The 64,679-nt window shown below is 46.0% G+C and overlaps 1 long non-coding RNA gene across 2 annotated transcripts; it reads left to right on the forward strand.

Moving 5' to 3' along the window:
- Positions 1 to 31,959: 31,959 nt before the first annotated feature.
- Positions 31,960 to 40,746, forward strand: LOC146209425 (uncharacterized). Of its 2 annotated transcripts, none has more exons than XR_014706509.1 (5): positions 31,960 to 32,063; positions 33,969 to 34,105; positions 38,693 to 38,850; positions 39,764 to 39,904; positions 40,635 to 40,746. It is a non-coding gene; the product is annotated as an uncharacterized LOC146209425 (long non-coding RNA). The 2 variants fall into 2 exon arrangements; XR_014706510.1 differs by having other exon boundaries at positions 31,982 to 32,063; positions 33,972 to 34,105.
- Positions 40,747 to 64,679: the final 23,933 nt, after the last annotated feature.

Consider the following 64,679-nt stretch of genomic DNA (forward strand, 5'->3'; position numbering starts at 1 on the left):
GTGCCTCTGTATCAGTGATTTCGCAATAAACGAATATCATTCTCGACGTTCGCTTCAGAGGACAAGAGCCGGCTCCTCACTCTGAGCATAAAGCATGGAAATATCCGGCCTTAGCGCCTAGTTATCGCACTCAAGAAAACACGCAACCGTATCTATTGCTAGCATACATTTCGCAAGCAGAATGGAAATAACACACAATTCACAAGAATGGAAGACTTTCCAACTCATCTACTTTCGTACCTTCGTAGGAAATATATAAATACCCTGCCCTCTGTGCTCACAATGGAATAGCTGGCGCGACTGGCATGAAAGCCATTTTTTATTGCTGCTTCTTCTCACCTAATTTTACAACCTTTGACAGATCATGCGCATAAAGTAAATACGCACGCCTGATTTTCCGGGTCTTCAGGGCGCACTTAAAGAATTTCAGTCAGCATTAGCATATGTTTCCATTAAGCGGCAAAACCTTTAACCGAATTCGCATGTACTTAAACATGAGACTTGTTCTTAGCACCTGTACTGCCTGGTAAATTATTCAATACACATGAGCGCACATGTCAACGCGAAAGAGCCAACGCTCCAGTCGCCTCAAGAAAAAAAGTAGTAGACGATGTTGCATGTTTTATTTTTCCTTAAATATAATTTCTGCTGAACAGATTCAAATCAAAATTCCCAGTCGCTATTTTTATTCATATCTGTTTATTATTCGTATTCAATACTTCAGTCATTTACATCTTCTTACTGTGAAGACAATTTGTTAACGCGACATAGCATAATTCTTTCTTTTTGAAATTGTCCCAATAGGCTCTCGTTCGAATGTGTCACAGTAAGGGAAAGGGGTTAGCGTAAAAAAAGCATACTACAGGAACATCATTAACAAGTAAAGGTTCAATAAACAGGGTAGATATAACATGGAATAATAATTAAGCACCACAGCGCAATTAGAAAGGTAGACGGTAAAAACCATAGAAATTATAGGTTTATAGAAAACGTTCAGGTGTAATGAAAATGAAAAGCACTATATCGGACGTATCAAGCACGAGAAGCGCACAAGCAATCACAAAAGTACATCAAGTCTTAATGAATGGTTGTATTTGTGATAACATCCATCACTATACACTGATTACTGTATGTTGTTCTGATACCGTATCTACTGCCGCATCTCACTTCATTCTATAATTAGAAAGGAGATGCGCAATTTTCTCCGCACATGTAATTGAACCGATCGATTATGTATCTTTGGTGTCACATAACCATCATGCTAATTAGTTTCATTTTCCATCAGTAAAGCAAGCGTGAGGCTCCTCATGTGTTTGCTCATCGTCGCAGCCTTTCTTAGTTCATTTACTGATGGCAGCCTGGGGGAAAAAAATTGGAGAAGGGGACATTCAAACACAGCGTTTAAATGTTTTTTACGGTAGCATTATTGACCCCCGTGTCTGCCTCCTCTTCCTGATTATTGTCCCAATACGCGCACTTTCCTCCTCATCTACCCTTTCAAAACATGCATACAAATAGATACCAGACGGAGAAGCGAACACTGCACACGTACAGTCGTGGACAAAAGTGGTATACTCCACGCGAACCGCAACGATTGCATGTTTTCAGCATAGAAAAATGTGCCACACAAAACTGCTTGGACAAGATGGCAAGTATCAAGGAGGGTACGTTATGCCTATTTCAGAAATATTTGTTTCTCTATCAGAAAAATCTGGCGGGCAATTTTCTCGCAGCGCGTGGAGTATACCACTTTTGTCCGCGAGGGGACGTATGTGTCCCGTTTGTGTGCCCCGTGTACTTTTTCAAGTCGGCCATGTATTTTGGCACCTTTTTGCAAGAATGCAGTACCACGCGCCCACCAGTATGTGCTTGTACTGCTTACCTAATTACTAACGCCTACATGTGTGCCTTTTTTACCAAACACTATGTCGTGTAATACACCACAACATAACTACCCATAAGAGAACAATTTAGGAAACCTATGCCGACATATTTCCGTGAAAAAGGAGTAGCTTGTCTTATTCATCAACCCCTCTCACAATTTATATGTAACGCCAGAGTTCTCGGCTTCTAGCTGGTCATGTAATCTCATGCCGTAACTGAACCAGTTGGCCGACCAGTACCTGGTAATGACAACTGCCATCTAATACCTGCTATATTCGTGCCCATGGTTTTTCACTTTTAACGCTGACCAGGTGCACAACAGCGGATTTACTGCAGGGCGGTGCCTTTAATGCTATCGAGTTCAGATTTAGGAGTACGAAAATTCTACCTTGGTCAACCAGGGGAAAAAGCTGCCAAGAGTGCCTAGAATCAGGCACCTGCGTTCGGCCTCACACCGGAGCTCAGAGCTATTGGAGAAATATTGATCGCAAGCATCAAGTGCTAAATTTAGCCAGAAGTTCATGGTTGATAGTTCATGTCCTAGAACGCAACCATGTTTAGCCACCTGTAGAGGGCACTTTCCATGTGTATTAAACCAGTGCACGCTGACATAGAGGCTGGTTTATTAAGACGACCAAATAAGCATACAAGTCTACAAGAGAGATAAGTGGGCCCAGAAGAGCACTCATTCAAAAGGACACAGTACATTTACCCCACAAGGTTCTAAAATCGATGAAGCTTTATTACAAGCCTGTGCAATAGGTGTCTTTAAACTAAATCTGGTCTCTAAACTTGACTAGCGTGGAGAGTTTAAGCACATCGCCGGTTTGTAGTGCTGCTCAGCCGCGGGTTTCAGGGTTTCACTTGTGCTGCACACGCGAGAAAAGTTTTTCTTTAACCAAACAGGGGTCGAGCTTCACTTTAAGTTCGCACTCCAGAAGAGAAATAAAAGCATCGATGTCTTGGACACACCGCTGCTCCACAACGTCTCCAAGCCCGTTTGAATCACAGAGTCGGTTAGTTAACTTCTTGTTCCGAAGAGTAAGCCAACAGTTCCCGTCATAGCGGCTGGCAGCCAACACATCCCGGAAAACTATCCCCGGGTACGTAGCGAAGTACCAGGACTTGTCCACGAAGTCGGGCCACTCGTGAGAGTATGCGAACACCTGGTATAATGGAAACCAGCAGGAGTTCCCACCTCTTCGCTCTAATTGGCACCGTATGGATACCTCGATCGGCTTTGCCCAGTCTTCGTCGACGGTCCTTAAGCGGTATGGGTATGCATCACCATGCAGTGGCAGTGCGCGCCGAGGAGAAGGCCCTCCAAATCCAACATCGACCAAAAATCGTCCTTGGGGACCATCTTTGGCTTTTTCATCGATGCTAACGCAGAGAACCATGTGATCAACTGGTGTGATCGGTGCGTCCACCGGAACTGCCCAACGTATTCTTGCGCAGCGAACTTCGACCTGGTAGCCGAAGGACAGCAGCAAACGAGCAAAGAGGGAGTTCAGCTCGAAGCAGTTTCCTCCGTGGCCTTGCTCCACGACTTTAGAAAAGACGGATCCGGCCTCTAGCGATCCTTGACGACCCAAAAACGTGTCGATACCTTGAAAAGGAATGCGTTCTAGATGCGCCGAAATAAGAGCATTCAGGCTGTCTAAGTCGGCCGTAGCAGGAGTAGGCAGCTCTAGAATATGTAGGTACGATTCAATCTGCGACACAGAGAGGCCTGCGAGCGTGAAGTCCCCATAGTCAAGAGATTCCTTGGGAGTATTCTTACTCGCCTCCGCATCAGGTGACTGAATATGGTCCTGGTTGTCCACCGCTGAACCACCGCACGATACCGACGTTGCCATCGTTTAGGAAGAACGCGCTTTCTCTGCCTGACCGATCCTCTACTGCTCTAGGCAGTAATGCGGTTCAAAAATATAGGCTGCGCTGGAAAAAGCGACGTACCGCGAGAACGCAGTTGTAGCCTCGCGTGCAAGAACAGGATATGAAACGAATGACGTGCTCACAACATCTGCGGGACCGACGGATGCCAAAGCAGCACAGAACGAGGGGAGAGGCCAATAGACCGCCATGGAACAGAAAAATTGCACTAACAAAGCTTTATTTTTTTTTCTCTTTTTTGTGTTACCAAATTTTTAAATAGCGAATTAACGGTTGCGCTTCCTGATGAGGCGGGTCAAACACTAGTTGATTGTTTACTTTTTTGCGTTTTGTTCTTCAATATATTACATATAAGACATTTTTAAATTTCGCTTTTTCCATTTACGTGTGTCTTTACAGAAAAGACACCCACAGTCCTGGACCTCGAAATGTCTTTTTAATCAGCCCCTGAGACAATATTTTGTTTGGCATAAGATCATACTAGCGAGTGCAGCCACATTTTTATGAAGGCTCAAAGCAAAAGTTGAATTTGGTGTGCACGCACTAAATGGCTTTTGAGTTTGCGTTGACGCATTCCTCAGTTCGAGTTAAATCGACGGGAAGTCAAAATGAACCAAACGATGTTTAGTATATTCAGCTCTTGCTAACCCAAAATGTTGTTGCCCTTCCCTCAACATAGTTTATGATGGGGGATTTCAGTTGATTTTTAGTTGTGGTTTTACAAAACATAAAGACAGCAAATGTATGCTCATGTTCATTAGCTGTAATATGGATGATAAATCAACATTTATTCGGCTCGAATTGAATCGATGGTTCACGCAGGCATCATACAGGGTGGTTTCCTAGTTTCGGGACCCTTATGTTTTCAGCAGCTCCTTGCCCGTGACCGTCAGTGCGAGCTGCATCGATAGAGCGGGGCTGGATAACAAGGTCTCCGATCGCTCGAGGGGTTGTGAATTCGGGATATTGGCGGGAAGAAGAGGAGGGGTGGTTTTGAATTTTGTGCATTCTGCCAAAACGTGTGGCTGAGTGCATTTTTGTCTTTTGCAAAAAGGACAGACCATATCGTGTTGATAAGGCTACATGCAGTTCATCAGCACGGGATGCGCAAACGATCCCAGCTGCGCTCGACGCAGGATCATCTGTTGTTGCCTGGTGAGTTTACGGTTCGGTTCTGGCAGTCTGCACCTTTCCTCTCGGTACATCCAGGCAATGGCCCGAAAGCTGGTAACCGGCTGCAGTAGCTCTTCTGGCTCATGCTCGGCCTGGATTGACATTTATCGAGCATGGTAGTCGGCGATGCTGTTGCCTGCTACCTGCGAGAGAGCCAGGACCCACAAGAGCTTTATAGCTCCTTCCAGAGGCTTGCACTTTGATAGAAAGGCTCGGCCCGCGAAGGAGATTACCCCTCTGCGGAAGCTTCGTATGCTCTCTTTGGGTCGGTGACCACGGGGTCCACGCTGGGTTGTGTGACGTTAAGTGCCACGGCCGCTTTTTCGGCGACTGCGGGGTCTGTTGTCTTCATGAACGCGAAATATCCTACATCAAGTAGCAAGATATCAAAGGTTAAATGTAATATAAAGCATAAATTCCACGCAGACGCAATGAGCTGGGATAGCTGGGCACCGCTTTCCGAACACTAAACAGCTCTAACTAACCCCTTTCGGTAGTTTTATTTCGCCTCTTTCCATTGCGGCAGGAGGGTTCCCTCTTTCAGAAGGACTGCTCTGTAACGGCAAAAACAGTTGCGAAGGGAAGTCTTAGGGGTGTTTTAAAGCGAAAACTTTACCAACCACATTACGCGAAAATCCGATCGCCGACGTGTCGACTCGATGGCGCGTAACGTAATCGTCGCCAATTTTATGATGATGATGATGATGATGATGATGAACTCTTTATTTACTCCCAAAGAAGGGGAACCAGCCGAAAGACTGGTTGCCCTGCTTAGAGAAGGTCAGCAGGGATCCCTTGGGCCTCTGCGGCCTCCAATGCGCGCAAAATGAGCTGGCGCTGTTCGGCGAGCTCGATGGTACGCAGGAGGGACTCCCACACATCCACTGTAGCTGTATTGTCTGCGTTGTGTCGTATACATGCCCATACCATGTGAATGAATGTGGCCGGTTGTAAGCAGTATTTGCAGCTAGGTGCAATAAGATTTGGGAAAATGTTGCTATATAGCCTTGGGTGTTTGGAAAGGTTCCTGTTTGTATTTTGCGCCAATGGACGGCCTCGCGCCGGGAGAGTTCCCGGTGTGCAGGGGGGTATAGACACCGTTCGAACCGATAATGCTGGAGGATGTCCGTGTATGTAACAAGGCGTGAATGGGTGCCTTGGGGAGTGTCAGAGGAAGCGGCAAGCTGAGGAGGGTGCTCCGCCCGGTAGCTGAGTTCTCGGGCTAGAGCATGCGCCTGTGCGTTCCCGCTGAGCGTCTCATGAACTGGGGTCCATATGAGAAAACGAGGTGCAGACGGTACGGGGAGAGATCGGAGGATAGTGTGTGCCTGTCGGGATATACGACCTGCATCTAAGTTACGAATTGCCTGTTGGCAATCGCTAACGACTCCTTTGGTGAAGGGGTCGTTCAGAGCTAACGCGATGGCAACCTCTTCCGTGGTGGTAACAGTTGCGGCGTTGAGGACGCTGCAGGCGTTGTTCCAGTTTCGGTGCGCTGCCAATGCAACCGCAACCATAGCGGGGCGACGGGGGTGGTGGGAGGCATCTGTGTATGTAACGTCGGGGCGACCGGAAGCGGAGGTATACGAAGACTGAGTCTCTGCTCAGGCTTGAGGTCCATATCCGTAAAAGTCGCCCTCAGAGGAATGGTTCCTCCCTGGCTTAGTACTGCACGGCCCGCATGCGTCAGCGAGAAGTGCTCATATTGGGAAGTTATAGTCGCTTCAATCAGCTCGTCGACTGTGTTGGAGATCCCGAGGGTCATCCGTCTGGTGGTGGAAGGTGACATGGGTAGACCAAATGCTGTCTTGTATGCCTTGCGCAGTGATGCATCCAGTCGCTCCAGATCTGTTCGCGTGAGGCGAAGGTAAGGGGCAACGTAAGCAATGCGCGTACAAGCGAAGGCTTGTACGAGGCGCAAAAGGTTGGACTCGCGCATGCCCTTATGCTTGTTGGCGACTCTCTTGAGCAGGCGGCCGATCTGGATTATAGATTGATCTATTCACTGATGAGTAGTGGCGTTTCCTTCATTATATTGTAGATGAAGGCCCAGGACACGGATTCGGTCGGTACGGGGCATGGGAGTACCCTGTACTTGCAGATTGAAGGATGCCGGAGGCGATCTGGGGCGTCTTCCCTGGCTTGGGACAATGATGTATTCAAACTTGGTGGCCGAACAGGATAGGCCGACATATATTTGCTAAACTGCAGACCACACCACAGCTTGTACACACTGGGAATTCATTGTGGAGGGGAATATATAGATGGGCTTCAGAAATATCATGTGTGCGTCCTACTGCTACACGCTTTGTAACCTAGTGTTCGTGCGTTATTTTTGGAGTGAGCTAGTTTGTAGCGCTATCTTTTTTATGAACATCGGGTGGTTTGTTGTGTGCGCGCTCAGCATCGCTTGAGTGCGAAAACTTCATAGCGGTTTTGCAACTTCATAGCGGTTTTGCTCAGCTATTCCAGACGCACGTAACGGCAGATACGTTTTCCTGGCTGAGATAATATGGTCGTTTATATTTAGAATTCGCGCGCGCGCGCGCGCGCGCGCGCATATTAGGTATACACAGCTTTTATTCATTTTGCTTGAGACGAATACCTGATGATCTATGAAGTAGCATGCTGCACTCTTAATTTTTTCTATAAAGTATTTCGGTTTGGCAGAGTCTCCAAATGCAAAGCCAAAAACATTAGATTCCTTACAAGTGCCAGTCCATTTGGCGCCCCAGTCTCTCGCACACACTATACATGCCTTCAAACGGATTGTTCTCAAAATCGGCTTCAAATTTCCGGGCCGAAGGTGCGCTTTCGGGACTTCGAATGGAATGATCAGCCACACTACGTGCCTTCAGATCCTCTTCTGTTGGTTCCCAATGACAGATATCATCCATAGGCACCAGCTAGGCGGCTATGCTCCGCCTATTGCCTACTCCCCTGATGGGGCTGGGACAGGTAGGTCACCGCCGCTTGCGGCGGGAGCTAGTAATAATAATAATAGTAATTGGTTCACAGGAAGGGAGAGGCGCAGTATCTGTCACACTTGTGTCTGTGGACGCCTTAACAGCGCCGTAAGGGAAGGGAGAAAGGTGGGCTTTAAAGTGGAAAGGGAAAGAGAAGCCGTAGTGGAAGGCTACGGAGTAATTTCGACCACCTGGGGATTAACGTGCGCTGACATCGCACAGCACACGGACGCCTCTTCGTTTCGCCTCCATTTAAACGGAGCCGTCGAGGTCGGGTTCGAACCCGGGTATTCCGGACAGTAGTCGGGCGTCTTCCCACTGCTCCACCCCGGCAGGACAGGCGGGGGCTAGCCTACCACAGATTTTTATCTGTTGTAGGCCGTCATTGCACCCGCCAACGTTTCGGTGGTGGACGATAGCTGTTGTTGCGGCGGCGCGCGTCTTCCTCTCCCTCTTCCATTTCTTTCTTCTCTATTTTCTCTTCTGCCTACACAAGGCAGCGGAGGTGGCTGAGCTACAGAGCCAGTAGCAGGCCCGTGCATTTTCGTTTCCTTCTTCCTACTGCCACAACAACGCTCAGTAGTCTGGCATGACCGTTTCGGAAGCCGTTTCTCTCTTTGTTCGGGGGTCTCCGCTGCTCTCTTCGCCTTATGCTTATTCACACTTTCTGCTGATATGCACCGCTTTTTACGCTTTACTTGCGGCTGCGTTTCGATGGAGGCGAAATGCAGATACGTCATTGTGGTGTGCGATGTCTGTGTTTCTTTTCGTTTGTGGTGACTGTAGGAAGAAGGAACAGAAAAGGCACGGGCCTGCTATTGGCTCTAGCTACGCCTCTTCCGGTGCCTATTGCAGATGCTATTATTGTTGTGGCTGTAGGAAGAAGTAAAAGAAATTGCACGGGCCTGCTACTAGCTCTGTAGCTGAGCCACCTCCGCTGCCTCGTGCAGACGGAAGAGAAAATAGGGAAAAAGAAAAGGATCAAGAAGAGAAAGACGCGCGCCGCCGCTGTGCGATGTCAACGCACGTTAAAGATCCCCAGGTGGTCGAAATTACTCCGTAGCCCTCCACTACAGCTCCCCTATCTCTCTTTCCACTTTCAATCCCTCCTTCATCCCTTCCCTTACGATTGTGTTGAGGTGTCCACAAAGTAAGTGGGAGAACAGCGCGGAGACGAAGGACAAGGAAGACAACACCTGCAGTGCAGGTGTTGTCTTCTTCCTTGTCCTTCGTCTCCGCGCTGTTATTCCTTAAAAATATGCACCAACTAGCTAAACTTTCCGTGTTATTGAACTTTATTTCTTGTACGTTGAGCCCAGTTCCATGTGTTAATACCGCTCTATTTGACAACCAGTCTGCATTGGCTTCATTAATGGCTCTGTGTGCTCTCAAGGCAAGGCTAGCCTCTTGGCATGCCAGACGAGCGCTGTGCCCAGTTGAGGTTCGCATGTTGGGCGGCGGGCTGCTTCCATCAAAGGGCCACACCAGCAGGATGTGCCGGATAATGTCATCTGAGTGATGGCGACAACATCGCTTCTACAAGAACTGCCTCTGGGTAGCTTGCGGCCAGAATGAGCATCCCGTGCAACGTTTCCGTGAGTGGTGCGAAGTGGCGAACGGGCACACGGATTTCCTTTGGTACTCATCCCGACCTTGGCTGCCTACGAAGAAGCCTCCAAATCCACAAGGGAAGATATTGATGCTGGGTGAGCAGCGGGCGCCAGAGAAGTTCCAAAAGGTGCTGAAGCTCGGACCGAAGTTTTGTTTCCAGCCTACGCTCAACAAAGAGGAAAAACTGGCACTTGGAAGGTCCATCTCGCGTCATGCCCGGCAAGAGGAGCCTCCTAGGTGGTGGTGGTGGTAGAAAACATTTATATAGGACAAATACAGGAGGTTATGCGTGAGCTGACCCTGAAGGGGCCAACCCTCAGAAACACTAGGTGGAGGTCCCTAGTTCGGGACCCGAGTGGCGTCTGGCGCCGCTCGGGCACGCCCGACTAAGGCCCGTTGGATTTTCAGGTCGGAGCAGCCGAGCAGCGTCGCCTCCGAGTCCTCCCGGGTTGGGTTGGGGTGAGGGGGATAGCCGGATTTGAGGGGCAAGCCCACACCATGTGGTAGATGTCCGAAGACACCACCCCACAGTGCGGGCAGCTGCCAGAGAAAGCAGGGTCGAAGTATTTTAGAGCTACCGGGCACAGCAGTGTGTTGGTATAGAGGCGGAGTAAGAGCCGCTCATCCGCCTTTGAAAGGCCTTTACATGGGCGGGGGTAAAGGCTGTGGCTAGATTGGTAGTAATTTGCGACATCTTTGAATGTATAAGCCGGATTAGGATCAGCGTCCTGGTCGGAGGGGGAGGAGGAGGAGACTTCCCGGAGAGAGAGCGCGCGGGCGGCGGCGTCGGCAGCCTCGTTTCCAGCCAGCCCCTGATGAGCAGTTCAGTTCAGTTCAGGCGTTCAGTCGTGTCCGACTCTTCGTGACCCTATGGACCATGTCACGCCACGCTTTCCGGTACCGCACTATCTTCTTAACATCCCATAGCTTCATCTGCAATGCCTCGAGAATGCCATCTAACCATCGCGTTCGCTGCCTACCCCTTCTCCGGCGACCCTCAACCTTTCCCAACATCAAATCTTTCTCCTGTGACTCCTCTCTTCTCATCAGATGACCAAATTAGCTGAGCTTTGGTTAATTGGTTGGTTGGTTCACAGGAAAGGAAAGGCGCAGTATCTGTCACACTTGCTCTGTGGACACCTGAACCGCGCCGTAAGGGAAGGGAGGAAGGTGGGAGTGAAAGTGGAAAGAGAGAAAGGGGAGCCGTAGTGGAGGGCTACGGAGTAATTTCGACCACCTGGGGATCTTTAACGTGCGCTGACATCGCACAGCACACGGACGCCACTTCGTTTCGCCTCCATCGAAACGCAGCCGCCGAGGCCGGGATTCGATCCCGGGAACTCCGGCACAGTAGTCGGGCGTCTTACCACTGCACCACCCCGGCGGGGTTAGCTGAGCTTTAACTTTAGAATTTGACCCTCCAATGAGCAGTCAGGGTTTATGGTCGACAATATCGACTGATTTGATCTTCTGGCAGTCCAAGGAACTCTTAAGAGTCTTCGCCAGCACCACAATTCAAACGCGTCAATTCTTCGGCGGTCAGCCTTTTTCACAGTCCAACTCTTGCATCCATACATCACGACATTCCGACAGGCCCCTCGCGAGTCAGAAATTATATATTTCGAGTCAGAGTGGGAAGCAGCCAATGCTATGGCGACCTCCTCCGCATGAGTTATGTTGCGGGCCCTGAAGCTAAGACCGTTGACTGTTTTCGTCTCGTGGACGACTGCGGCCGTGTACCACCCCCCATGGTGCGGGCCAGAGGCGTCCACATAAAAAACGCCGGGTTTAGAACCATAATGGCGTGCCAGGGCTTCTGCCCGCGCCAGGCGTCTGCCATCATGGTCTTCGCGTGCCATTTTGGCGGGAAGAGGGCGTACGCGGAGGGCGCATCTCCACGGCGCTGGAATGCGTGCCCGTTCTTCCATAAGTGTCGTATGTCTGATGTGGAGCCGGGCAAGAAGGCGGCGGCCCGACTGCGTCTGCGACAAACGCGTATATTGATTTGTGAGGTGCGCTTCCCTCAATTCCCTGAAGGTGTTCACTATTCCCAGCGCCATGAGGCGCTGGTTTGAGGTATTCACCGGAATATCAAGTGCCCGCTTAATGATTTTGCGGAGAATGACCTCGAGGGCATCCTCATCTTGCTTCCGCAGGTGGAGATATGGAGTCGAATGAAGGATTCGACTGGTTACGAAGGCGTTTGCCAGCCGCAAGGCATCCTTGCTTCGTAACCCCCCGCGTTTATTGGAAACCCGGCGGACCATGCGGCCCACCTGGTCCCCCACCTTGCGGAGTTTAGCCAATGTGGTGTCTGGCTTGCGGTGTTTTTGAATGAAGAGTCCCAGTACTCGGACTTCTTGTGTCTCTAGAATTCGACCTGATTGAAGAGTAAGTTGAATTTTAGTAGTGCATTTTGGAGAGGGGTGGATGTGCACAAATTCTGATTTCTGTGGGGAGCATTGAAGGCCGCAGCGGCTAGCATAGCGGTCTACTATAGTCGCCGCCTGCTGCAGGCTGGCCTCAATGTCTCCAAGTGAGCCCTGTGTAGCCCACAGGGTGATGTCGTCGGCGTACAGAGCATGCTACACGCCCTCGACAGCACCCAGCTGGGCCGGCAGGCGCGTCATGGCCAAATTGAATAGCACGGGAGAAAGCACTGCGCCTTGCGGCGTTCCCCTGGTACCTAGGGGGAAGGGGCCGTGTTCGTTATCCTGAATGCGGATGTAAGATTGGCGGTCTGTGAGGAATTGGCGGATATATTGGAAGGCACGGTGGCCACAGTTGGTTTGACTTAAATGAGTAAGAATAATATCATGCGTTACATTGTCGAAAGCCTCCTTAAGATCCAGGGCGAGTACGACCCTGTCGTTATGAGGGCACTCGAGGGAGTCAAGGACTTCCCGATGTAGTTGAAGTAAGACATCCTGTGCGGATCTGTGTGGGCGAAATCCGTACATGGTGTCCGCGAAGACATGTGTCTCAAGGTACTCAGACAACCGGTCCCGCACCATCGTCTCCATAAGTTTGCCCACACAAGAGGTAAGAGAGATGGGGCGAAGGTTGTCCTTGTTTATTGCTTTGCCGGCCTTTGGTATGAATGTGACCACAGCGGTTTTCCAATCAATGGGGAGTGGCGTATCTCCTCGCCATATTGCATTGATGTAGTCCAATAAAGTGGTATAAGCTGAGTCGGGAAGGTTAGCTAGTAATTTAACAGTGATTTTGTTCCGGCCAGGTGCAGTACCATGTTTCATTTTGCCCAGGGCTGCCCGTAAGTCGTGGAGCTTAAACGGCTGATCAAGCTCAGCGTTCTCAGAGCCTGCATAAGAGCACGCCTGCCCACGGGTGTCCTGTATGTTGCACAAATATCGGTCCCTGAATTTGTGCGCGAGTTGTGTAGTATTACCAGAAAAGGTTTGGACTACACGCTGAAGATGTTTTTGTGTTTCTCTACGGGTCTGAGTTGGATCAATGAGGGCGCGAAAGAGGTGCCATGTGTTTCGGCTGGACATTTGACGCGCTGCCGTGTTGCACCTATCCACCCAGTTAGAGTCGGCGAGCTGGGCCGCATACTCAGCCGCTCGCTGGGTGAGCTCGGCAATTCGAGCTTTAAGGTTTCTGTTATGTTTCTGCCGGCGCCATCGGCGGACGAGGGAGTGCCGAGCTTCCCAGAGGTGGAGTAGGTGGTTGTCCACATCCGATACCACCTCTGAAAGCTGAATCTGAGTTTCGGTTGAACGAAGGTGTGAAACCAAATGCTGGGACCATGAGGTGTACCCTTGCTCTCTAATGGATGTTGTGTTGTCGAAATTTTGTCTGAATTTCGTCCAATCTGGGAGACGGGCTTGTGTTGTGGGTTTAGAGAGTGGACGAGTTCTGATTGTGGTATTGATAATGCAGTGGTCGCTGCCGAGGGTTTCCTCGGTGTTGACCCAGTCTGCATGTTGGATGTTATAAGTAAAGATGAGGTCCGGACAGGTGTCCCTTGTCACGGAGTTACCAAGTCGGGTTTGGTGGACGGGGTCAGTGTGAAGAGTGAGGCCCAGCGTGGACGCAAGCTCCGCCAACCTGCGCCCTTGCTTTTCTTCACGGTGGTAGCCCCAAAGCCGACTGGGGGCGTTAAAGTCGCCTACAATCAGGAGGGGGTCTCGACCCGCGACTCTCAGCGCTCGGCTGAAGACGTCTGCAAAAGAAATGTGTTGCGGTTTAGGAGGACAGTATACATTGAGAATATGAAGTGGTGGGTCCTGCTTGCGGAGAGGGAGGAGAGTCACCATCACGTAGGAATATACAATTTGGAGGTCGAGGTCGACAAGATTAGCTGTATAATTTTTGTGGACACAAAGACAAGTCGAGGGGTCTTGTTGGAATATCGTATAGCTTGTGAGTGCGGCGCCCATCCCTTGCTCTTGGAGGGCTACCACGGCTGGTAAGCATTCAAAAGTTGCGAGGTAAAGACGGAAGTTGGCCCGCTTACAGCGAGCACGGAAACCTCTGCAGTTCCACTGTGTTATTGTAAATGGGGAAGCCGAGTTTGAAGGTGGAAAGCGCCTACTTGTAGGGGGCCCCGCCATCATTAGGATTAAATATAAATTTGGAGGGAGCGACTACCTCAGAGCCAGCACCCAAAGGCTGGGCATGGAGCTCCGTCCCCGGGTGAGGGGCAGCTTCCTCGGAGTCCGAGTATATGACTCGACGGCTTGTTTTGGGAAGTCGAGAGGACACAACCCGAAGGGGTCCCGATCGTCGGAGAAGGCGGGCATTTTCACTGACATGTTTTGAAATCATAGCCGGAACAGTCTCCATGACCTTGGTCAGGACCTGCTCCATCGATGCACTGATCATTGAGGTCAGTTTTATAGTCAGGCGGGCCTCCATCTCAGCAAGGACCGCCGGGAAGGCTGGTGATGATGCCACCGGCTCGCTCTCCATGTTCTCTGGGCTAGGAGGGCAGGGAGGATTAGAAGCCAATCTGCTTTCTAAAGCTTGAATTTTGGTAAGCAGCATCTCATTTTGGGCCCGGATGGCTGCCATCTGTTTTTGGAGCTCAATATCAATGGGAGAATGGGAGGGAGGGGGAGGAGAGGAGGCAACCCCACCCATGCCACTCACCTTTTTGTCATTTTTCACGGCACGGGCCCAAGCGTCAGCTGTGCCATCCGTCTTGTTAGTATGAGCTTTGTGGCCTTTTCCCCCATTCGGTGGGGCGGAGGCGTCTGTCCCTTGGCGCCACCTCCGTCAGGGGACTCTTGCTGCTTTTTCGCTGTGATGTTGGTCTGACGTTTTGCGATGTCTTTGGTTGTGGCGCCGTAGTGTTTTGGCTTCCCGTCAGAATGCCGTGTTGCTGCAGGCCCCGAGCGCTTGGCCGTAGAGGGCGAGCGGAATTTCCTCGCGCACTCAGGAGAGTTTGTTGGGTGCCCGAACCCACATGTCGCGCATATCGGCTGACAGTCGTGAGGAGCCCGCACCCCCTCCACTGCCGGCACGTTTTGGCCACACAGGCCGCAGTTTTCACCATTCGGGTTGGGACATGTGTCCGCCCGGTGTCCAACTGTGCCGCACTTCACACATGCCGGAATTGTTCTTTTGTATGCCCGGACCAGGGCAATTTCTGAGTTGTAATGCACATACCGAGGCACAGTCTTCCCGGCGAAGGTAAGCTGGGCCGCGTTAGAGGTGCCGTATTTTCGGATGTGTACGATCTCTCCGGCTCGCCATTGAATTTTTTGTTGCAGGGACGCAGTGGTCTCGCAGCTCGCTACGGTGATGACACCTTTAGAAACATTGTCGGTTTGCTTAAGATGGCCCCGCATGGCAATGGAGCCTTTCGGAGAGGCAAGTTGAAATTCGCCAATGAGGCGATCTGCCACGTCGGCAACCGGGGTGCCTGTGACAACGAGATTTTGCTCCCATGAAGGAAGCAGAGTGAGAGTAGCTGCTGCCGACTCACCCAGTAGGGCCTTGAAAGCGTCTCCCAACTGACCGCATTGATACAATCCCGGAGGGCCACCGGTGTGCTAAGTTTGAGGACGACTTGATAGTCATCCGGATGGAATCTTGGAAGTGGTCTGGGTTTCCACTTCGGTGTCGGCTTATGAGCTGAACCGCCTTGGGACGCATCCTCGCGCTGGACGCCATTTTGTTGATTTGAGAGCGCTGACTTCGCTGACGCGGCGGAGGACGCTATCTTGGCTCGTCGCTGGGAGCGGCGTTCCACGAGCTTGAACAGATTTTCATGCCAGAGAGCTGATCCCGGCGGAAGCTCTTCGGTTGGGGCAGCCGGGACCGTGGACCAGGCCATAGTCTCGGGATCGTAGCCTCGCTGAGCTTGCAGAGCGGCCATATTCTCCGGAAGGGCTCCTCGGCTCGGAGACGGGAGGAGGCAGCCGCGGCAGCGCGGCCTGGGCCAGACGCTTTTCGGCGAATTTCAGCCCCGCTTGGGTCGGCGGGTCGCAGTTCGCGGCGAGAGGCACCGGAGCCGACGGAAAACACGTCAGCCCTTGGTGCGCGCTCGAGGTGAACTCCGCGGCCTAGGTGCGTGGTAGAATGTTTTTAAGCTCTTAAAAAGACTCGGGGCGTAACTATGAAAAATGGTAGCTTTGCACCATTGGTTAATTTTCTGCATTCCGAAAAGTTAAGGGTGACTGTTTCTGACAAAGAGGGGTATTTTGTTATTTGCCAGGAAATTTTGTTCAAGGAAAAAGCTTGTGAAGCTATTGCAAAGAACTTTAAACAATTGCCTGTCAATGTAAAGCAGAAAAAGCGTGAAGCGTTGCGGTTGCTGGGGTAAATGAATCTAGCTGCACTCCAGTCTTCAGTTAAGAATGCAAAAGAGGTCTGTTTGGATGTATTTTTTTCGGTGAAAACACACAAGCCTGATTTTCCTTTTCGCTGTATTGTTACTGAACGCGCTACTTGGCAGTACGAAGTTTCGAGTTTTTTACAGAAAAATCTTAGTTCTCTCACCATTGACGATCCGTTCCTAGTGTCTAATTCTCTGTGTGCTGTTGATTATTTGAAGTTTCATAATCCCGGTTTGTGTGGTGTGTTCAGTATAGATGTTCAGGACTTGTTTTACTCCCTCCCGCACAATAGCCTACTTCAGTTTGTTAGCAAATGTATACACGATGATAACGATGAAGAATTGATTTCAAAATGCGGAATTTCTGTGGGCGCTTTTTTGGAACTTTTGCCGTTTTATCTTGGGTCCACCTTTGTTGAATGGGAAGGAAGACTATACTCAGAAAAAGGGGGTATGCATTGGCTCAAAGATGGCTCCGGTACTAAGCAACTTCTTTCTTAGCTATGTAGATAAAGCCATTGTAAGTAACCTGTCGGTCAAAACAAAACGCATCTTCAGGTACGTCGATGATTACCTTGTTTTTGTGAATCCCGGTGACTTCAATAGGCAGCTCATTGACGTGTTAAAGGTTTTTGAGTACAGTGGACACGGCCTTACATTCACCTTTGAAAAGCCTAGTGGGAATGAGCTGCAATTTTTAGATATTAGACTGGAATTGAAGCCGGATCATGTGTGCTGGTCTTTTCTGCAGAGATCTGAAAAGCCTTAACTTAGTTATTATTCTGCGCATTCCAAGATTGTAAAATGTGGTATAGCTGTTTCTTGTTTAGGTGCCGCCATTTATAAGTCATGTGTACATGCTATCAGTTACAGTTTTAATCGACAGGTTCAAAGACTAAGAACAGCGGGGTTTCCGGATGATACCATAGTTCTTGCATGCAGCAAGATACTAAAAAGGATGAAATCGTGCGGTAGACAAGAATCACCTCAGGATTCCTAAAAACAGAAAAATAAAATTGCAGTCCTGCCGTATATTCACCAAATGTCTCACCGTTTGAAGCAAGTAGGTAGCAGTTATGGAGTAGATGTTCTTTTTTCTGCCCCCAAAAAGCTTGGAAAAATATGCGCCATGGTTGAAGCAAAATCTAGGGAAGATGAACAGAAACAAAGAAAAATTAAAAGAGGATGCCAGATAAAGCATGACTTGACGTTTGTCGGTTGCGCAGAAGGAGTTGTGTATGAAGTGCCTTTTACATGCGGGAGACCTACATAGGTCAAACGGGAAGGTGCTTAAATACCCGCTTACGTGACCGTAACACTTCATTGAAGGGCGCCCCATCCTCAAATCTTGCTCTGCATTACAGGAACTGTCAGCTTAACAACCAACTGAATTGTTCTAAAAATTCATGTGTTCCCCTTTTTAATGAAACAAAAATTCTGTACAAACACAAAGATAAACTAACAAGGGAAATCAGTGAAGCCTTTCATATTCATAAAAATCATGACTCCTGTGTAAGCACCCCTTCTGTATCTGTTCATGACTGTGAACTAATCTATCTTGATTCAAAAGACTGAGGTATCTGTTTGGCGATTGGTGTCGCACATGCGTTATTGGTTGCGAAAAGAGTATATTTTGCGCGCTTCTTTCTAATAAACTGCAGTTGATAGTCAGCGCAGGTGTTGTCTTCTTCCTTGTCCTTCGTCTCCGCGCTGTTAATCCTTAAAAATATGTACCAACTAGCTCAACTTTCCGTGTTATTCAAAGTAAGTGGGAAAGATACAGCGCCTTACACTTCCTGTGAGCCAATTATTATTATTAATATATTATTATTATGTTGTTATTATTATTATTATTATTATTATTATTATTTTTATTATTATTATTATTATTATTATTATTATTATTATTATTATTATTATTATTATTATTATTATTATTATTATTATTATTATTATTATTATTATTATTATTATTATTATTATTATTATTCCGCTTCTAGTTACTACTGCTCTCTCTGCCTCACCTTCTACTAATTCAGATCGGGTGTTGAATTCGCCCCTTTCGCGTATGCACGTGGTGATTATGTCGGTCTTTTCAATTTCTTCTCTTCCGTCGACTGGTCCCTTTTAAATGACATTAATGATTCAGATGGACAAGTCAGTCGCTTTACAGAAATAGTTCTTGATGGTATGCGTCGGTACATCCCTTTGCATACTCCTACGCGTAGGAAGTTCCCTTCCTGGTTTTCAAGGGAACTAATAATGGCGTTAAAGCTCAAGGAACGGGCCCATCGTAAGGCGAAACGCCCTGGGTTTCACAATTGGGCAGATGAGTTTCGCCGTGTGCGTTCTCTTTGCAAACGCTTATACAAGCGGGACTACGACTCCTATCTTGAGTCTTTAGAGAGGAATGCCTCAAATCGTCCTAGTCAGTTCTGGCGTTACGTTCGCAAGCGTTCCATTAAATCAGATTTAAGTATCAGCTTAGTTGACTCTCAGGGTTCGGAAATTCGGGATGTTGCCGACAGTTTTGCACAACATTTTTCCTCCGTTTACAAACATCCACATTGTGATTCCGTTTGCCTCCCATCTGGTGCACTATTTAATTCCATTCTCTTTGACGAGGAGTTGATAAGTGAGAGTCTTAAGCGTCTGAGACCTTCTTTGTCTCCTGGACCTGATGGCATTCCAGCTGCCATAATAAAAGCCTTCAGTTATATCTTCGTACCAGTACTGACTGCCATATTTAATAACTGTTTAAAAAATGCTGCCTTTCCTCGCGTGTGGAAAATGGCACGCGTGTTTCCTGTCTTCAAGTCTGGAAACAAATCTGATGTTTCCAATTATCGTCCGATTTCTCTTCTATGTGCAACCTCTAAGCTTTTCGAATTAGCTTTGCACAGCGTACTTTCCTTCCATCTCAAACATATCATAGTACCGAATCAACATGGCTTCATGTCGGGTCGCTCTACTTCTACCAACCTAGTCACGTTTATGACGTATGCCTCTGCAGCAGTCCTTCAGAGGGGTCAGGTTGACACTGTGTACTGTGATATGAGCAAAGCTTTCGACGTTGTTACTCACTCACTACTTCTTGAAAAACTTCTACTCTCTGGCGTCGAAGTCTCACTCGTAGCCCTCCTAAGCAACTATCTCCTTGATCGCTTCTGCTTTGTCAGTGTCAATGGACAGACCTCTTTCGTTTACCCTGCAACCAGCGGAGTTCCTCAAGGTTTTGTACTAGGCCCGCTTCTCTCCTCCGTTTTTATTATTGATGTTTCCTCAGCGGTCAAGAACTCCTCGTTTCTTCTTTATGCTGATGATATAAAAATATTCAAGGTAATACATTATTTTCAAGATTGCTTGTTCTTGCAATCGGACATATCTGCTTTTTTCTGATTGGTGTGAGAAAAATCGACTTACCCTAAATTCTTCCAAAACTAGGGTTGTCTCATTTACTCGTAAAACGCATAGCTTTCTCTACCATTATTCTGTGAATTCTGTGGTGTTGGACAGGGTTAATGAAATTAACGACCTTGGTCTACTTTTTGACCGCACCCTTAGCTTCTCCTCTCATACTAAACGCATTGTTCAGCGGGCTATGCGCACACTCAGATTCGATTGCAGACTTTCGAGAGAGTTCGGTACTCCACTTCAGTTCTTAAAACTATACCTGTCCATATGCTTGCCGCTTTTGGAGTACGCATCAGTTGTTTGGATAGGCACTCGCAAATCGAACTTGGACAAGGTTGACAGAGTACAAAAAGAGTTTTTACGGATATTTCATTATCGCTTTCCTTGCGCAACTTCCTCCTCTCGCTCCACCAGGAGCGCCCAACTGAATCTTCTTCCTCTTCACTGTCGTCGTATCAGAGTTGACATCATTTTTCTGTACAAACTCCTTCATGGCCACATTATGCCCTCAGCTCTTAGAGTACATCCTACTGCGCGTTCCGCGAAAGAGCATGAGGGAATTCAGACCATTTCAGGTTTCTCCTCTTCATTCCCACTCCCCTCTGGACAGGATGCAGTGGTTATTTAACTCTTTTTGTCCTCACCTTGACATCTTCCAAAACTCGCTCTGTTCATTTACATTGGATGTTCGTAGCGTTGTATTCTAAATAGTACGTTATCACTTAAAACTCCCACTTTCTAGCCTTAAATTGTATTTACTTCACTTTTTGCTTTTTCTCCTGTTCAATGCTGTCTGTATCGTGAACTACTTTTTATCCGTTTCTTACTTATATTTCAACTTTAAACTTTATATTCGAATCTTACTGCCCCTTGTTCAATTTTACTTCTTTATTGTATTATTCTGTATTTCTAGCCTGTGTTTTAAGTACCATGCACTTGTTGCGCCTGGAAGGGTTGTTTATTTTATGTATATTTCTATATTACTATAATCAATGTCAGTTATTTTTTTTTTCTTCTATCTACCGTTCTTTTTTTTTTTTCTTTATTTCCTGGTGTGCTAAAAAATTCTCTCACTGTGTATATAAGTGATGCTACTCATTGATTGCTTTCTTTCCGTGATACTTTTCGTCTCAGTTTCATTTCATGTGTTATTTATTTCTTCTTTTGTGTTCTCTCTCTGTGTGTAAACATGTTTGTGCATTTTGATTTTTGTTTCTTTTTTTATTTGTGCTGCAGCACAAAGACCACATGGTTGTTTCTGCACACATTAAAGATTTTTTGATTATTATTATTATTATTATTATTATTATTATTATTATTATTATTATTATTATTATTATTATTATTATTATTATTATTATTATTATTATTATTATTATGTCGGTCTTTTCAATTTCTTCTCTTCCGTCGACTGGTCCCTTTTAAATGACATTAATGATTCAGATGGACAAGTCAGTCGCTTTACAGAAATAGTTCTTGATGGTATGCGTCGGTACATACCTTTGCATACTCCTACGCGTAGGAAGTTCCCTTCCTGGTTTTCAAGGGAACTAATAACGGCGTTAAAGCTCAAGGAACGGGCCCATCGTAAAGCGAAACGCCCTGGGTTTCACAATTGGGCAGATGAGTTTCGCCGTGTGCGTTCTCTTTGCAAACGCTTATACAAGCGGGACTACGACTCCTATCTTGAGTCTTTAGAGAGGTATGCCTCAAATCGTCCTAGTCAGTTCTGGCGTTACGTTCGCAAGCGTTCCATTAAATCAGATTTAAGTATCAGCTTAGTTGACTCTCAGGGTTCGGAAATTCGGGATGTTGCCGACAGTTTTGCACAACATTTTTCCTCCGTTTACAAACATCCACATTGTGATTCCGTTTGCCTCCCATCTGGTGCACTATCTAATTCCATTCTCTTTGACGAGGAGTTGGTAACTGAGAGTCTTAAGCGTCTGAGACCATCTTTGTCTCCTGGACCTGATGGCATTCCAGCTGCCATAATAAAAGCCTTCAGTTATATCTTCGTACCAGTACTGACTGCCATATTTAATAACTGTTTAAAAAATGCTGCCTTTCCTCGCGTGTGGAAAATGGCACGCGTGTTTCCTGTCTTCAAGTCTGGAAACAAAACTGATGTTTCCAATTATCGTCCGATTTCTCTTCTATGTGCAACCTCTAAGCTTTTCGAATTAGCTTTGCACAGCGTACTTTCCTTCCATCTCAAACATATCATAGTACCGAATCAACATGGCTTCATGTCGGGTCGCTCTACTTCCACCAACCTAGTCACGTTTATGACGTATGCCTCTGCAGCAGTCCTTCAGAGGGGTCAGGTTGACACTGTGTACTGTGATATGAGCAAAGCTTTCGACGTTGTTACTCACTCACTACTTCTTGAAAAACTTCTACTCTCTGGCGTTGAAGTCTCTCTCGTAGCCCTCCTACGCAACTATCTCCTTGATCGCTTCTGCTTTGTCAGTGTCAATGGACAGACTTCTTTCGTTTACCCTGCAACGAGTGGAGTTCCTCAAGGTTCAGTACTAGGCCCGCTTCTCTTCTCCGTTTTTATTAATGATGTTTCCTCGGCGATAAAGAACTCCTCGTTTCTTCTTTATGCTGATGATATAAAAATATTCAAGGTAATACATTCTTTTCAAGATTGCGTGTTGTTGCAATCGGACATATCTGCTTTTTCTGATTGGTGTGCGATGAATCGACTTACCCTCAATTCTTCCAAAACTAGGGTTGTGTCCTTTACTCGTAAAACACATAGCTTTCTCTACCATTATTCTGTCAATTCTGTGCTGTTGGATAGGGTTGATGAAATTAATGACCTTGGTGTACTTTTTGACCGCACCCTCAGCTTCTCCTCTCACACTAAACGCATTGCTCAGCGGGCTATGCGCACACTCGGATTCGTTTGCAGACTTTCGAGAGAGTTCCATACTCCACTTCCGTTCCTAAAACTGTACCTGTCCATATGCCTGCCGGTCTTGGAGTATGCGTCGGTTGTTTGGAATGGCACTTGCAAATCGAACTTGGACATAGTTGACAGAGTACAAAAAAAATTTTTACGGATATTTCATTATCGCTTTCCTTTCGCAACTTCCCCCTCTCGCTCCACCAGGAGCGCCCAACTGAATCTTCCTTCCCTTCACTGCCGTCGTATCAGACTTGATATCATATTTCTGTACAAACTCCTTCATGGCCACATTATGTGCCCTCAGCTCTTAGAGTACATCCTACTGCGCGTTCCGCGAAAGAGCATGAGGGAATTCAGACCATTTCAGGTTTCTCCTCTTCATTCCCACTCCCCTCTGGACAGGATGCAGTGGTTATTTAACTCTTTTTGTCCTCACCTTGACATCTTCCAAAACTCGTTCTGTTCATTTACATTGGATGTTCGTAGCGTTGTATTCTAAATAGTACTTTATCACATATAACTCCCACTTTCTAGCCTTAAATTGTATTTACTTCACTTTTTGCTTTTTCTCCTGTTCAATGCTGTCTGTATCTTGAACTACTTTTTATCCGTTTCTTGCTTATATTTCAACTTTAAACTCTATATTCGAATCTTACTGTCCCTTGTTCAATTTTACTTCTTTATTGTATTATTCTGTATTTCTAGCCTGTGTTTTAAGTACCATGCACTTGTTGCGCCTGGAATGGTTGTTTATTTTATGTATATTTCTATATTACTATAATCAATGTCAGTTATCTGTTTTTTTTTTCTCTTCTACCTACCGTTCTTTTTTTTTTTCTTTATTTCCTGGTGTGCTAAAAAATTCTCTCACTGTGTATATAAGTGATGATACTCGTTGTTTGCTTAATTTCCGTGATACTTTTCGTCTCAGTTTCATTTCATGTATTATTTATTTCTTTTTTTTGTGTTCTCTCTGTGTGTGTAAACATGTTTGTGCTTTTTCATTTTTTTTTTGTGCTGCAGCACAAAGACCACATGGTTGTTCCTGCGCACATTAAATAAAGATTGATTGATTGATTGATTAAAGATTGATTGATTATTATTATTATTATTATTATTATTATTATTATTATTATTATTATTATTATTATTATGATTATTATTATTATTATTATTATTATTATTATTATTATCTGCACGTTAACGGTAAAGGTCCTCAGGTTGTCGAAATTACTCCGTAGTCCTCCACCAGGCTCATATTTAGTCCTATTCACTTTTTCTCCCCCCTTCCTTCCTTCCTTCCTTCCTCCCTTCCATTACCGCGCGGTTAAGGGGTCCACAGAGAAAGTGTGACTGATACTGCGCCTGTCTTTTCCTGTGAACAAATTTAATATTATTATTATTATTATTATTATTGTTGTTATTGTGTTTGTTATATTATGTACGTGTAACGCGCTACTTGAATTTATAGCCTTTAACTCTTTGCAGCAACATAATTTCATTGAAAGCTGCTGTAGTAATATTCTTGGCATCTGCTCATCGAATTTTGAAAGTGTTCGAGTCTCAAGTTCAGACATACCGCTGACTCGCGGTGACAAATTTCTTCCTCCACTTCTAGTTACTACTGTTGTTGTTGTTGTGGCTGTAGGAAGAAGGAAAAGAAAATGCACGGGCCTGCTACTGGCTCTGTAGCTGAGCCACCTCCGCTGCCTCGTGCAGATAGAAGAGAATACAGAGAAGAAAGAAAAGCAAGAGGGAAAGAAAGACGCGCGCCGCAACAACAGCCGTCGTCCACCACCAGCGGTGGCGTGTGCAATGACAGCCTACAACAGATAAAAATTCGGTGCCAGGCCAGCCCCCGCCGCAAGCAGCGGTGACCCACCTGCACCAGCCCCATCAGGGCAGAGCTAGTTACTACTGCTGTCTCTGCCTCGCCTTCTACTAGAGTCAATCCATTGCGCCACTGAAGCAACGAAGAGGCGTCCGTGTGCTGTGCGATGTCAGCGCACGTTAAAGATCCCCAGGTGGTCGAAATTACTCCGTAGCTCTCCACTACGGCTCCTCTTTCTCTCTTTCCACTTTCACTCCCATCTTCCTCCCTTCCCTTACGGCGGGTTTCGGTGTCCACAGAAAACATGTGAGACAGTTACCGAGCCTTTTCCTTCCTATAAATAAATAAATCGCCTTCTACTAGTTTAAATCGGGCGAGGAATTCGCCCCGTTTCGCTGATGCATGTGATAATTTTGTCGGTCTTTTCAATTTCTTCTCTTCCGACAACTGATCCCTTTTATATGACATAGTAATTCTGACGGACCAAGTCAGTCGCTTCACTGAAATAGTTCTTGATGGTAATCGTCGGTACAAACCTCTGTACACTCCTACGAGTAGGGAGTTTCCTTCATGGTTTTCAAGCTAACTGATAACGGCGTTAAAACGCAAGGAACGGGCCCATCGTACAGCGAAACGCCCTGGGTATGACAATTGGGCAGATGAGTTTCGGCACTTGCGTTCTATTTGCAAACGCTTACAAAAGCGGAACCATGATTCTTACCTTCAAACTTTAGAGAAGAGTGCCTCAGATCGTCCTTGTAAATTCTGGCGATATGTTCGCAAGCGTTCCATTAAATCATATTCGAGTATCAGCTTAGTTGGCTCTCAGGAGTCGGAAATTCGGTATGTTGCCGACAGTTTATCCCTACATTTTTCCTCCGTATACAAACCTCCACATTGCGATTCCTTATGCTTCCCATCTGGTGTACCTTCTAATTCCATTCTCTTTGAAAAGGAGTTGATAACTGTGTGTCTTAAGCGTCTGAGAACGTCTTTGTCTTCTCGACCCTATGGCATTCCAGCCGCCATACTAAAAGGCTTATGTTGTATTTTTGTACCAGTATTGACTGCCATATTGAATAATCTTTTTAAAAAATGCTGCCTTTCCTCGGGTGTGGAAAATGGAACGTGTGTTTCTTGTCTTCAAATCAGAAAACAAATCTGATGTTTCCAATTATCGTCCGATTTCTCTTCTATCTGCAACCTCTAAGCTTTTCGAATTAGCTTTGAGCAGCGTACTTTCCTTCCTTCTGAAACATATCATAGCACCGAATCAACATGGCTTCCTATCAGGTCGCTCTACTTTTACCAATTTAGTCACGTTTATGACGTATGCCTCTGCAGCAGTCCTTCAGAGAGGTCGGGTTGAAACTGTGTACTGTGATATGAGCAAAACTTTCGACGTTGTTACTCACACTACTTCTTGAAAAGCTTCTACTCTCTGGCGTCGAAGTCTCACTTGTAGCCCTCCTACGTAACTATCTCCTTCATGCACCTGCTTTGTCTATGTCAATGAACAGGCCTCCTTCGCTTACCCTGTAACCAGTGCAGTTCCTCAAGGTTCTGTATTAGACACACAGACCCACTGCAGACACTTACAGACACACTGCCACCGGTCATCTTGATAGACAATGCTTCTATAATAACTCGTGTCAAGCTATCCTTGTTCTTTTTCAAAACGTGCACATTGGGATGTTTGGCTGGGAATTTCTTTTTTTTTCTTTTCTTTTCATATCACACAGTATTTGCACTGCACCCATCTGCAAGTTTGGTGCCAGACGTCTTCGATATTGCAGCGGCGTGCTTTGGAATGCTATTATTGACACATCTCCCTGTTGGACTAAAGTATTGCTTCGTAAAGAACAAGCCAAACTGGCACAATCAGTTAAATACATTCAGAGTAGCTCATTTGCTGGGCAACTTGGCATCATACATTGTTCTCTGGCCGATTCACCTGCGCACATCTACTCTATTTCTTTGGAGACGCAGGAATGATACGAATGTCGCGTCTGTTCCCGATATTCACCAGACTGTGTATGAAAGCACCACTGACTTCCTCCTTTGCGTCGTGTCTTCGTTTTGTTTATCCTGTTTGTTTTGCAAACATACAGGCTTTCTGCTAAGCTGCGCAGCAAACACTAAGAGCATCCTACTTCCTGAACCCTGCTAATCTGTCAGAAAAGCTTAAAGCTTTGCCTCATACGATAATAGCAAGGTTTGGCAAAAACTGACTGTGAAGCGGCCTTGTAAATGCCTCTTTTAATGTCTTTCTTGGAATAGTTATATGTAGACGGAACGCATTGAGTGCAAGCTCGAGGCTGGTAAGCCTAACATAAGAAGCCTGAAATGAATTCGAGGTACATATATAGGAGGTGCAAGATGCCATCCTCCAGAATCTCTCAGGTGAACCTAACTTCAGGGCAGTTTTCTTTTATATTGGTCAGCGAAATGTCTCTGACTTGTTCCGTCTCATTTTCCTCTTCTATATCTCAAAACACCGAAATATTGTCGGCGTAACAAACGGTCATTCCAAACCATTTGTTCCTCATATCTTCTATAATCCTCCTGTCACTGTTCCTTACGTAACATCACTCAGGGCAGGAGCAACCCTCCAACATACAGAAACTCCTATCCTTTGAACGCACATTATGCCGTCTTAGGAAGTGATTGTTGACTTTAGGTAGTCTCCTAACAATTCCAGCAAGGTGCCCACAGACACACCGACTGCATATACCGGAAAGTGATTTCGTCCTGCTTCTCGATCGTGTCCCGTAGTATTTTCAACACGCGATCTTATGGATCGAACAATATACATATCTTCAGTATCATGTGAAAACTAGCATATTATTTTCATGTAGTAGGCCACGATCTCAGACATTAACTCTTCTAAATTCCTTATTCTAAACCGATCATACGTTTGTACTTAGCTGAGATCCTTGACAAGTACTAATAGTAATTGGTTTTCAAGAAACGAAACGCGCAGTATAAATCACACTTGTTCAGCGGACACCTAAACCACCCGTTAGGGAAGAAAGGAAATTGGGAGTGAAAGTGTAAAGAGAGAAATAGAAGTCGTGGGTGGAGGACTGCGTAGTAATTTGGACCAACGGGGGATCTTTAACGTGCGCTTACATCGCACAGCATAAACGTAGGCCGTTGGGATCGAACTCGAAAATTCTGGCAAAGTAGTCGGGAGTCTCATCCCTATACTACGGCGGCGGGGCGAAGTATCCTGAGATTACCGTCATCCACGTATGTGCTTCCCACAGAACTGGCCTGAAAGGTACATTAGCGTTGAGTGCGTTTTAGCAATAAAGAGCACCGATAACGGGTTATGTATGACGCTATGAAGTTATTGCGATATATATGGAAATATGAAGGAATGTCCCGCCAACAGCGCCGCATTATTGATTAGTCTCCATACGCATTTCGCGTCAAATTTTTTCCGTTTTGGTGCTGTACATATTGTTACACATTTTGCCGTAAATTATGACCAATAATAATTTCGCTGCTCTTTTCCACAGTCTGTGCCTCCTATCAAGCCGCTGAACTATACAGTTAAGGTCTCATCCTATATTCGTGATTTTTAAACCCAAGATAGTAGAGTTGAGCAAAAAATGTTCTCTTTAGACGATTATTTATAAATATTTCTTATGCTTCATCAGAATATTTGTTATTGAGCAGCCCCCTCAAGCCAGAAGACACAACTTAATTCAGGGACTGTCCTAAATTTTCTTTTCAGACACGCCAGTATAAAATTGATTGCCTCGTTTTCTGCCCTTTGACGCTGTCTGTTTGTATCGCGATAAATATAGGGAGATGTATCTCTAGTATCTGACGACATAACTTCTATTGTATTATTTGTATTAGAGAAGACCCATATAGAAATTCTACCTAAACAGGAAAAGTAGAAAGGTAGGCTTGAAAATCAATATGCAGAAGACTAAGGTAATGTTCAACAGCCTCGGGAAGGCTGTCACCCTCATCCCTCAACCCTCATCAGGAGTAGCATGCTAGGCTTACTACCAGGCAGATCTCCTGTTGCCATTAAAATATATATATATATATATATATATATATATATATATATATATATATATATATATCTCGGGAACGAACAGCAGTTTACATTAGGTAGCCAAATACTGGAAGTAGTAGGCGAATATGTCTACTTAGGACAGGTAGTAACCGCAGATCCGGACCATGAAAAAGAAATAACAAGAAGAATACGATTGGGATGGAGCACATTTGGAAAGCACTCGCAGATTATGACTAGCAGCTTACCGGTATCGCTCAAGAGGAAAGTATACTACAGTTGCATCTTGCCTGTACTCACCTATGGGGCTGAATTGTGGAGGCTAACCAAGAGAGTTCTACTTAAGTTGAGGACAACCCAGAGGGCTATGGAACGAAGAATGGTAGTGGTAACATTAAGAGATAGAAAGCGTGCAGAGTGGGTCAGAGAAATAACTCAAGTTACCGACATTCTAGTAGAAATTAAGAAGAAGAAATTGACATGGGCAGGACATGTAGTGCGAAGAGAGGATAACCGATGGTCGCTGAGGGTAACAAACTGCCCTTACAAAAATGGTCGTGAACAGTCTTTAGAATGTGTATTAACACCTTATTGACTCTATCAATATTGTACGTACTTTTAATCTGTATGAACATGTGTAAATACGAAGTTCATACACTGTTACTTTTGTGTATTTAAATCAGTTCATATAAAGTTTGTACATAGCAAGTTGTTAGGTGAATATACTTCTCTGTATATACTCCTATCAATATACAGCAGGGGCGTAGCCAGGGCTCTGTTTCGATGTCAGAAACCCTTCCGAAAGTTTTTGAACTCCTTCTTTCGGCCTTTTTTGCAATTTTTTTTATCGATGCCGTATAACGCCCTCGAAAATTATTTCTGGTTATACCACTCATACACAGCTATTAAAATATATTGAAGCAATTTAGCATGTCAGAAAAAATGTTCAGATCGAAAGTATATAGTATTAACTGACCGAGTGAATGCTATTCATTGCAACTCATATTTGAATTACATTCTTATTATGAATAGCATCTGTTAAAAAAGAAATGGAAATGGAAAATTGATACGATCAATTTGCATGAATTATAGATAAAACTTATAAGGTTATAATTTGAAAATTTAACTGGTTACAATTTCGCTCTTTCTTCATCGCGCATTTCTTAGTCAAGCGTCTGCTCTTGTTGAGGACGCACTGAGTCCTTTTATCAAGCTCGCTCGCACAATTAAATACAAAAACATCACAAATGGAAGGTAAACGCACCGCGTCGCCGACTTTACAGTGGAGAATGCGCGCTGTGGGTGTTGTCGGGTTACATCACGCGATGCTGAGACGCACGCCATGGACTCGGATCCACGTAGCTCATCCCTCAGAAGCTATATGGGCGAAACTTTAGAATTATATATTGGCATACACACAATGATTGGGTATATGCACATGTACAGTAAGCTACCGAACGAGCCCCCCCCCCCCCCTCTTCTCCGCTTTCCTTCTCACGCGCCGAAATTACTGGAAAATGGAGGGTGCATTTCCCTGGCAAGGACCAAATTTTCATCCGAAAAAAAAAAGAATTTGTATTTTTTTTTCTTTATCGACCCGATCGTGTTTAGAAGTGTGCTCCCAGACGCATCTGAGCCACACCGCTGTGCATAGCATACGCTCCTGTCCACCACTTATGAAAACAAATCGGCGCCCGCCGCCGACATTTTCTCTCGCCGCGCTCAGTATGTTAGCGATTGTCTTATTCTCTTATTCACTTCTGCGCCGCCGCTCCCGTCAAGGCAGCGGCCATATCTTAGCCCATCTGTTCCTGACCGCGCGCATTGTATGTTTCGCTCGCGGAGGTTATCCGACACCACCCAGCAGCCTTTGGACATGTGCGTCAACCGAGCGAGCGCTCTACAGGTTCTGCTTTTGTTTATGTTTTTGCTGGAGGTGGTGTCTGGGTGAGGTGCGAGCTTAGGGCAAGGGTAGGGTATGGAAGCGCGCTAATGGTAAGGGAAGAGGGGGGGGGGGAGAGAAGGCGCGGCGGCTGGGGAGGGGGGGGGCGGCGAACTAACACACATAACGGCACAGAATGCGCCAGCAGAAACACGCATATTCGCTCGCAGCCTACGCATAGCGTTCATGCAGCCTCGTGAACTATATCAGCGCGCAACCTGCGGTCCGCGGCACCGACCTCTGTAAATCAATTAAGCGCCCTTACGGCACAATTAACACGCACTTGACCCGAACCACGGAATATCGACCAGCTGTAGCTGAACATATTCATCCTTCCGCTGTGATCCATTGGGAACGTTATGCTAGTCCTAGTCGCAACCACCCTCGAGCTGGAGGAGGGGGGGGGGGGGGGCCTTCGAGCAAAGCACACAGCAGTGCGCACGCACGCACGCATTCTTTTTTTTTTCCCTAGAAGTGCGGGAGGTATGAAAGGAGAAGCGGGCAGGCTAGCCAACGGTAGACAGCGCGCGGTATCAAACCTGTGACGGTTTCATTTACGCGCCCTTCAATCAATCAATCAATCAATCAATCAATCAATTTTTTGTTTTCAAATCCAGAGGACGGGGGGGGGGGGGGGGGGGGGCACCTCAGCGAGAAAGCAGTTGCACACTGCTTAAGAGTGCCGAGGACCCTCGCAAACATCAGCAGGTGACAGCTCAGCAGGAAGCTAGTTTACATGGAACACATTACAGGCATAAACACAGGCATAAACATTGCAGACATTACAGAGATGAACAGCAGCAAAAGCAAAAAAAGGAAAGAAAAGGAAAACAGATATGTGTTCACCGAATAACAGCGCAATTTCACGGTATTACCGCAGTGATGTCATCAATACAGAAAAAAGGATGGGTTTAAAGTTTCACAAAATATTCACAAAGTTGTCTCCGAGTAACAGTAACGAAATCAGCAATCAGTTTTTCGTGTTTATTTAGCACAAATGTATGATGCTCTCAGTCTTGAGAGCTATTTCTTTTTCGCCTCTGCAAAGCTGCATGTGTGTGAGCGCGCGTGCGTGCAAATAACTCATGCGCAGGCACTCAATATGTGCGGCTCCGCATACGGTAAGAATTCGTTTTCATTACAATGAAGGAAGCAAACACATGATCGCTGAAGTGGGCTCGCCACTCCGAGTCTCTGTGTCGCCTCGAATACCAGCCACACCACAAAACCACCGGAAGAAAAAGAACGAACGCACAAGATAGCGAACGCACAGAACTGACGCTCGCTCGGCGTTCCACTAATCCTGCCTTTCGTCTGAGCAGCGCGGCGCGACAGCGCGACTGGAAAAAAAAAAAAAAAAAAAAAAAAAAAAAAAAAAGAAAGCGAACTCCACAAGACACGTGATGGAGCAGCGCGGCGTGGCAGCGCGACTGGAAAAAAAAAAAAAAAGAAAGAAAGAAAGCGAACTCCACAAAACACGTGATGCAGCTTCATGTGTCACGTGATACTCCCGTGACTGAGAGGCGGCGTTTGGCTGTTTGGCGACGTCGAGCGTGGAAAATAGTTCTTTCTGCCAGAAATCTTCAATGTAAGTCGACAAACTTTTTCATTCCTTTCTTATAAACGCTTTGCGCATACTCGCGGAAAATTTTGTGTTTCAGAAGTGAGCAGTTTTTACATTACAAGCGTTTACCCATTTTTTACTTTGCTGCATACTGCACGCCCAATGCTCTAGGAAGATTTTTCATTGTTTAGCGTTTTTATCACCTAGTTAAGTTTTAAAAAGTGATCCTTGATTGTCCGCGGCCTCTTTCCGATCATTTTGCAACATAGTTCAGATCTTTAAGGCGTTTTTTTGCGGAGTTATTACTAATTCTTCAAAGGTAAACAACCGCTTGGCCTCGCAGCCATAACCGTCAAATTTCAAATATTGAGAGAGGCCTTGTACTGCGTAAAAGCTATGTAGACGTATAAAACCTGTCATTTTTAAATTCCATCAGATGTGTGTGATCGCTCGCTACCTATCTGTTTTATTTATAGCGTTTCTTCGTTGAGCTATTTGCACATGGAGCCGGTAATTCGAGGTTAAAGCGCTAACCGCATGAGGCGACAATTCCCGGCGAGATGCCGCGCGACGCCGTCGCGCGACGGGCTGAGGGTCGCCAAAGCATTGCCGCTCGTCGCCGTCGCTCGGTTTCTGGGTTTTTAGAAAATTTCGCGTGTCGCCCGGAAGCAGCTCGCGAGGCAGCCAATCGCAGAGGGCTTTAGGGTGCTCAACTTCCGTTCTGGCTTTCTTTTTATTGCGTGTAAAGTTAGTTTTCCTAGTCCGGTTTGGGCGAAGAACCTGGTGCCTTCACGCGCTCACTTCGTCTGATCCGTGTATATATATGAGTGCATCGAGATAATTCAGTAAAAGCTTGGAAGGGTAATAAAAGAAAGAAAAAGGTTAGCGTGGCTTGATATTGTTAATTTCCGAAAGGAGCAGGAGAAAGTCGCTGCTTGCAATGCAAGTCGGCATCGCAGTGTATAGTAACGCACCGCTGCCCTGTGACCCTTTAAAATACGATGCGTTACAAGAAATTTCATCACTGTTTTATCGTACTTCATGCTGTTTAGTGTTGAAAATGGGATATAGCGTGATTGCATTCCCCTTGACCGAATGACGAGGCGGCGGTAACAGAGCAACGCTGAAAACTCGCTTCTGTCGCTGAGCGCCGTCGCTCCGTGGGGACGGCGCTCCGTGCGGTATGCACCAGCGACAACGACAGGCGTTGGCGGCGGCGTCGCGCGCGACGGATCGCTAGGGGTTGTCGCCTCATGCGGTTACCGCTTTATTGGAACAGTCCATAAACAACGACTTTCCGCGTAAAATTAGGTTTTTAAGCTTTCCTTTACAGTAAGCACAGATTGGGGGGGGGGGGGGGGGGGGGGTTGATATATAATTTTATTTATAACAATTCGCAGACTTCAACGCAGTAATAGTTATATTTATATCCTTAGTAGGTGAGTACGTATTATTTTAGTACAGGCCCAGTGTTCTTTTTCTTTTTTTTTAATGGAGGCATGGCAAGTTATGTGGGTCAAGCTAACAATTGGCTGTGAATTAAGCGATTAGAGCTTTCAAACTTAGTCTTCTGTTTTGTTTAATTTCTAAGAACCTTTAAGCTTCACAGAGAAACAGCATATTTTGAAAAGTGAATTTCAACTATGGAAGTTCTTCGTTTATTAATGTTTGACATTGCTGACAAGGGTCAGAATTGAAACAGATGATAGGATCGAGTTTTTTGGTAACTTATGGCATGTGACCTAGAGCTGCTAGGAATTCATTTTCTGAGACAGCTTTTCTTTAGGAGTGTAGGGAAAGTAATGGTATGTTATGGGTTTTGAGAAGCATGGATTTAATGAAGTCTTTCTTTTACTGCATTTACGGCTTGTTTGGCAATAATGCTTGCAGTCCAGCTGATGAAATTGTATTGTCACACTGCTTTTGCAGCAGATTTCATCTGCCATCGAGGGAGTGCTGCCTGAATATGAAGCAGACAGCGTCATGAATCTGTTCAGGCAGTTTATTCTATCAGCCATGGGTGCCCTGCCCTAAAGCATCCTTCCTGTAAAGGAGACATTGAATTGGTAGGTATCACATGCTCATGTTTTTTGCGTTCACGTGTTTGCTTTATAACTGTATAATTTTTACTGGTTCATGCTTTGCATTTATTGTTTTCTTTTGAGAGTATAAAGGGCGGATGTGTAACAGGCTTCATTAAAGCAAAGCTTGAAACCAGCTCGGTGTTGTTATATCATTCTTGCTGTGTTTTTAGCGCGACTGACATGTTGGTGAATCTTGCTCATAGTCTGCACTAAAGAAAATTTTTCATGGCCTCTTCAGAGCTTTAAAACAGGAGATATACTTAGCTGTTTTATTGCAATAGTACCTACTATTTCTAGTTGAGGCAAAATTGAGTAAACCTGTGTTTTAATAGCTCAGTGACAAACATGGTGTCATAATATAGCTGACTGCACTGTGCATATGTGTGCATGTTCATGATGACATTCAGTTACTGTTTATTTATACTGCCTCAGCATATGTACACATACAGTGATGTTTCACTTGAACAAAGTTCATTGGACTGAAATAAATGCGTGGAAGATTGTTTCCTTTAGCTTCAAGAAATATTCAGTTGAGTCGTTCAGTCGTGTCCGACTCTTCGTGACCCTATGGACCATGTCACGCCACGCTTTCCGGCCTCTCACTATCTTCCTAACATCACATAACTTCATCTGCAGTGCCTCGAGGATACCATCTAACCATCGCGTTCGCTGCCTACCCCTTCTCCAGCGACCCTCAACCTTTCCCAACATCAAATCTTTCTCCAGCAACTCCTCTCTTCTCATCAGATGACCAAAGTAGCTGAGCTTTAACTTTAGAATTTGACCCTCCAATGAGCAGTCAGGGTTTATGGTCGACAATATCGACTGATTTGATCTTCTGGCAGTCCAAGGAACTCTCAAGAGTCTTCGCCAGCACCACAATTCAAACACGTCAATTCTTCGGCGGTCAGCCTTTTTCACAGTCCAACTCTCGCATCCATACATCACAACTGGAAAGACCATAGCACGAGTTATACAGATCTTGGTTGGCAGACTAATGTCTCTGCTCTTTACTAGGCAGTCAAGGCTAACCATTGCTCTCTTTCCCAGAAGCAGGCGTCTCCTAATTTCATGGCTACAGTCTCCTTCCGAGGTAATCTTGGAGCCCAAGAAGAGAAAATCTGTCACAGATTTTTAGGTTGTTCAAATCTTATCTGAGCCCATTTATTTGTCACTGCGCTGATTTGCAAGTGAAGAATGCGTAACCTTTTGCAGCACTTTTGAAAGGACTACAGTGGTTTTGAACTCGATTACTGTGCAAGCTCCTGAGAATCTTGCCTATCACAACGGCCTGCTGAGGAGACAAGGCTTTCATTTTCTCCAAGCAGATCATGGTTAACCAAAATGCACACATTTGCAATTCTTGGAGCTAAAGGGCCTGGTAGGGCTGAAGATCTGGCTTTGACTGGCTATGACTGTACAGCTAATTAAGCGTGCAGACAGCTATGGATTCATCTGGTTACAAGCTATTTTAGGCAGCCAATTCACTTTAAAGCTAAATAACGGCCACTTTTCTTCACGCGATAATGAAGAGTTGTTCTTAACATAAAAATATGCTACAAAGAGTGCAGACTGTGCTTTTTTAGGCGCTCAGTATGACTTTGAAGACACAGGATAGCACCGCGGAAAATGTTCGTTGAACTGAAATGAGCAATAACTGAAGTTTGTTAAAATGAAGTGCGTTTGCATAGTGTTCAATAGAGCTTCAGTGGGGGGATTTAATAAAGTTTGTACAACTGAATACATCGTCGAAGTGACGTTCGTTCAAGTGGTATTCTGTTTTTCTGTGACTAAATGAGAACATTTACTTTGCTCAAAGCAACATATGCACAAATATTTACTTTCTTGCTAGTCACCAAGATTTGCAATTAACTTGTGAACTCATTTTATTCACAACATAAATAAATGCATCGTTAACCCTAGAGCCAAATAGTTACTAGCAATAACAAAAGTAATATGTTGATATTTATCTGTTGGAGAACATTTTCTGTTTAATTGTTTTGTGTGTTTTTGAGTTCTGCAAACATGAGGGGGCTTGTTACAGAAGGGGTGGGCTGCAAGACGAAGGGAAGTATCAGTGTGGCGGCCCTTTTGCGTTTATCAAATAATAATGCATTCTAACATGTAAAACGAATGCCTTTACAACCTGCTAAAAATCTTTTTAAATTGCATGTTTGGGTTCTGCCTGGATAAACATAGATGGCAGAGAGAGATCTTTCTGCCATGGGGTGTGAACTGTATTTTGTGCAGAAAGCCAGAGGCTGTCGAACATGTGTTATTGTTGATTGGGTTTTTGGGGGGCAATATCCTACAGTGAACTTTGCTCAAAGATGTCCCTTTAAACCCCCATGGAATTTGGTTCTCAGGTGTTGAAAATTACAACAGTGTTCTGTAAGATATGATAAGGCTATTAAGCTTGCATAGCGCATGGAAGCGCCGAATGGCTGTTCGCCATGCTGATCTTTATTATCAGACCTATCCAAGAGTATAATGAGGGTTTTGTCCAACAGATGGTGTTTTGAAAGCTCAGCCATGTGTACCTGTGTTTATCAATGTATTTGAAAAAGTGATCAGTTTGAATGCGATAATTAGAGGTATTGTACCTAAGCTAGCTCTCGGCCAGCCTGTAGTGTTTGTGAAAAGGCAAATGTGACAAGAAGGGTGTTTTGCTAGCGCTCTTAAGGCTCTTAAATCTATGCAGCTCTGCTTTAGTACATGCATTGTCTCCTGTACATGGCTAGTTAAATGATTTCTGTTCATTTTATTACAAAAAGTCATTCTAAATCTTTAGATAAGCTTGCTCACCTCTATTGTTTGCATTGTGTTCACGCATGCTATAGCTGGAAATGGTGCAGTATTAGTTACAAGTAAATAAATAAAAGGAGCAGCAACTACATTTCCTTCGTCCGCACATTTTTAAGAGAAACATACATGGGCTCATTAGATTTTAGTGTTATTTGCAACTGTGTTTGATAGTGAAAGATCTTCCTGTCATTGCATAGAAATCTTTCAGAAACCTCTGAGATAGTTTGATACCTGGTGATGTGGAGGTTGACTTCCCAGACAGTAATGTATTCCTATAGTTCATACTGCACCAGCCAAAAGATGAGACACAGCAAAGAGGAGGACAGGACAAGGCTGGACTATCAACTGAATGTTATTGATAAGAAGAAAACAACGAAGACTCCTTCCGAAAAGCTCGCACACAACCCAACCGGTGGAATGGCAGGAAATTGGGAAGAAGATGATGAAGAAGAAAATTCAAAGCCAATTCCAAGTCAAGGCCTAACTAACGACTTTTCTAATAGATGAAATTCCTTACATTGAAGGCTAACCGACGCCTTAGCCACACACTTGTCCTCGGCTTTAGCAATGTAAAATGCTTCAACCAACTCTGCAGAGTTGATTACCATTACTGTAAACTACACCCGTATTATTGAAGTCAGGTGCACAAAGGGACGGGTCATGCTCCGACTTACACTCTCGGGATTGCACATGTAGCGCAAGATTAGAACTCGCCTTCCCTCCCAGAGAATTGGAGTGCTCCGTCAGGTGCACATTTAGACATCTGCCTGTCTGCCCATTGTATTTACAGCGAGAAACAAGATAGGAGCCTTGTGCGCTAGAGTTAGAAAGGGGCTCGACAGTGTACCTCGTGATAGTTTTCGTTGTGCAGTGTCACATAAGAAAAAGTTCACCACCTGCAGAAAGAATGTGGTCTACCACGTTCCGCTGAATTGTGGCCGGTGCTACTACGGGCAGACAGGCAGATGTCTAAATGTGCGCCTGACGGAGCACTCCAGTTCTCTGGGAGGGAAGGCGAGTTCTAATCTTGCGCTACATGTGCAATCCCGAGAGTGTAAGTCGGAGCATGACCCGTCCCTTTGTGCGCCTGACTTCAATAATACGGGTGTAGTTTACAGCAATGGTAATCAACTCTGCAGAGAGTTCGTTGAAGCATTTTACATTGCTAAAGCCGAGGACAAGTGTGTGGCTAAGGCGTCTGTTAGCCTTCATTGTAAGGAACTTCATTTATTAGAAAAGTCGTTAGTTAGGCCTTGACTTGGAATTGGCTTTGAATTTTCTTCATCTTCTTCCCAATTTCCTGCCATTCCACCGGTTGGGTTGTGCGCGAGCTTTTCGGAAGGAGTCTTCATTGTTTTCTTCTTATCAATAACATTCAGTTGATAGTCCAGCCTTGTCCTGTCCTCTTTGCTGTGTCTCGTCTTTTGGCTGGGGCAGTATGAACCCATACCAACGTGCCCAGTCGTCAACCTTGTTGTATTCCTATAGTACCGTATGCATGCACAATAGATAAACGTAGCCCCTTGCATATATCACTGAATCTTCCACTCTAGAAGAGAATTTTGTGCACAAGCATTTTACTGTAGTTTGCCTCTGTGGAGCATTGTATTTGTAATTCTGTGCTTCTCTTTTTTTGCTGTTACTCAGCATCATATGAAGTATTCCTTGTTTGTTTCTGTTACTTGTGCATTTGACTTTTCCTTTTATTATTTGAAATAACTTTCTTCCTGCTGTTCTGACTAGTGTTTTCGTATGCATATGCAGTCCTCTTGATGCTTCATTGAGCCATACCTGGAGACTCCCTGTTGCCGTGGTCTGTGCCGACAAGTAAAAACTAGGCAACCTGACTTCCGGGACAAGTAGCAGTGGGACGTAGCTGCATGGTTTCTTCAGCATCCATGTGGATTTCTTATAAAAGACAGGTATTTCTCCTATATTTGACTTTCATATGTGATCAAGATTTTACCTTGGTGACAAGCTCTTGAAGGAAAGGATGGACATTTATGGCACTTTCTTAATTTCTTACTCTCGGGAATACACTATTACGACTTGTTAACTGCATATGTAGCAAAAATTATGTGTGACTGCATATTCCAGCAGTAAGCTGCATGATTTTTTAAGGATGAAATAATTTTGCTCCTATTGTCGGTAGCCTACTATTGACGAGCCAAAGCAGGCAATATTAGGTACCAAAAAGTGATTATGCGGGGCCGGGTGGGTTTTAATGAGACAAGCTCTCCATGTTTTAAGCCTTTGTACAGGGCCAACGTGTCTCCCTGAATGTGTCTGGGACACATGCAAGTCTTGTATCCTCAAAAGGACCTTGTCTAAATTTAAATAAAAGTAGCGCCAACCTATTTTGAGTACGACCAGTTCAGCAGTAAGCTCAAAATTGAAGCAAAAAGGCATTCATGTCCTGTGCGATGTCAGTGCACGTTAAAGAGCCCCAGCTTGTCAAACGCTCTGAAGTCCTCCCCTACAGCATCTCATAGCCTAGGTTGCTTTGGGATGTTAAACCACATAAACCAAACCAGTCATTTTTTACCACCCCATATGACTTGTCTTTCCACGTATCTCCAAAAGATAGTGCCTACATAAGACTTGCCACTATTCCTGAGATTACCTAGATTATTATGTATTTATGTATTTTATGATTATGTAATTTTCCTCAGTGGAGCATTGCGTTTTTAATTCTGGGCTTTTCATGCTGTCACTCAGCAACCATATGAAATACTCCTCCTATGTTTCTTTTACTTGTGCATTTGACTTTTCCTTTATTATTCAAAAAATCTTTCTTCCTGCTGTTCTGACTAGTGTTCTCATATGTACATGCAGTCCTCTTGTTGCTTCATTCGACCATATCTGGAGACACCCTGTTGCCGTGGTCTGTGCCGACAAGTAACAAGGCAACCTGACTTCCTGGACAAGTAGCAGTGGGACGTAGCAGCATCCATGTGGACTTCTTATAAAAGAAAGGTATTCTAAATTTTGCTTTCATATGTGATAAAGATTTTACCTTCGTGACAAGCTCTTGAAAGGAAAAGATGGGCATGAGTGGCACTTTCTTATTTTCTTACTCTCTGGGAATACACTATTGAGACTTGTTACCTGCATATGTAGCAAAAAGTATGTGTGACTGCATATTGTAGGCTAACTATAATATACTTCATTATTCCCTATTATCGCTCTTGTATCCCCTAGGTGCTTGGTGTAGCTGGTCTCCTTCAGTAATTACTTATGTGTGTGTGTCATCTGCTATGGCAAACATAGCCATCACTCAGGAAAAATGGGAGCAAACAGGCACAGTGGCATCACTTGCTGGTAGCATGCACCAAAATGTATGTATACATACTGATACGTTGCCGCTCAACGTGTATTTGCTTGATGCAGCAAATGGCAGAGGAGAGAGTATCTGATGACCAAGCATACTGGCGTGTAAATTTCACTCCTTTGTTTCCTGGGCCCCTATTGTGATAAACTAATGTTGAATGATATAGAGGATCAAAAGGAATACAACTAAACACAGCAATAGTCTCTATCTCCTGAGGGTGTTTTGCAGGTACTAGTTTGTACAGAAAGTGGTTCGAAACCAGTTAGCATATTTTGAGGAAAAACAGGCATCTGAGTGAAGAGAGATGTGTGTGATGCTAGCACAAAGCGTGCGAAATTGGCAGAAAAATTTTGAGCATGTATATTTCTTTTCTAGGTGACACCATGATAAATTTTGATATGGCTGGTACATCAAACACACAATGTCGTTGCCGTCGGAAACCAAGTGTTTCTGTGTCAAGGGTTTGTGCAATAAAAGAAGGTATGAATTTGCATCTGTTTCTTTTGCCACTCTCACTTTTCACGAAATATTACATGCATGTGAATAGTGAGTAAAATACACGTTATTGTTGGACACTTAAAATATAGTTAGCATAACACAAGGTATTAATACTTTGTATGAACACTATTCTTTAAAATAACGGTGGCCAATTATCGGAACACAGTCGTTACAGTGTCCATATACACTATCAATAGGGTAATCATAGGAGGTATAAATACGTTCTATGTAAATACATTCTATTCAATCACGGTGGCCAATTGTCGGAAGGGAGATCATACATAGATCATACGTGTTCTAAAGACTTTCTTTTGATGGTCGATAGCTTCTATGATCATATTGTCTAAAGACATTGCATAAAGTGATCATAGACATTTTTGTAAGGGTGGATTCCAAGGGAAGGAAAGCGTAGCGGGGGCGGCAGAATGTTAGGTGGGCAGATGAGATTAAGAAGTTCGCAGGGGTCAAGGGGATGCAGCTAGCACAGAACCGGGTTAAGTGGAGAAATATTGGAGAGGCCTTCGCCCTGCAGTGGGTATAATCAGGCTGCTGCTGATGATGATGATGATGATGTAGAAATTCTACCAAAGTTTCATTCTCCTAAGTCACACTTGTTGGTAGTATAATTGCATTGTCTCCCAACCGAGATAAAAGCACATTCATGATTCCCTTTTGGCAGGGCTGTATCTCTCAGAATATCTATATTAAGGTATTCACCATAGAACATAGGAAAGCAATTAATAGAACTGAATTTTAAGAACTACTTATAAAAGAAAGACAGTTTCGTACATTTCTTCCTAGGCGCCAAATGCAAACGTATAATATCTATTTTCTTTTGCGCAAAATATTAGCAGGTCACAATGATAAGCGTATATTAACCACAAGTAACCTAGTCTGAAGGATCCAGGGAGAACGAGAGAAAGAGGATGGCTTCGCAGTTTAAAGAGGCGTATTGGCCTCGAGATCGAGCAGAGTCGCCACTTAGCGGCATAGCAGCGAACCCTACCCAGTGTGCACGCGTTCATAAAAATACTCCCCGTGCCCAACTTGACACATCCGCGTTCTGCTCACCGCACCAAGAAATCGTAGCAGCGCGAGTGCGATACAACCGCAAACATCTTGTAGTTGTCAGCGCATACGTCAGACCCCACGCAAAGCCTCACGAAGTCAGTTTTGACTGGATGCAGAAACTTCGCGACGCTCATCCTAAAGACGAGATGCTCATTGGCGGGGACTTCAACGCGCAGCATCAAACATGGGGTTACAGACGCTCCAGTCTTCTCGGAACACGTCTGCACACCACATCCACAGAGGTAGCGGGGCTATACCTTGGCAATGACACCGATTATCCGACACGACGAGGCATGCATCCTGGTCAACATGATACGTCTCCGGATCTGACCTGGCACTCCAACAACATTATCCAAGATTGGTGATGTGGCCCTGAAACAATGGGCAGTGATCATTACTCTATATGGATACAGCTCCAGTCCAATCTACGCCGCCGCAAACGAAATACTCGTACCGTCAATTGGAAAAACTTCCGACAGGCTTTAGACGATCATCTCGCCGAACTGCCAGTCGAAACACTCCTTCAACGCGCCCGTGATTCAGCCACTGCAATCACACAAGTAACAGAAGACGTTCCTGTACCTGACCCTCACCTGCTTAACCTATGGGAAAGCAGAAAACAAGCCGAACTCGATTGTCTCCAATCTGGAAGAGAATACAAAAAGCTTCTAAAACTTCGTCGCCTCACTGCTGAGGCACGCCGCTATAGCAAACGCCTTAGCAGAAGTCGATGGCTTGACTTTTGTAGCACTTTATCCTATAGGACCAACACCAGCAAGCTGTGGAGAGTATTCCGGGCCATGAACGGCAAGAGCAAATCCGCAAATACCGGAGAAACCCTTCTCCTCCGCACTAGTCAGACTGCTACCGAGCTTGAACAGGAGGCAGCCCGCCCTTTCTTTCCGCAACCCGCCTCACCACCCCCACCTGACACCTATGCACCTGTTCCATCCACAGACTCTACTGGCATTAACGCCCCCTTTAACACATTTGAATTCGAATATGCTCTTTCACAAGTTAAAAAGAACAGCGCTCCCGGCAAAGATGGCATCACTTGGAGCATGCTTCGGAACTCCAGCACACCTACTAAGGAAAAATTACTTGACCTCATCAACCAGCAATGGGATACGGGCTCAGCAGCAATTAAACGGCTCAGCAGCAAGAGTGGGGGCGCAGGGACGGAGGTAGCGCGTCGCCTCACTGTCGCTATTCTGCTCGCTAAGCTCCGCTACGGTGCCCCTTACTTTGACTTGACCGCAGCCAATTACAAGACACGGCTTACTTTATAACTCTGCCTTGAGGGTTATAACTGGTCTACCCGTACACACGCGCATCACGGAGCACCACAGATTCGCTCAGCTCCCACCAGTGGATGCACTTATTGCTACGCACCGAGCCAATCATGAAACTCGCCTGCGTCACACACCCAACGGGCATCGCCTCCTCACTCGAATATTTGACGAAGCTAACCTACACTTGCCCATATTGGACCACCTTACAGCACCATGGACAGAAACATTGGTAACAGATCCAGGACCCCTTCCAACCAACACCAAAGGGCCAGGAAGAGATCACCGACAACGCCACATAATTGATACACAAGACCAGCACATCGGTCTTCGCATTTATACCGACGCCGCCCTATATCATGACGATGACACCGGCATCACGTTTGCAACCACCGCTTACTACCAAGAGGGTTCACAGCTGCACGCTACTAGCCACAGTGGTCGCAGGTACTGGTCCGCAACTGAACTCGAATTAACAGCCATTGACGAGGCCCTTCAACACTGCACCAAAGGAACAGATCGTTTCATCCACATCTACACCGACAGTCAAGAGGCTATAAAAACCCTGAAAGCCCGTTCTTACAAGACCTCAGTACAACACAGCATCAAAGAGCGCTGCCGATACCTGCGAGAGACCTCACAAGTCTCGGTACGAATTCATTGGACACCTGGACATCACGCACAAGGAACTGGGAACAGAATGGCCCACGAGGCCGCTGGCGCGCAGCTAGAGGAAGACCGCCGGCATAGCCTTGATGTGGGCCCGTCCAACTCGGACCACCCTTACTGTTCTCCCGTCTCCTTCATCATACCGGACTCTGCCATCACGCGGCTTAAACATGAGCGGAGGGGTTTGTTGCGGGACCTTGTCCCCGGTATTAATCCTCCGATCCCTTCCGGCCTCTCTCGTCCAGCCCAAGTTCTAACTCACAAGGCGCGAGCCGGTGCAGCGTACACACCGGACATCCTGAGTCAATGGCGCCGAACCAAGATCAGCTGCCCCAACTGTCCTGCTGACTCTGTTGACCTGCAGCACTTGGTCTGGACCTGTCCTGGCACGGCTGGCCTCCACGCACGCTACACATCTGCTCACCACATTCAGAGTTACGAAGACTGGACAGCCCCCAATACCAACGCCAAGCGCAAGCTTAGTGCCCTGCTAGACTTCATGTCGGAGTCTGGCGCCCTCAACCTCACCTAACCCACCCCCTTCCCCTCTAGGCCTCAGGTTATCGTCATGAATAAAGGTTTATGAATGAACGTATTCGCGTCGCGTGCCAGCCTGCAGTGATTTACGTGCGCTTGTGCGGCGTGTACAAGAATACTTTTGATTGTTTTGTGGCTCATGTGTGCTTTTGCTTACCTATCTGCCTCTTGCAAAAGAAATGTAAACAAGCTATTATCCCATGCTCCAATAAAAAAAAATACTTGTCCATAACGAGTATGTCACGCTGCAAAGGACATCATCAGTCGCAGTCTTCGGCGCTTGAAATTATTAACTCGAAAGCGTTAATTCGCTATGCTCACAGATTTCTGTCCGCAGACGGCGTCCGCAAAATCGCGTCCGAAGCAGTTGCGGGTAATTGAGAAGTGGTAGAGGTTAATGAGTGCTGTCAATCAATAAAGACTAACGTAGTGTTGCTGCAGAAAAATTATTAGGTCAATGAGTTAATTAGGTAAATAATTAGAATACCTGGTTCACATGAAATGCAAGGCACAGTATCTCATCCCGCACTTATCCTGTGAACACCTGAACCGTGCCGTAAGAGAAGGGAGGAAGGTGGGAGTGAAAACGGAAAGAGAGAAACGGGTGCGGTAGTGGATACGACGTCAAGGATTTGACGTCACGCAACCGGAAGTAAAGCCGAAAAGAAGGCATAGGAAGGGATTGGCGTGCAATTTGAAATTACCAAAGACTAAAAGGGGTAAACAGGAAGTGAATAATATGACGTAGAGGATATGACGTCACACAACCGAAATTAGAGCCGAAAACGGGCATAGGAGAGACTCCCAGCCTAAACAGAAGAATCTATTCACCAGCAGATAGGTCCCAAATACCGTCAGAATGCAAGGCCTGGCAAAATATTCAGACCAATCGTTTCTTTCCTTATGTTACTCTGCATAATGAGTTGACAGCGGACCCAGAGGCTTGCAATCTCTGCAACTTACCTCTGAGTCAAAATCATCTAATCTGGCAATGCCCCGATCCTCCGGGAGCCAGAAAATTATCCCCTTGATAAAATTACCTGGAAGTCCTACATCCGCAGGCCAAATGCGAATGAACAAAAGATCGTCCTACTCCTGGCAGAGGAGGCTTACTCCAAGAACTTTTCTGCGGCCACGGCGCAGGAGAGCCGGCAAAGAGACCCTCCCCATGGCAGAGCCCCTGCCCCGAGATCCATGTCGGTGTGAATAAAGTCTTCTCACTCACTCATTCACTAGCAAGAAGTGATTTAGGCGACTAGAAGCAACCAGAAGCAACCAACAGGAGCATCTATGCTTTCGCATTACTCCAATGTAGACTCTGCAGTGCTTTTTAATTTTTAACAAGCGGTGTATCAAACGAAGCGCTGCTGTCGTTAGGCGCCGTGTGAAAGCAAAACAGTTTGCTGCCGTCCATACAATTTAACGCAAACGCTCAAAAATTGTATACTCCCGTTTCTGTTTGGAATACCGCAATTACTAAAACAAACGACTGCAGACTGCTGCATTGCAAAATCCAATTAGAATTAGCCACTCTGTGTCTTCTGTATCCACGATAGTGTTGCCGGAGTACTTTAATTTTTTTTTTTCTTTTTGCTGTGAAACCTCTGTCGCGATGTCTCAGTGGTAGGGCGCTCGACTGCTGATTTCGAGAACGGGGGATTCCATCCCGGCTGTTTCGAAAGACACTCCTTGGCTGTGGGATTTGACTGCATGTTAAATAATCCCCCGTGTTCAACGAAACCGAGGCCCGTCCCTGCATCATCCGTCATATATGCGATGCATGGTGTGTGCAACCCATATATGCATTTCATTTCTTCTTTTTTTTTTTCTTTTGACGGATTCGGCGCGTCAGTAGCAATGGTAATGAGCATATTTCGCTTTAGAGAAATTCTCGAGCTTTTAGAAACAAATCTTCGCACTGTTATAATACACATAGATCAATGTGCAGTGGTAGCATATTAGAATAACCGAAAGCCTTTTTCGTCTCTGCTGTCTTTCGAGCAAACTGGCTATTTCTGATAAGGGGAGTAATATAACTACATACGGGCAGTTCGGGAACAAAAACCTATTTATAGTCACATGATAAGATGAAATTCAATTCTTTCAGGATAGTTTTATATCCGGCACCTGTTTTGGGTGTCAACGACAGAAGCGCCCCAAGTCACTGTTCAACAAAAATTACAGTGATAAAGAAATCTTCAGCCTTCAAAATTTCTGCCAGTGCATGACAGCGACCAAGCGCATTTTTTTACGATGTCAATTCGCAGCTAATCATTCGTTGTTGGTACTGTAACGTTACTGAAAATTAATCGCTGATAGTCCTAAATTGCATCAAGTGTGTAAAAATTCTGTCACGTGGTGAAATTCATTTTCATTGAAAAAAATACAATTACGCTTCTAATTTACTATTTATAAACATCACACATATCAGAAATTTCTTATACAAAATTCCTCGATGTCAGGAAATCATTTGGAGTCAAATCACAGTGCAACACCAGATTATCTGCCGCAAGAAGCATCCGCCTTGTTGTGAACTCGGCAAAATCAATCCACTCACCGCTCTACACGTGAAAAATCAGTCAGCTTTCCTGTGCGGTGAGGTTTCCTGTACAGTGTCGGCTTAATCTTATTTTTGGGAATACTTGTGCCGGGTTATCAAGCCAGAGTTGATGTCCACTCAGTCTACGACAACCCGCCGGGCAGTAAGCTGTCAGTGCTGCATTTAACCTGATTAATCATCGGGTCAAGTACGATATAATAATCCAGGCTGCCTCGATTCATTCTAGAGTACTTCAGGTCAGAGCACGAACCCCGTACCTCCGTGGGCTTGACACTAAATTTGCCGGTGTCACCCGTATAAGACATGCGCACACTGTTCAAAAGGCAATAGAATATGTCATGTTCAGGCCCCCGTATGAGGCTTGTGAGAGCCGTACAACGCAAAAAGCATGCAAAAGCGATGTCGGTAAGTCTAAAAGACGGGTGGTTGCGTGCCTTGTTTTCCTAAAATCCGTGCATCTCTCTTTTTTTTTTTTGCTGCATTGGCGAAATCCACAGATTTTGTATGCAATATTAGAACACTCTAAACAGTAAGTCACTAACGCATTGCATAAGGCACGTTTTCATCGCCAACAAACCCGCCATAATCTCGGAAGCAGGCATACGCCGCGTGCGTTACTGCGAGCCCCTCCGGCTGCCGATTCCTGCTATCAGAGCGACAGTGGCGCCACCTCTACGTCGATCTCGCGGCGAATAGGGGGAGCCTCAGTTTGCAGGTCAAGCCAACGTTTCGACAAGAGGAATTGTCTTCATCTGGGCAGTGCGACCAACCTTTCAGATGACTGTATACTTGTCACACTTGATCTCACGGCGCACTCTACACTAATATTCCCATCGGTAAAGGTATCGACGCCTTCTTACAAGTATAAATCAACGACTTCAGCCTGCGTGCCTCTGAAGTTTATTTATCGATCCTTAACCAAGTCTTAACTTTAAATTACTTCGAAATTATCTGCAGAGATTGGAACTAGCATGAGCACTCCATTAATGCCTACTTTCGCGAATATATTCATTGGAGTCCTGGAATCCAAAATAATTAATTCATTTCTGGAAAAACGCTCATATACCTTCGCTATATTGACGATATCGTTATGATATGGCACCACGGATCAGAATCACGTCCACCGTTCGTCTATCATATTAGTATTCATCACAACGGCACTCAATTTACCTCTCAGTCATCGTAATTTTAAGTGGACTGTCTTTACAACTTGATGTCGGTGGAAAATAGAAAACTTAGAACAGAAAGTAAAATTTGTTGGGCTAGTTGGTTCATAGTTAAATGCAATAAAAAGCTGCGCTAATAAGACCCGGACGGAGGAAAGGCAGGACGCACACAAACGCAGCTTTTTATTGCTTTGAACTAGAACAGAAAGCCAAAGGAACAACAACAATGCCAAGTTTCCATCAGTTAATATCTGAGACGATGTAAGCAAGGAATATTTGTAAGACAGGCGACATGGCTTAGAAGAACATTGTCAAGGGACAACGACGAGGACAAAGTGCTGTGCTCGTGCGTGAAACGGGTGGAGCGCGAAGACGGCGAAGTGTGGGTTGTTCATGCTGGGCGCCGCGGCCCTGAAGTTGTGCGTCTGCTCTGTGAACAGCTACGGCTCTGCCAATATCTATCAATGAAACCAGTCCTTCTGTGCCTGCATCTACGCTACATTATTGGCTGGAGATGATGGGTAACCTGCAGCACGCACGGAACTCCGCAGCGGTGTTCAATTTCCCGGCTGTTTAGCCTTGCCCAGCGACGGGAACGCACCCTCGGCGTCCTCCACTACGACTATCGTCATTGTCCACACGCGTGATCCCGGAATCTTCAGTGGAGTGGACCGTGGTAGTGTGAAGGTTTGACTCGCTATGTACTATCGCGTGAGCGCACATATCAGGTGTTACTCGCCCATGAAGTTGGCTAACGTCATGTTCTACCTGACGGGCACTGCAAGGGTCTGGTTCTAGACCTACGATGATTAATTAAGCCGTTGGAACCACTGCAAGCGGAAGCTTTCTGACTTGTTTGGTAAGCCCATTGGACGTCAGCAGGCTGCGAAGGAAGTTGCATGCCGAAAGCAATCATCCACAGAGTCATATGTGTCATACAATCATAACATTTTAGCCATCTGCATGAACCTTGACATCGCTGTATCAGAGTGTCATAAGTGATCAGGTATTAAAGGGAATAGCAGACGATGCCTTTAGCTTACAAGGATTGCGAAACAACTGACACAATTATAAAAGAATGCCGCCGGTTAGAACAAGTGAAAAGCCGCCGTATTTCTTCTCAGTTCAAATGGCTGCCGAACATGGCCGCGACGTTGTCCTGCGTGGGTTCTTCCTCATCTTTTCGTTTGTCAACATTCGACAGCCTAGCACGGCTTGTGCACCGGTAACTAGAAGTAGTGTTACCCACAGGTTCCCAACTAGCGATACCGGACAGTACCCTTACACTATTCCTTACACTGGCTATTGCCATGCAAGAATTCGCCAATCTCGTGATGCAACTTATATGCTCCATTAGCTCCTTAGAAGCTCTCCGTGTGTCTCCAGTGCGTGATTCTGGACATCCGTACTACCCTCGCCACTGCCACAACCGAGGTGGGTGGAGAATCACATCTCTCGACACTGACGAACTCGCCCTTCATCAGCCTACCGCCGCTACCCGGATTCTGAATATTCCCGCCGCTCTTCACAGCCCTCAGAACAGCAATTATCAAGCTCTGATGCTCTGACTCTGTCCATCAGCCGTTCATCGTGACCCTACCGCCGTTGTTTTCCGTTGTCCCGATCTCGGCGCCCGTCATCTTTTGACCGGTATGCTCGATGTCGTTCGGGAAACTGATGGTTGCAGCATCTGGAGGTGATGCTGCTCGAACGACATGACCCGAAATCTCTCGAACTCTCCACGCCCGACGGAACATGCCTAGCGTCGACGTGGACGGGATCCCTGTTACAGCTCTGATCGACACGGGAGCGCATGTCTCCATTATGAATTCCCGCCTCCGCCGTCGCGTATAGAAAATGCTCACTCTTTTACCCTGAAATGTTGTCCACGTCGCTGATGGTTGCAGTTCTGCTGTCGTTGCAATGTGTAAATGTCCTGTGCAATCGCCGACCGCCATATTCTGTTCTCTGCACTCTCCTTGAACACTCCCCTTTTGACTTTGCTCTTGTCTCGACTTTGACTTTCTTTTGAACATTATGTCCTCATTGCTTGGGCCACAAATGTTACTCAGCCCGAACTACCTTTTATGGAGAAGCTGCCGGATTCAGCTGTGCACCCCCTACATTCTATCATTTTTCTCCGTCTAGACCCCAAAGCCGTCAATTTCGGCCATCCCACTAGTCCCCGATGGCCAGTACATCGTTGTGACTGTAGGAAGAAGGAAAAGAAAATGCACGGGCTTGCTACTGGCTCTGTAGCTTAGCCACCTCTGCTGCCTCGTGCAGCCAGAAAAGAAAATAAAGAACGAAAAAGAAGAGGAAAAGAAAGACGCGCGCCGCAACAACAGCCGTCGTAAAACCACCACAGCGGTGGCAGGTGCAATGACGGCCTACAACAGATAAAAATTCGGTGGCAGGCCAGCCCCCGCCGAGCGGCGGTGACCTACCTGCCCCAGCCCCATCGTTACTCCACCACTTGATCTACCTCTCACATGGAACGTCGCCCTTGCGCATGCAGTGGTCACTATGCCAATCAAGGGTCCTTTCCGGTCCTCAGCTTTGCATCGCACGTTCAGCCGCTTCCCCAAGGCATGTAGCTCGCCACGCTGTAACCTACTTCCGAATTCCTTGTATCAGCTGTAATAAGTTGAGTACGCGCCTCAATAACCCACCACGTGTCAGACGTCCCGCCGTCTGACGAAACCAAAAAAATGTTTGCAACTGCTCTTTTGCCAGCACACTCATGACCTCAGATGTCTTCTATCATCTTTTCACGACATCTCTGACTTCGATAACCGCCCATTGCTCGGACCGCTGTGGTTACGCATGGCATAAACACCTGTGACGCCGTTCCTTATCACAGATGTCCGTGTAAAGTGTACAGTACAGAAAGCAACATCATTTAGTAGGAGGTGAACAAGAAGCTTACAAAGACATGAGCCCTCGTCGTGCCCTGGGACCTCACCAGTTGTTCTTGGGCGAAAGAAGAACATAAATTGGCACTTCTGCGTTGATTACCGGCACCTCGATGGCATCACGAAAACGAACGTTATATCCTCTCCCTAAAATCGGTGATGTTTTGGATTTCCTTCATGGCGCCACATTTTCTCTTCCATCGACCTTCGATCTGGGTATTGGCAAATGTCTGTCGATCACAAAGACCGTTAAAAGACCGCGTTCTTCATTCACACCGGATGAAATATATCAGTTTAAAGTCATGCCGTTCGGTCTCACCAATGCGCCAGCTACCTTCGAGCGAACGATTGACTTCTTGCTTCGAGGATGTAAATGAATTACATGCCTGTGTTACCTCGACGACGTTGTGATTTTTTCGTCCACATTTTCCGCGGACCTCGAAAGACTGACGAGCATTCTTTCCGTCTTCCGTAGAGCCGTGTTGCAGCTCAACTCGTCAAAATATATATTCGGGCGCCGCCAACGCACAATCACTGGGCATCTCGTCGATACTTCTGGTGTCCGCCCATATCCTGCTAAACTTCAAACTGTCAAGAACTTCCCTCTTCCTCGATCGCCTACGGATGTGCGAAGCTTTGTCGCCTTGTGCCCTATTTTCCGACGTTTCACGAAAATTTTGTTGCCATCGCCCGTCCCCTCACGGCCCTCCTCAAAAAAATTGCCGACGATTACGTTACTTCCTAATGCGAACTTTTAGCGGATAGATTGAGGCAAAGATTTCGAGCAAAATATGTAGATTTAGAGACAACTATTTTATTTTTCACACATATTCCTTCAGGAAACACCACTGACAGTTCATGACTGCCTTGAAGGAAGCTTTGTGGTCGCAGAAATGAAGCGAGCAATTAAGTTAACGGGAGGTTGCGATGTTGCGGGAGGCAGCGTGTGGGCCCGTGATTTTCTGTGTGAGTGGGTGAATTCTCGATTACTGCCCTCGTTACCCTGAGTTCGGTGTAGGTGCTCGCATTATTCATGAATTATCTTTGCAGTGTGTACCATGTGTGGTCATGTCTCTCACTTGAGCTCTGAAGCATGCCTTTCGTAATTAGTTCCCATGAATAGCAAGGCGCAGTATCTGACACACTTGTTTCTGAGGGCACCTGAATAGCGCCGTAAGGGAAGGAAGGAAAGTAGGAGTGAAAGTCCACTTGAGCTTTGAAGCATGCCTTTCATACTTGGTCCACAGGAAAGAAAAGGCGCAGTATCTGTCACACTTGTTTCTTTGGACAGCTTAATTTAGCCTTACGAAAAGGAAGGAAGGTGGGAGTGAAGATGGAGCCTGTTACTAGGGACAACGTCGACGGCGACGACAATGCGAAACCCACGAACGGGCGGCAAACAGCTGCACTCTAAAAAGTCCCTTTTTACCTGGGGTCATTCCCAAGAAAACTCATTTTCATCTCTGATCCACTTGCACACCTCACCCCCTGTACTGGCGCATTTCGACTCGTCGGCTCCAATTGAATTTCGCACCGATGCCAGCGTATATGGCATTGCCGCCGTGATCGCCCAACGTCACCAAGGGCAAGGCCGTGTCATTGCATATGCCATTCCCTTTCTTTATTCCATTACAGAACGCGAGAGTCTAGCCCTTTATTTGGCCGTGTCTAAATTTCGACCCTACCCGTTGGCTGTCCTTTCTCGACTATCATGGACCACCACGCTTATTGTTGGCTTTCTTCACCGAAGAAACTCCTTCATTCCAACTCTTTGTACTTCACGATGATGCAGCCGCAACCTTCGCCCTTACGGACATCCGCTTCTGCTCGTCGTTCCCTAACTTCTCTCATTTGTCCTTAGGGAACTGCATGACCTGCCCACCGCAGTCCACCTCGGTGTCTCAAGAACGTACGAATGGGTTCAACGCTGCTTCTTTTGGCCCGGCCTATACCGTAGTATTCAGCGTTACGTTGCCAGCTATCTTTGTCAACGCAGGAAGCGCCCATCCACTTTACCTGCTAGCTTTCTACAGGCTATCCACATACCGCTGGAACCTTTCAACGTGTAGGATTCGACCTTCTGTGACTTTTTCCAACGTTCAGTTCCGGCAACCACTGGATCGCGTTTGCGACTGACTACGCCACCCGATACGCTATCACGCGTGCATTACCAACCAGTTGCGCCACCGATGTCGCCGATTTCCTGTTACAAAATGTCATCCTTCATCACTGCTTCATGCCAATTGCTGACGCACCGTGCCAGCTAATTTTGGTCTCGGGTAGTTGACGACATACTCTGGTCCTGTTTCCCGCAGCATAAGTTCACTAGAGCGTGCCATTTTCAAACGAACGGTCGAGCAGCTGAACAGGACCTAGCCTGACATGGTATGTACGTCGCACCCGACCATCATGATTGGAACATTTCCTTGCCCTATGTAACATTGACTTATAATTCTTCGCGGCATGACACCACAGGCTATTCGCCTTTCTATCTTCGATTTGGTCGGCAGGCTGCATTGCCAGTGATATACTGCTGCCGCTGTCTTTGGCCTCGACCGCTGTGTACCGACGTGACGCCAACATCCAACCAACACTGGCCGCGAAATCGCCTGCGACCTTCTCACCGCCTTCGAGACCTACCAGAAATCTATTTACGACCGCTGGCATCAACCAGTACACTATGCTCCAGGGTCACTCGTTCTCGTTTGGTCTCCTCGGCGTGTCTGTCTTTCCAAGCAACTTCTTCCTCAGTACAACGGCCCTTATCGTGTGCTCCATCAGATGACCGACGTGACATTTAAGGTTGCTCCCCTCAATTCTCCCACGTCATCCACCCGCCATTCCAGTGACGTTGTTCACGTAGAACTCCTTAAACCGTACCATGCACCTGCTCCGGCTTCTACTAAGCACAGGGACGGTGCTTTTACCACAGGGGGGTATGTTAGGGGACAATGACAAGGACAAAGGGCTGTGCTCGCATTTAGAACAGGTGGAGCGAGAGGACGACGAAATGTGGGTGGTTCGTGCTGTGCGCCGCTGGTCTGAAGTTGTTCGTCTGCGCTATGGACAACTACTCTACTGTACAAATCTGTCAAATCATCCGCTACTTGTGTGCATGCATCTACGCTACATCATGTATGGATGATTGACTAAATGAGCGATATTCATTTAAAGCAACACTAATTCCAAGAAACTATCCCGGTAAATTCATTAAAATTGCCCTGGAAAAAACAACCGCTTTAAACAGCGACACTGTGCTCACACAAAGACCAAAATCGCACACTGTGTGCCAGCCTTCTTTTGCAACGAAATACTCCAATGCCCTTCCATACATAAACGGTATTCTGCAGAAATGCCGCTCTATGCTAGCGTGTAATGAACACCTAACGAAAATATCCCAACCAACCTCATAGATCTTCTAGCACATTCTAAACTGGGCAACGAGCATTCAACACAGCCGTATCCTAGCTCTCGACTCACGTGTAAGATGCGCCATCATGCACAAAAAGGCATCACGGTTATAAGTGCTGGAACCGTTTTTTCTTTTCGCATATATCAGGCTTTAATCGCACTTCATCGGACATTGTCCACCTTCTAGAATGCTACTTCTGCATCTGAGTAAGCATTCTGTACCGCTGGCCTGCAAACACCATTCTCCTCCTATTATTGAAAAGTATTATTGCCCAACCAGCATCAAAACCCTCAGCTGTTCAGAAAACGTTACGTAGTACAAAGACATCGGTGACATCGGCGACAAAACATCGGGGACATCGCAACCACCTCCATACATTTCAGAGCGTCACAATACTGGCTAACTGTAAAGCGCTCGTTGCCCCCACAAACGAACCTGCAGCTGCTGTTAAAAAATGAGCTGCGACTGTTGTCCTATGGCGAGACTTCTCCAGATGGCCTTGAATCCAGAGCAGCGGCTCGTAGAATGCGACAGTCTTATCTACAATCACACACATCAAGCCCGCGCACGTACATATTTCGTTCCGACAGGCTTGTTCTGACAGTCCGATAAGAGCTTGACTTTCAATATCCCTCGTTACCATAGCGGAGCGCTCCAAAACATCCATTCTTGCACAGTTCTAGCCAGGTTCATCAAGAAAACTAAAGCACAGGTAACATAGCATCTGTCTGCAGACAGACAGCAAGGACCATAGCAGGTTGCAGAAATGAGACAAAAGCGGAAACACATATAAAAAATCCTTTAGACTAAGAGACTTTTGCGCCGTATGTTCTAGTACTCTCGTCCATGGCCTAGTAAGTGTAACGTTCAGCGCGGTATTTCTTCATATTCAGCGTCTATAGCTTTATTTTTAGTTTTCGATGGTCCTTGTATTGATTCCATGCGTACACCATTGTTAATGTATCTGCTATCTGTTAACCCTCTTTCATTGGTTTACGTTCTCTATGACTAACACCTAGAGAGCGGTGGTTGCCAAACCCGATCCATGGTGCGGCTTCCACGCATAAACAGGTAAATGCTCGTAGCAGCCCTGCCGGACTGGCGTCGACGACCATAGGTGCCAGCCCCAAGAGACCTGTGTTTTAGCGACGGTCATTCCGCTTGGATAAAGATGCACTGCGTTTTTAAATGAACAATGTACGAAGGGCGCTGTAAACTATTCGCGTGCTGAAACGCGGAAACATTAATGACTCATTATCACTTCTGCTACTTCCTTAGTCAAACGACTTTCGGCCAAAGTTTCTTCACTTGAGGTGCAGAATGGTGTCGTCTTGGTATCAAAGAGCCTCGAATTGCTATACAATAGCTTCACATCACAGTGCGAAAACCAGCTCATTTATCCTTTCATGGCCCTTTAGTTGTCAACGGGGCCGTACTGGCTACAGAATGCGACAGAAACCAAAGCTCCTTCGCTTTAAGCCTTTGACCAAGGCTAAATCTGAGGAATCCGTTCTTCCTTGCCAATCTGCAGGCATCCGTTCTTCCTTGCCAATCTGCAGGATCGATAGCCTGTGTGTGGGTCACAAGCTAAAATTACGGGCTGAAATACCCCTAAATATCTTTATAGCTTGCTCTGAAGAAATAAACTTTATTTTCTGTCATATAAGACATGAGGTAGCGCTTATTTCAGATTTCACGTTATGTTGTATTCACTTTCATTTAAATCCTGACATCCCATTCAACGTACCCGTTGTTGTGTGCTTGAACTTCCCCACGACGGAATATCGCTGTAATGTTGGCGGGTACATGTAAGCCACATTTACTTGACTATGCCAAGATTATTGTTAAATAGCTAATTGCATAATTTGAATCGATGCAGCAAGGATAGGGTTGATTCATGTTTTATATCGCTTTATCTGAACTGGTGTTGAATAAATCTTGACGTAAACAGCGCGAATTAGCCAGCCAATCCATTCGCTTCACGATTCGACAATAAGGTCACGAATACGCATCTTCTCTGGCTGAGCCGCAGAAACCATGATCTACCTATTAATATGACAGCATTTTATGCCCCATATGCATATTAAACACGTCCAGTAAAAGGGTTGTCCAGAAATCCGCTAACAACGCAGCCAATTAAGCTCTCTCGAGATCTTCAAACTGCCGACGAGGTTTACGTGATACCGCAGGTGTAATAAAAGAGAATGGAAATTCAATGCTGCCACATTTCTTAAATGAAATAACTTTATAGAGTAGTTGATTTCGCTTAGAGAAGGTTTGTTTCTTATTATCGGAGAGCTTTTCAAACGGCGATCATTTTTCTATGTATGAAGTCGACTATGCCACCGATAGAATTTTTTTACGACATGTAAATGAGCGGAATTTATTTTTACAGCTTTGCCAGAAGGGTTTAGGCCAAATATTTTCTTCTTAACCACACAAAGGAGCCGTCACAGCACCACTAAGGCAAAGGGTTCTAAAATGCTAAAAAGTGGCCTCCTACTGTGATCCATCTTCTAGCATTTCAACTCGCTTCCGTGTCGCGGTGGCTCCGTTTTGCATATGAAATAAAACACCTTTGTCTTGGACGCTTGAGAAAAACCCCTCTACTATGCCATCTCCCATTAGGTCACTTTGGGGCGTTAAATAGAACAGGGACAAACGTTTTTCGACGCCGGGCAACAGCCGTTAAATCTCCTTAGTCCAGGTGGGTCGGCATCCGCAGGCGTCGGCTGCCTTCCACTAGTGTTGCACAGAGAGGGGGCGCGTTTATACAACAAAGCGGCATCGTGGATGCCTTCCGACCACAGCCACCAAGACGTCTTCTCGCACCGCACACGTCACTGGGAGCACAAAATATTAGAACACGATGAAACAAAATGTCATAGACTTTAACCAAGACATACGAGCGGTTTAAAAGAAAATCAATACATACCCTACTGGAAACTAAATGTCGTGGTTATGGACGCCAGCTTCTGATAAAACTATCCAGCGCAGAAAGCTAAGCTATACAGGATAAGTACATCGGGGAGAAAATATTGTATCCTCCCTGAAAAACGCTCTTGCATGTGTTCCCTTCTCTGATATGCTACGGTTTTTTCATCTGCAGAATAGCAGCATGATATTTGTGCTTTCATTTTTATTGGAGTATCAGGTCTGAGCTACTGACTAAGGGATGGACTTCCGCTCTTTGCACTGCTAAGGGGGAACTATAAAAGCCACATTCTTAGCATACTGTCAGGCTACAGCTGTTGGAACGAAAGCGCACAGTCATACACTTTGTGAGCGTGAACACGACGAAGCGTGCCACGCAGTGCAATCAGCGCAGCCTAGCCGGTGCTAGGATACACTCCCTGCAAGTTCCCGCTGACTGTCTGCAGCTGACATCGATAACTAATAACGAAGGGGTGGCCAATGAGCGGCTGTCTAGTCGTTTTCCTATGCATGCGTAAAGCCGCAACGCAGGCTACACCAACGGCTAACCGGTTCAACCGCTGAGAAAAATCCCAAGAGCTTCGCATTTGAAACAAAACACAGAAACTTCACACTTTCACCGAACTGTACATTTTTTGTCTTTGCGCACTCGGCATGTAGTACTCATACGCTTGTTCCTTCTTTGGGGCGTTATCGCCACGTGTTGTAGATATGTGACGCAATAGACTGCTCGGCTAGACGAGACAACACATCGCAGTGATGACAAAGAAGGCATCTGCTCGTTTAACAGCCGTAGCCGCGCTTACCTCCCACGCGAACTTTACGCTGATCTCGGCAACATGCACTGGCTGTAAAGCGCGACATGTTTTGCCGTGTTTACGCTCATAAATGATATTACTATACATGCGTAGGCGTCATGTGATTTCTGGCTATTCTCATTCTATTACCCTCTGGACTGGTTTCAAAGTCCTTTAGCGAAGGCCTGCCATAATCCAATAATCTGGAGCTGCTATTTGTTTATAGCAGCTGTAGGTTCCCTCATTGACGTAAGCAGCATATTCAAGCAACCCATGAAGCTGTGAAATGTCTCCCTGCTGAAGGATGATGAAGTGTTATGAATAATTGCCTTTCGTCATTCAGCGTGAGGAGAAATATTGCCACAGCACTGAGATTTAGCTTTGCTTCAGCAGTAACCTAGTGCGATGGGCTGTCCAACGCTTCCCATTGCGAAGGAAGGTGCAAGAGTTAAACGTGCACCTGTTTCGGCTTCAAAAATAGGAGCGACTATGGTGAGCTGCGACGTGACACCTATGACGCACGTGCTGTTATCTATAATGAAAAGACAAGTATGAGCCGAATCGCGTCATGAGCACGCGTGCTCTCTCTCGCCATCGAGTACTTGCGATTACGTCACGGTGCGCTCAGCCGGAAGTTTTCAGTGGACACTGCCATCGATTGTTCCTAGGAATGATGGAAGGTAAAAAGAGACAAAACATAACAAACCGTTTTGAGAAAAGGTTTTTGTCAATTTAAAAAGGTTAGAATGTTTTCACCATATGGGATATAAACGCCGATGACACAACTTCCTAAATAAACGCCTTCGCACCAATGCACGTGAACACGACTAAAGGACACAAAACTTGATGTGCTTAAGACTGATTACTCTCGCCCTCAAGCAAAACAACTCCCTATTCACTTAGGATTCTTGTTATAATGACGTTTAGACCCTCATGCGCTGGTTCCATAGGCTGAAGTGATCTTCTTCTAACACTAATTCATTCAAATCCGCCATGTTTTTCAATAAGTTCCGTTCGGAGCAGGCAACATTAAGCTCTAAGCCGGAAAGAAGCGCTCGAGAGACCAAGCATTCATTGCCTGGAACTTACGGCCCCATATATGAGGATCTGCATCCGCTGACAAACACAGCTTAGCCCTGTTCAGCTCTTAACCATCTCGCTTTATTCTATTAGCTAGCATTTATTTATGAGGCGTATGTTCTGGTCAGATGAGTGGCCCTCCACTACGGCAAGGACTTGTGCAAGTCGCCGATAAGTGCTAAGCAGCCGGTAACATTCCCTGACGGAGTTCACCGGTAAGGAGAATATAAATAAGCCCATGTTCCGTTTTATTCCAATGTGCATAGCTACAGTATCTCGCTAACGTTTACAAAGCTGTCTACGTTCACACCCGAAGAGATCTTCATGCGACCATATTTGGTAGCCTGACATTTTTGCAGTAGTACAACTCCAGTACCCTCACTCTTAAATACTAAACATTGTGTTTCCTCTTGGAACGTTTCGTGCCCTGTGCTTATAGACATCGAGAAGTAGGAGTGAAAGCAGTAAAGTAGTGCATGGCTCTCCCACCTAGGCGCTCGAAATGCATCCGTGCAAATTGCCGCGAATCATTCAAATCTTTAGCTATTCTTTTTCAACAGCGGCCAGCATGCGACTTTATGTCTGCGATTGTACGCATGGATCGATACGGAACTCATTGCTTGTGCATGCTCTTTGTCGCGAGATACGGCTTCATCATTTTGCTTGTAGCACGACATGAACAGAGGTTTTTTTTGCGCGCGATCAATGCGATGTAGAAATGTTTCTGTATCGCTCGAGACGTTGATAAGTTCCTCGCCAACTATAAATTGATCTCTGAGAAATGCAAGGACCATTCTTAGTCCGATGACCATCGAGCATGACCGCTACTCTCGCCATCGTCTAATTGCTTAGTTCATGGGCGGGTGCGAGCCAGCCCAATAAAGAGTTGATTCCTGTGGTATAGGGCACTCAAACATCGCAGCGTGGCGCTCGTGCGCCAGCGAACAGCGCCGTTTCTGAGCGCCTTCCCGTAATCTATCGGGCAGGCCGACTTGATCTACCACTTACTTGTGTGGTTTTCTACGCGTACATGTGAAATAAGCGTGTTCTGCAACCCCACGCATGCGCTTTCGCACTTGTGCTGTGAGGCCGCTGTGAAAGATTCCTTGGTTTGCCCTTCCGTGTACTGAATTTCGATTTTGCGCTTATATCGGCCCATTTCAATTTTTTTTAGGCAATACCCACCTGGTATACGAAGTGAAAATTAAAATGCTATGCCACACGAATCTGCGACATGAGTGCGTTTCGCATTTTAGAGTCTTCATACCGTACCTTCACGGCTCCTTATGGCTGCTTTCGCCGAGTTCTTGTCTTGGTTATATCCGTCTGTAACTTTGTCCTTTTTTGTTTCCGCGATGCTTAATTCGCTTTAACTCCAGGTAGCTCACCCGAATGTCTCCGATTGACTTTTTGAACTGTTTATGTGGACAAAATACGAAAACGTCTTCTGCGAGGTCGCTTCGCTTGAATAAACACCCGTGGCTGTATATTTGGCAAAGACGTTTCTACCGCTCAGGAGTGCTGAGTTGGGCACTTCGGCTGGCCTGAGAAAATTCGACGTGACCACCTGAGTTCTCGTCATAGGAACAACTCCGGGCGTGGCGTCGCGATTAGATGGCATTAGCAAAAAAGTTTCTCGAGGAAAGGCTTGGATCAGGTTGACTGTAGGCTTCGACCAGCTGTGAGTTCGCATCGCGTGACCTACCCAGGACTCGGCGGCATGGTGCCGCGTGTCGTAGAGAGTCAGTAAGGGTTTCCCCATTTTTGTTATCGCGGAGTAGGCTGCGCTAGCTACTTGACCAACGAGTGGGCGCAGCTTTTTCTCTAAAGATACAGACAACTGCGCCAGCATGTTCGCAACCTTTAAAAGTGCACACTGTCTCCTTCGGCGCATCCTTGAGTGGGCGATAGGATGTGACTGATCTAGAACAAAAACCATACTTCTTTACAAGGTTGTCATCACTGTTACGGCCGCTCGATGGAAGCGCACTGGGTGCTGCCTGCTGCGTCGCGCCGCCGTCAATGGGCAAGCGCGTCCTTGGGGAGTTTACAGTTGCGCCCGCTATTTCTGCTGAGGGCGCCACTGTTCGGGGACACGTCGCCGCCGGGGTCGCCGGCTCTGAGCGCGCGGTTTGCTTCCTTTCTGGGCGCGTTCGCCTCGCGTCTGCGTAGTAAACGCAAACTTTTTTTGTGTGTGCGCGTGTGCAACCACGTTAACGTTGAGACGGGATGCGTTTGTTTTTTAGGGCGAAGGCCGTTCTAGGCTCATGGAGCGAAAATCTGTGCGCAGAAGCTGTGCCTTTAATCTGTGGGTCGCATCTGTGCACTGGTGTGTCAGTCGCAAAAGCGGACGTGCAAGGAGGGAGATTATAATGAAGATGATTGATGGTAATAGGTAATAAATAAAAGTTATAAATAGACATTCATAGAGGTAATGACTAATGATAATGACTAATAATGGTTAATAATGACTAAAATGATTTGTAATGACGAGTATATCAAACTAAGACATGTAATGACCACCGCTGGTTCAAAATGAGTAACCTGCTTCGTTATGAGTGATAAGGGCTACAATGACTACGCAGGCAGACTCATCATGACAGGGAAACGACCAATATAACAAACGACGACTTGAAATGAACTGTGGCAAACGATGAGAGGCAAATGATAGGAGAAGGGTAGGCTTTCGCCGTCCTCCACTTAAGAGACATCTAAGAGACCCTCTAATTTTATTTTCTGAACTCGCTTCAGGCAAAGACAGCAGCGAGGAGTGGAAATGCACTCCCTTCCTCTGAAATGAAAGCGGCGCTGAGGTTAAAAAGTCCAGATGCTGAAGCGTAATTCCCTATCAGCTGCCACTGAATTTGCTACAAGGGACATATAATATGGCGAGGCTTCCCAAACAAAAAAAAAACAAAATATTTTGCCTCTCCCCGTGCAGCAGTAGATTGGACTTGTTGGTGATTAATTATAGGTTAACCATGCAAACTACGTGACGGGAACACAGGAGAAGAAGACGGCACAACCGCACTAGGTGCGTCGTCCTCTTTTCCTGTGTTCCCGTCACGTGGTTTAGCCTATTCAGTTACCAGGGAGCTGGCCAGTGAACTAGGATTTTTAACGATGTGTTGTGAAGCAGATGAACACGATGAGATAGCACCAGAAGCTTTTCTCGCGGGTTATGTTGCGAGGACATATCAGAAAACGCTACGAATTGTTTTTTTTATATAAGCATGGAATTTGTTCTAAATTTTGCCGCGCTAGTCTGAGTGGCCTTGCAAGTAAAGGAGCCTGTGCATACAACTCTTGAGACTGTTTGAGCCGATGCGATAAAATGAAAAGCCACGTTCCACAGAAACTCTGGCGCCCGCTCTGTCGGCGGAAAGTCGGAAAAAACCTCTCAGGTAAGAGGCACTTTAGTTGGTGATATGGCCCGACACACTTGGCGCAATGAGAACACATGACATGTTCAATGTGGCAGGAGCTGACAAACCAGAGAGAGTCAATCAGATGTAAGGGTGAAATGGGAATTATTGAAAGCGGGACCGTTAGATCCCAAGTCAGGCACACTATACTCCTATAGGGCACGTTCGTACGGCTTCGGTAAAGAGGGTCTTTATATAGCTATGTGTAGGGTGCTATTTCATAAAATGCGGTGGCTTATGGCTGCATTCTAATTATATGCGACGGAGGCAGCATTTACGAGATACCGTGAATAAGCAGGTAGCAAAGTGCGGGCACTCTAACGAGGCTCCTCAAGAAGACTGAAGAACCCCAAGTTTTGTTTATCACTACCAGGTTGTTGCTTAGTTTATGCGATATTTGGTAATGGTTTTGAGGCGACATGTCAGTCGTGCAAGAGCCTGTTGCACGAAATATGAGTCAACTGGACCAGTTACAGGTTAATGAAAACCAAGGACAATGGAGGCTTGATTTACCCCGCAAAGGAAGTAATCAAGCTTTGTCAGCTACGAGCACCTTCATTAACAGTATGATGAAGTCTGAAGAGGTCCGGCGAAGTAGCAAGCTGTGTAAACTTTTGATTTCATCATTGTTTTCTCCCTGTACACAGTACCTTCAGCTAATCTATACAAACAATTATCGTGTCCATGCTAAGGCGCTATACAAGATATCGTTAAGTTGCTGCCCCCCCCCCCCTGATAGCGAGCTGGTCTGGAAATGTCAACTCAGCAGTGGAGCGGCGTTTATGGCTATGGCATAAAACTCTCACAAGAAAGGTTTTCCGTCTGCGATTGGTAATTTTCTTCCTTTCTTTCGTGGGGCCATTAAATAAGCGTACTCGGCTGCTCGCTGAATCTCGGCTGAAGTTGCGCTCTGAAGCGTGAACATTCTTGTGATCGCAGCTAAAAGTTTCACCACAAGAACACTCGATGCGCGTTCTTCCATTGAAAATTACGAACCAGCAAAATTGTATGGGTTTGCAAGCAGCCAATAAAAATAGTAATAAAACCTTTCAGCGCATATACGTAGCACCTTGAGGCAGACCGGCTCTATCAAGCGCGCTTACTTTGTCCGGTCATGCAAAATACGGGAAGCCATGACGGATAGCGTTCTGGCGTGCAAAGTTTAAGGTCTCCAACTGAGTAGAAGATCCAAGGTTATCATCTAGATTTAATATAATAAACATTTTCATATTTCAACCGTAGCATTATTTGTCAGAATGAGATAGAAAGGTTGGTTACATGTCGCATTTTCACAGAGGTTGCTCATAGTAGGACATATTTTATTGGATAGCGCTGGCAGCTTAGAACAGGTTGACATCCATTTGTGTATAAAAGCTGTATGCAGGAATGAGTAAATGGTATGAAAATGACACACGGAATTCGCGACATAGTTATTAAGGGGTTATGCATTATGCTACCATGGCAGGTGAACAGCTTCGAATTGTTCACAACCGGGTCTCATTTTCATGTGACAAACAACTAGATCCGAATGCAACATCACGGTAATGCGAGCTCTCCAATCTAGTGGTCTTGAACCACCATCACTATACGTTTTTCAGGGTACATTCCAGTATACATCCTTGCCGAGCAAGCGCTAAGTGCTGACATGGTTACACTAGACATGACAGTATATACTAATTCGTGTTGCCAAACTGTGTGAAGCGGAGCTCTTACATCCTTAAAATAAAAGGCTTCTACCACGCCGACGCCTCCCTCAAAGCGCAGCCAGGCGCAGCTCTCCGCTCGCGGCTGTCCCCGAACGGTGGCGCCACGGCGGTGGCGACTGGAAGTAGGCGCCTAACGCCGGTTTCGGGCGACGTAGCAGGCCGCACCTATTCCGCTTCCATCGAGCGGCCGTGTCACTGTTTTCGGGTCGACATCTTGCCGAAAGGCCAAGGACATCTCCGTTGCACGTTTTGTTAGAGCCGCGCACGGGCCTAAACCTAAGACATTACTGACTAAGTATTATATAAAGAGTAAATTCCCCACCATAGGATAGCTGGACAAAGGACGCAATGCAGACGTATA

The sequence above is a fragment of the Amblyomma maculatum genome, chromosome 1, assembly GCF_055883805.1.
Source record: "Amblyomma maculatum isolate TAMU_Amacu chromosome 1, ASM5588380v1, whole genome shotgun sequence".
In the NCBI taxonomy this organism is placed as follows: domain Eukaryota; kingdom Metazoa; phylum Arthropoda; class Arachnida; order Ixodida; family Ixodidae; genus Amblyomma; species Amblyomma maculatum.